The sequence below is a fragment of the Physcomitrium patens genome, chromosome 14 (assembly GCF_059467195.1).
Source record: "Physcomitrium patens ecotype Gransden chromosome 14, ASM5946719v1, whole genome shotgun sequence".
Classification (NCBI taxonomy): domain Eukaryota; kingdom Viridiplantae; phylum Streptophyta; class Bryopsida; order Funariales; family Funariaceae; genus Physcomitrium; species Physcomitrium patens.
In genome coordinates this window covers 2,473,666-2,536,683 of record NC_143423.1, presented here as the reverse complement: position 1 = coordinate 2,536,683, position 63,018 = coordinate 2,473,666, and the positions used below count along the sequence as shown (strand labels likewise).

The following is a 63,018-nucleotide window of genomic DNA, read 5'->3' as shown; positions in this document are numbered from 1 at the left end:
AAGCATTCTTTATGGAAAAAGATGCATCAGACTTTGCTCTGGGTGTGGTTTTATCACAAATGGGAACAGATGAAAAATTTCATCCAGTAGCCTTTCATTCAAGAAAATTCTCAGCAACAGAAATCAATTATGAGATCCATGACAAAGAACTTTTTACAATTGTGGATTCTTTTCAAGAATGGCGTTATCGTATTACGTGCTTTCCTATTCAAGAACGCGCCGGGCGTCTGGCTGTAAAAGGTAGTATGGAGATTCACTAATATTCAAGCAGTCTATCGAGTTTTGACTGTTGGAATATAAACGACAGCAAGAATATACCGTAAATCTATACGGATGTCCTTCGACTGCTCGTCGAAGTCCTTTTTGTCCCAGCCGGTAGGTCTCTAGACGTTACAAAGAACCCCAAACAATCCAAACTGCTAATCTTCGATACTGCTTTATACTCACGATCTTGTATCCACTGACTGTCTCGTTAGATTAACCCAATAAATTTCATTCACTCTGCATACTCAATCCTATAGACATCTTTTTAATTCTTCATCATAGACGTAACTCGATTTCACAAAACAGTCAAGAGTAATCACACCCACTTCATTAAAATCTCGATTCACCAGTACAACACTGACTTCAGCAACGATTGCCTCAGTCTTCCCAAAACCCCTATGAAGAAAAAAAAAAAAACCCCCAATTCTCTGTCTTTTTTCCCCGCTCTGAAGCATGAAGCTAGCCCTCCGACCCTTCTTCCCAAAACCTATTCTCTCCCTTTAACCCTAATTCTTCCCTCTCTCAAACCCTAGCCTCTGAATTTCTTCAATCTTCCGTCTTGGATCCGGAATTGGCTCTGCCGTCAGAGCTTTCTCCTCCATTTTTACCTTTAAGAAATTCTTTTTACTGAAAGGACGTTCTCGAAACGGCACAAAGGACGAAACAGCCTGAAATGGAATCGGAGCCTCATACCCCGTAATCGGGACCACATTGAGTCGCCCGACCAATTCAGGTCTCATATTGGCTAAGAGGCCCGTAGTAACCTGGATGTTCCCGAAATTGGTCCGCATTGGGTTGTCTAACCAAGTCAGGTCTCATATTGGGTAAGAGGCCCGTAATAGGATCTGGATTGGATGTCTTGAAATTGGATCCAATTGGCTCTTCGAACTAGGCTCACCCATCGTTGAATTGGTCCTTTCTCTTTCTACTGACTCCCGTTATTGGAATCGAACGGAGCATTTCAGTATGCCCCGGCTAACTGTAACAGGCTGACTGAACCTAGCCTCTCAATATTAGCATTGGGATTGGTCGTTGCTCCCAATATTCAAGGTAACTGAATATTAATAAAAGTCCTATTTATATTTTCACAGTATACTCGTGTTATAACACAACATCCACCCCCTCTAAACCTGTGCATCCTCCGGTATGCACCAATTTATCCAATTATTGTTTGATTTAGAATATATTCTCTACGTCTTTGTCCGGTTCGTCTTCATCACCTTCATTATCCAAATCACTTTCAATCTCTTACTGCTTACCTAACTTGCGTAATCCTCCTTCAATATCATATAATCTTTTTCTTTCTTTTCTTTTAAAATCATCAACTTTTTTATACATAATATTTCCATTCTCCAAAATACCAATAAAAACTCGCATCAAAGGCACCTTCATCTCGCAAGAGTACCTCCTCTTTTGTACCTCCATAATCTCGTTTTACAGTGGTACCTTCCAAAAATCCTTAAATCCTTCAACAATCTTTGGCAATGGTTTCTCCCTCAACCTATCTCGATTCCGTTCATGGTTAGGAGGTACTGTTAGAAATTGTACAGCTTTCCTCCCATCTTCGCTCTGTACCCTTACATAAGCAGAACCATCGTCAAGTACTTTTGTTTCCATCCGTCTTGCTGTATTATAAGGTTGTCTTAAAATCAACGGATAAGACGTTGTATCTTGAACAAAGAAATGTTGCTCCGTCGCAACATCCCCAATCCAAATTTTGACATTTGGACAAGCTCCATATAATTCGCCCCGTGTGTTATTAGCTGCTCGTATTGCCCATCCATGTTCCATATCAATTGGCCATTTTTGCTTCTTATAAAGATCTTTAGACATGAGATTTCTTTCAGAACCATGGTCGACTAAAGCAACAATTGGTTCTTCTATATCTCCCACTTTCACCAATACCTCAGTAGTTGCTCTTGTCCAATACTTTCGAGTATAATGGCTCAAGGTTTCCATTTCCTTATCACTATAATCTTCGAAACGTACTCGTTGATTATACCCATTCTTTTCATTTGTTGGTTGCTTGTAACCAATATCAACCTCTTCTTCATCTTTATATATTTTTACATCAATAGCATGACTCATTCCAGTTTCGTCCATTAATTGCCTCTTTTGCTTAATGCTGTCAATGATAACATCATGAAACTCCTTCTTTGCAATTCTCAAAACTTCTTTCAATGTGAATTCCACCTTAGCATTTAATATATGTTCTTCCAACACCTCTTTCAAATTTGTTGCCACTTCAATGTTAGAAAGTAGCTTATAAGCAATTGATTTGTCCTTATCTTTTGTCTCCCTTATTTTTTCTTCCAATGATACTGAGGTATCCTTTACAAGCAATTCTTGTGAAGCTGCCTCCCGAGCCTTGTCTCCTCAAGTTTGCCTCTTAGAAGAATTTCCTTCTCTTGTATCATCAAAATTTCTTCGTTTCTTTTCTTCCATCAAAGCTTCATGTTGGCTCTTAGCAATATATGCATGAACTGAAAGAGACTCAACAAGATCCTCCCAACCTGTTGCACCTCGTATTATAGCTGCAGTCCTCAATAACGCTTCTCGAGGTAATTTCCCTTCTTGTATTGTAGAAATAGCAGAAGCCCAAAACTCACTAGTTTCTGTTCTTCCACCAAGGTCATCATCTACTCTAGCACCATAACTTGCACTTTCTCGTGCTGCTATTTCATGCTCTTTTAAGTAATCTTGAACCAATGCTTTCATTCCTCCCTTGCCGAAATTGGTTTGAAAAAGATCCTCCCTATCTTTTAATGCTATCTTCTTATCTTTTCAGCAAATAATTCCTTGCCGTATCATATTATTAAATTCATTGCAATCTTTTCTAGTGTGTGAAGCGTCATCACACCAAATACATCTTTGTACATATCCTTGTTTTGAAACATTCTTCGAATTGTTTGTAGAAGTATTCTCTTCAAGTCTTTCCAATTTGATTTGAAGATTTCGCATTCCTTGTATAATTTCTTCCATCCCCATATCTATTTTCTTTGATAAGGATGTCGAAGATTGAACTGTAGGCATTGTTGGTGGTGTTGTACGTACTGGAGCTTTGGGTGCTTGTACTGTTTTCGAAATATTGCTCCTATCTTTCCTCCTTTCTCTTTTTGTAAGCAACCCTACCACATCTTCAACGTTCTTCCACTTTGTTGTTAATCCTTCATCTTCTTCTTTGTCTTCAAGAAGGAGTTCTAATTTCCCTTGCAATTTTCCATCAGCAGCTTGAAGAAATAGATCAACTTTATTTGGCTCCAATGTTAATTTTTCTACCTTCGACAATTGACAGTACTGCCTCTCAAATTCCCTTAGTAGCTTTGTTGCTTGCAAATTCTTATTGGGCCATTGAATCCATTCCAGAAATAGCTTCTTAATAACACGATCAGTATCTTCCAAGAAATATTCTTCTTTCAATGCATGTGAAAAAACCTCCCATGAATTTCCATAACGATCCGTAATCGATATAATATGGTCTCTTATCTTCGGTATCATGGCAAGTCCAAATAATTCAACCATTTTCTTCTCAAAAATCCGATTTAATTCCATTTCATGAACATAACATCTTAAATACCTTGAAATATTCCTTCCATCAAATTGATCAATTTTATTGACCACTGCTTGTAATGCTTTGGTTGCCAAAGCTTCCTTTCGATCATTGCTTTGTTGTTGCTACATTGATAATGAGAAGGCCTGAAACATACTAGCAATAGATGGATCCATGTGCATACCTTGTCTTTTAGAAGACCCCCCACCAGAAACTCCTCCCAAAAATCCTTCAAAATTTTTATTTTCGTTTTCCATAAAATAAAAATAAAATCAAACAAAATCCAATACCTTCCACCTCAAGCTTTCACGTCGGGTTCACCACTTTTTTGTCATATTACGTGCTTTCTTGCTCGAGAACGCGCCGGGCGTCTGGCTGTAAAAGGTAGTATGGAGATTCACTAATATTCAAGCAGTCTATCGAGTTTTGACTGTTGGAATATAAACGACAGCAAGAATATATCGTAAATCTATACGGATGTCCTTCGACTGCTCGTCGAAGTCCTTTTTGTCCCAGCCGGTAGGTCTCTAGACGTTACAAAGAACCCCAAACAACCCAAACTGCTAATCTTCGATATCGCTTTATACTCACGATCTTGTATCCACTGACTGTCTCGTTAGATTAACCCAATAAATTTCATTCACTCCGCATACTCAATCCTATAGACACCCTTTTAATTCTTCATCATAGACGTAACTCGATTTCACAAAATAGTCAAGAGTAATCACACCCACTTCATTAAAATCCCGATTCACCAGTACAACATTGACTTCAGCAACGATTGCCTCAGTCTTCCCAAAACCCCTATGAAGAAAAAAAACCCCCCAATTCTCTGTCTTTTTTCTCCGCTCCGAAGCATGAAGCTAGCCCTCCGACCCTTCTTCCCAAAACCTATTCTCTCCCTTTAACCCTAATTCTTCCCTCTCTCAAACCCTAGCCTCTGAATTTCTTCAATCTTCCGTCTTGGATCTGGAATTGGCTCTGCCATCAGAGCTTTTCCCTCCATTTTTACCTTTAAGAAATTCTTTTTACCGAAAGGACGTTCCCGGAACGGCACAAAGGACGAAACAGCCTGAAACGGAATCGGAGCCTCATACCCCGTAATCGGGACCACATTGAGTCGCCCGACCAATTCAGGTCTCATATTAGCTAAGAGGCCCGTAGTAACCTGGATGTTCCCGAAATTGGTCCGCATTAGGTTGTCTAACCAAGTCAGGTCTCATATTGGGTAAGAGGCCCGTAATAGGATCTGGATTGGATGTCTTGAAATTGGATCCAATTGGCTCTTCGAACTAGGCTCACCCGTCATTGAATTGGTTCTTTCCCTTTCTGCTGACTCCCATTATTGGAATCGAATGGAGCATTTCAGTATGCCCCGACTAACTGTAACGGGCTGACTGAACCTAGCCTCTCAGTATTAGCATTGGGATTGGTCATTGCTCCCAATATTCAAGGTAACTGAACATTAATAAAAGTCCTCTTTCTTTATATTTTCACAGTATACTCGTGTTACAACACGACAGCATCATTATCTAGAAGGCGCTTCTAGTTCAGTCACCATGTATATGGATCACAAGAACCTCAAATACTTTATGTCAATATGCGTATTAAATCGTCATCAAGCTTGTTGGAGCATGTCTTTATCAAGTTTCGACTTTATCATCACTTATCGGCTAGAAAAACAATAAGGTTTGTCTGATGCCTTGTCTAGACGTTCTTATCTTGCACCAAAAGAAAGAGATGCAGCTTTTAAGTAATAAAGAATGGTTCTCTTGAAGCCGGAGCAATTTCATCTTCGAGCAATAAAATCAACATTGACTATTGATTTAACTTTTTTTAAGCAAGTCCAGTTAAGTATGTCTTCAAACCCTCTTGTTCATGATATCAAGAATAATTCTTCTAAATCTCATGATTCTTCTAAATTTGAATTCAAGAACAACCTACTCTATTTCGAAGGACGCCTATATGTTCCAGAAGGAGAAGCATATTTACATGTTCTTCAAGCTCATCACGACTTCCCAGCAGCAGGACATTTTAGATATAATAAGACTTTGGAGCTGATATCTAAGGATTTTTGGTAGCCTCAAATGTGGAAGGCAGTGAAAGATTTTTTACAATCATGTGATATTTGCTCAAGTTCAAAAACTCTTCGTTATCGACCTTTTCGACTTCTTCAGCCATTACCCATTCCAGAACAACCATGGTCTTCTGTTTCTATGGACTTCATCATGGATCTTCCAATCTCAGGTTCTTATGACTCTATATTCGTGATAGTAGATTGTTTTACCAAGATGGCACATTTTGTATCATGTACAAAATCTATCATAGGTGAAGAAACAGCCAAGCTCTTTCTTGACAATATCTATCGCTATCATGGATTACCCAAGGATATTATATCAGATAGGGGAACTCAATTTGTATCAAGATTTTGGCGGACTCTTTTCAAGATTCTAAAAGTGGATATAAAACTATCTTCGGCATTCCATTCTCAAACTGATGGACAAACGGAGCATGTTAATCAAGTTTTGGAGCAATATTTAAGATGTACTATTAACTACCAACAAGATGATTGGACAGCTCTTTTGCCATTGGCAGAGTTTGCTTACATTAATACGATACATTCTTCTACAAAACAAACACCTTTCTTTGCTAATTATGGTTATCATCCATGACTTGATACTTTTGACTTTTCAAAAGTTGATAATCTTGCTACGAAAGATTTGGTAATTCATTTATCAGAGCTATATGCAACGATAAAGGCGTAGTTAAAAGAGGTTCAAGAACAACAAAAAGTCAATGCAGATGTCTATCGAAAAGAACAATCACCATTCCTCTTGGATGATAAGATATAGCTACTTTATCGTAATATCAAGACCACTCGTCCTTGTGACAAGTTGGACTATCGAAGGTTGAGACCATTTTCTATTTCTGCCCAAATCAATTCAGTTGCATATCGTTTATATCTATCGGAGTCAATGAAAATCCATCCAATATTCCGCGTGTCTCTTCTTGAACCATACAAGAGAGTGGACATACCAAGAAGATGACAAGCTCCACCTCCTCCTATAGAAGTGGACAATAATGAAGAGTTTGAAGTAAAAGAAGTCTTAGATGCAAGGCGGCATCAAAATAAATTCGAATATCTTGTCCATTGGCATGGATATGGTATTAGTGAACGCACATGGGAGCCAATAAAAAATCTTCTAAATATAACAAAGGCGGTGGAGGCTTTTCATCGGTGACATCCATCAAAATTAAGATGAAAACCTTCTTTATAAAAGAAACAACATCTAGGCAAGACAACATTCCACTTTCAATCCTTATTCGTAGCTTCTTTGTAGTTGTGACATTCAAGAGATGGAGAATCAACAATCAGTGGATTCGACTCAAGAGCCTTCATTTGTTGACCTACCGAACGAGATATTACGATTGTCACAACCTTCAAGACGACGCAATCAAGATGAAGATCTTCAAGAACGACATGTTCTTCCTCGAATAGATGGCAAGATACAACGCGTTTGGTATCACGATTTGGGAGGGGACTCCCGATGTTTGGTATTTTTGCTAGAAGTAGGAACAATTCCTGATGGTGTTCCAAATGTTCTATTTGAAGGAAGTTATGAAGGCTTCAAGAATGATCAAATAAGTGGGTGGTCTTCCCGCCTTGGTATGAGATACTACCAATGGTTGAGAGGTCCTATCAATCATCTTTGAAGAGAACAAAGATCAGAGTATGTGGCAAATACAATTTGTCACATCATAGATTTCTTCAACATATGATGATTGTTCCTCGTTGAACTCGTCCCTAGAAGGGGGGATAATGTCACGGACATACTCATATAAGCTAGTAATTACATATACAAGTAGGTAAAAGTAAGTTAATTCTATAGTATTTAATATGGAAGCTTCTTAGAAGCTTCATAGATGCTACTTTGACTTCATAGGTGTCTTTAATTGACTTTTTGGATTAGAAACGTGGTCAACAAGTTGGCCATGTGCCACACATGTTGTTAGCTTGAAGATCAAGCTAACTATGTGGCCCACATGTAGAAAAACTTGCCTTGTAAGTTAAGGCATGTGTCCTACAAAGTCAACACATATTGGAGGTCCTATAGAACGTCGCCACGTAGCTCCTAGTTAGATAGTATATATAGAGACAAGAGTGAAGCCTTCTTCACTCTTGTCAATTCCTTTCTTGTTTCTAGTCTAGTTTCAAGGGTTTCTAATTTTCTTGTCTTTTGACAATAGCCATTCTTGTTTTTCTTTCAATATACATACTTATTTATTTATATTTTGTTACCTTTCTTTGAGTGAAGGCTCACTTGTCTGGATTATTTTTTCATCGAGTTCTTGTCCTTGACACCCCCCTTCTAGGTATAAGTTCCACGAAGAGCGGTCATTAGATGTTGAAAAAATCTATAATGTGACGAATTATATTTGCCACATATTCAAAACTTTGTTCTGTTTAAAGATGATTGATAGGGCCTCTCAATCATTGATAGTATCCCATACTAGGGCGAGAAGACCACCTTGTTATTTAATCATTGTTGAATCCTTCATAACTTCCTTCAAATAAAATATTTAGAACACAATGAGGAGTTGTTCCTACCTTTAATAAAATTACTAAATATTAGGAGTTTCTTCTAAGGTCGTGATACCAAATGTATTATATCTCTGCATCTATTCGAGGAAAAATATATTATTCTTGAAGATCTTCATCTCGACGGTGTTGTCTTGAAGATTGTGACAATCACAATATCTCATCTCACAAGTCAATAGATGAAGGCTCTTTAGTCGAATCTATTGATTGTTGATTCTCTATCTTCTTAACACCACAACTACAAAGAAGCTGCAAACAAAGATTGAAAGTAGAATGCCTAGATTTTGTTTCTTTTATAAGGAAGATTTTTATCTTGATTTTGATAGATGTCGTCGATGAAAAGCCTCCACTGCCTTTGTTATATTTAGAAGATTCTTTACTGACTCCCATGTATATTCACTAATATCATATCCACACCAATTGATAAGATATTTTAATTTATTTTGGTGATGTCTTGAATCTAGGACTCCTTCCACTTTGAACTCTTCATTATTATTTACTTATATAGGAGGAGGTGGAGCTTATCTTCTTCTTAGTATGTCCACTGTCTCGTATGGTTCAAGAAGAGATACATAGAATACTGGATGGATTTTCATTGACTCCGGTAGATATAAATAATATGCAATTAGATTGATTTGTGCAAAAATAGGAAATGGTCCAAGCCTATGATAGTCCAACTTGTTACAAAGATGAGTGGTCTTGATATTGTGACAAAGTAACCATATCTTGTAATCCATGTAGAATGGTGGTTGTTCCTTTCAATAGACATCTACATCAAATTTTTGTTATTCTTGAGCTTCTTTTAACTGCACCTTCATTGTTGCATATAGCTTTAATAAATGATTTGCCAAATCTTCCACCATAGGATTATCAGCTTTTGAAAAGTCAAAAGTATCAAGTCATGGATAATAACCATAATTGGCAAAGAAAGGTGTTTGTTTTATAGAAGAATGTACCGTCTTATTATAAGCAAACTCTGCCAATGGTAAAAGAATTATCCAATCATCTTGTTAGTAGTTGATAGTACATCTTAAATACTATTCCAAAACTTGATTAACATGCTCTGTTTGTCCATCAGTTTGAGGATGGAATATCAAAGATAGTTTTTTTTATCTACTTTTAAAATCTTGAAAAGAGTTCGCCAAAATCTTGATACAAACTAAGTTCTTTTATTGAATATAATATCTTTGAATAATCCATGATAGTGATAGATGTTGTCAAGAAAGAGTTTAGCTATTTCTTCACTTGTGATAGATTTTGTACATAATACAAAATGTACCATCTTAGTAAAACGATCTACTATCACAAATATAGAATCATAAGAATCTGAGATTGGAAGATCTATGATAAAATCCATAGAAACATAAGACCATGGATGTTTTGGAATATGTAATGGTTGAAGAAGTTCGTAAGATAGATGAAGAGGAGTATTTTATCTTGAATAAATATCGCATCATTGAGTAAAGTCTTTCATACTCTTCTACATTTATAGCAACCAAATTTTTTTGGATATAAGCTCCAAAGTTTTATTGTATCCAAAATATCTTGCTGCTGGAAAGTTGTGACGTGCTTGAAGAATATGTAATCATGCTTCTCATTTTAGAACATATAATCGACCTTCAAAATAGAGTAGGTTATTTTTAAACTTAAACTTAGAAGTATCTTGGGACTTAGAAGAAAGATTCTTGATATTGTGAAGAAGAGGATCAAAAGACATACTTAATTGGATTTGTTTTACAAAGGTAGAATCAACAGTCAATGTTGATTTCATTACTCAAAGATGAAAATGATGTGGCTTCAAGAAAATTATTCTTTGCTAATCAAAAGATGCATTTTTTTTTTTTAATACAAGATAAGAACGTCTAGAAAGGGCGTCTAAGAAACCTTATTATTTTTTGGGTCGATATATGATCTTGAAATCAAATCTTAATAAAAATATGCTCCAACGAGCTTGGCGATGATTTAAAACATGTGCTAACATGAAGTACTTGAAATTCTTGTAATTTGTATATATGATGACTAGATTAAAAGTACCTTCTAGATGATGAAGCTATTCTTGAAATGAATCCATTATTGCAAGAAGTTCTTTGTCGTGGATTTCATAATTAATCTTAGTTGCTGAAAAAAATTTGGAATGAAAAGCTATTGAGTGAAGTTTATCATCTTGGCTCATTTATGATAATACAAAATCCAAAGCAAAGTTTGATGCATCTGTTTCCATAAAAAAATGCCTAAAAAAAGTTGACGTGATACAAATTTGGTGCAGAAATAAAGATTGACTTTAAAGTTTCAAAAGATGCTTCAGCTTCTTTGCTCCACTTAAGTTTGTCTTTGCAAGTCAAATGTATAAGTGGAGCTGCAACTCAAGAGAAGACTTTGATGAACATTCAATAATAATTGGCATAGTCCAAAAAGCATTGGACATGTCTTAGCATTTTTAGAATCTTTCAATCCATAATCATTTGAACTTTCTTAAGATACATTATAAGTCCATCATTTGAAATGATATATCCTAAGAAGTTGGCTTGAGTAGTATAGAATATAGACTTTTCTATTTTGGTATATAATCTTGCATCTCTTAATTTTTGTAACACATGACAAACATAAAGTTCATATTCATTTGTGTTCTTAGAATAGATCAAGATATTGTCCAGATAACAAATAATAAAATCGTCTAAAAACTCTCGAAAAATATCATTCATTAGATGTTGAAAAGCTATTGGTGCATTTGTAAGTCCAAAAGGCATGATGTTGTATTCAAAATGCCCATACCTAGTTTGAAATGGAGTCTTCCATTCATCTCCTTCTTTAATACGTACTAGATTGTATGCTCTCCATAGATCTATTTTTGTATAAATCTTACCTTGATTCAGTTGATTAAGAAGTCTGGATATTAAAAGTAGAAGATACCTATTCTTGATGGTGATCTTGTTAAGTCCTTGATAATCAACACACATCTACAATGATCCATCTTTCTTCTTCACAAATAAGATTGGAGGTCTTATTGGTGATTTGGAATAGCATATGAAATTCTTGGCTAGATTCTCTTCAATATATTCTTTGAGTTGAACCAATTCATTTTGTGATAAACTATAGATTGGTCCAAATGGCAGTTGTGTACTTTTTTGAAGGTCGATTGAACAGTCATAGGGACAATATTTTGAAGAATATTCGCATTCTTCTTCTCAAATACATCTTGAAATTTTTGATATTGGTTGAGAATTCCACTTGAAGACTTTGCATCATTAGAAAGAAATATGGCATAAATGACACAATGTGATCCTTATTTTAGAACATGCAAGAAAGCTCTTACATCTACAAACATAGGTTTAATTGCACTAGACTTATGACTTTCTACTCGATTAATTTCACTCTTAATAATGCTTTTAGAGAAGTCAAGGATATAAGAAATCCAATCTATGTAAGGATTATACTTTTCTAATCATAATAAACCTAAAATGATTGGTTTAGAAAGACATCTAATTATATTAAAGATTATACAACTACCATAATCATTTATTGCTACATCTATAGGAAGTGTTTCATAAATAATATCTCCAAAAGACAACGGATGACTATCTATGACTTCTACATGAACAGCTTTGGTTTTTTGTACTAATGATATTTTATGATTTTTAACAAATTCTATGTCTACGAAAATAAGTTGAGGCTTCTAAATCTATCAAGACGAAGACTTTATAATTATTAGGTCTTAAATGCACATCTATTATAAAATAAAGAGAGGGTTCTAGGGAGAGGATAGGACCTTCATTAAAAATTATATAAGATTCTAATCGCACAATCTTTATTATAGTTGTACAAATTTGTTTTTTGATACATTATCTTCTTTGATAAATGTGCTCTTTATTTTGTAATTTTTTTGCTTCTTTGGACAATATTGAGCAGTGTGTTTAGGTTCTCCATAATATAAGTACAATCCTTCTTGACGATAACGAGTCTTTTCTTGCTCAGTAAGAGATTTAAAATGTATTATATTAATTTGCATATCCTCTACTTTTAAATATATGTGTTGAGAAGATGTTGGTATTGCCATTAAATTGTAGTAATGTTGAGGCCTATTTGTGCAACTTTCAGATCAAAATTCAAAAAGTCAATTATCGTATTTCACAGCAAAGTTAATTGCTTGACTTAATATTTGAGGATCAGGTAAGTTGAGCATCAATTTCTTTACTTCATATTGTAAACCATAGAAAAATTGGCTAATAAGTACAGCGTCATCCTACTTGATATCAATTACAAGTTATCAAAATTACAAAGCATATAACACTACAAATTGATTGTCTTGTCACAAAATATAAATCTTGTTAGTTGCAATATGAGTTGCATCATGTTTTATATTCATGGACTAGAATTTTGCTAAAAATGCCTCTAGATTATCCAATATTGAATCTCGTCATTCAAGAAAAGATCAAAACCATAATAGTGCTAAACCTAAAAGAAGTGTATTAATAAATCTAGCTTGTGATCCTAGAGTTGGATAGCTTTGAGATTGATGTTCAATCACAAGTTGTACTTGATTGATAAATCCTCAAAATTAGGATCTTATATCATCAAACTTCTTGAATAAAATAACTCTTGGTTCTCTAATACTTGAAGGATGTTCCACCATAGGTAGAGGCACATGATTTGGTGCAAATATTGAAGCAGTTTTAATCATTTCTATATTCTCACTTCTTGCTATTTTTATTGATCCTTGTGGTGGTAAGTTAAGTTGATGCATCGCAAGGATTAACTTTGTCAATTGCTCTTACATTTGTGCCATTGCACTCTTCATTTCAATAAGCTTTGCTATTATAACACTCAAAAAAATATCTAATATCACTCAAGACAAGTAGATAAAAGGACTTGAGGACAAAGAAAATACTAAGAATAATATCAATTTAAAAAAAGATAATCTATAACTTCTAATATGCTTACATCTTATCATGAGAAAGAAATAATCTACTCTTAATCAAGACAAGACAAAGCTCTGATATTGCAAGTATATTCTTGTCAATTTGTCAAGCACATGAACTAAAAGATGATGTATAAACCAATAAAATTTGTATCAAAGAAAGAGTAACAAAATAGAAATAAAAAAGTATGTATATTAAAAAAAAATTAGAATCGCTTATTGCCAAAAGACAAGAAAACTTAAGACTCTTGAAACTAGACTAAAAGCAAGAAAGAAATTGAAAAGAGTGAAGAAGGCTTCACTCTTGTCTCTATATATACTATCTAAATAGAGACTATGTGGCAATATTCTATAAGACATCTACTATGTGTTGACTTTGTAGGACACATGCTTTGACTTATAAGGCAAGTTTTTTTATATGTAGGCAACATAGTCAGCTTGGTCTTGAAGCTAACAACATGTGTGGTACATGGCCAACTTGTTGATTACTTTTTTAATCTAAAAAGTCAATTATAGACACCTATAAAGTCAAAGTAGTATTTATGAAGCTTTTAGGAAGCTTGTATAGAAGATATTATAGAATTAATTTACTTTTAGCTACTTCTACTTACTTCTACCTATTTATATAGGTAATTATTGGCTTACATGTATATGTCTATAACACCTTTAGATACAAACATCATTAGAATGTGATAGGTATTTAATCTTAAACCAAAAAAAAGTAAAGACCTTCTATGATACAAAACTCAACTTATAAGACGATGCTACAAATCAAAAGCATAACATAGACTTTGACAAAGTATTTTCACCTATAATAAAATGGTCAATTATTAAAAATTTGATAGCTATATTAGTATAAAATCTATATCCTATTCATCACCTGAATGTCAAAAGTGCTATTTTTTATGGCTATTTTATAAATAAAGTTTACATGACACAACTTCCAAAGTTTATTCAACAAAGCATAGAAAATCTTGTATGCAAATTGAAATATCTTTATATGTTCTAAGACAAAGTCCATGTATGTGATAAGGCCAAATAAATATATTTTTTTATTCATTGAATATGACTTGTAGTATAAGCAATCACAATCTATTCTACATTGAAAAAACAAACAATAAAGTAACTCTAATTTTCTATGCTAATAATTTATTTTTAATAGAAGAAAATATAGATATTATATTATGGATTAAAAAAAAATTACAAGTTAAATTTAAAATAACTAATTTGAGATAAATCTCTAAATATCTAAACATCAAATTTAAATCTCTACTTGTAGATATTTTTCTATCATAATATTAATACTTTCTTGATGTTATAAAAAAATTGATATACAAAATTCAAAATAAGAGTGCATACAATTATTTCTAGACCTTATATTATTTATGGATATGAAATCTCTAAAAGTAGATGCTCACAAATATTACCAAATAGTCAGTAAGTTTATATTCTCGATAATCACTATATCCAACCTCACATTTGCAATAAATATAGTTTCAAGGTTTATGTCAAAACTACAACAATCTCATTTTAAAGCCATCAAATACGTATTATGATACATTAAAGCAACAAAAAACTTTGGCCCATTCTATCAATATAGCAATTTTTACAACATCCATAGCTATATAAATATAGAGTGGACTTCTTGCTTAAAAACCAAAAAGTCTACACAATAATATACCTTCATACTATTTGAGGTAGCTATTATTTAACATAGCAAAAGACAAGTAATAATAAAAAAATTATCTATAAAATCAAAACATATTAGCTTTTTAATTTGAACATCAAAAATTATATGGCAAAAGAAATTACTTATCAAAATTGGTAGAATAGATGATCCATCTTCTTTACTATCTCTCAGCAATACAAGCAACAACATCCAATCAAATATGTTATATTAATACTTCCTATTTCTACATTATGATAATTAATCAACTGTTAAACTTACTAAAAATCTTATATTTTAGATAAGAATAAAATATTAAGAAATATATTAGCACTTTATATAAGATTTTGTGAACTTAAGAGAAATTAGTTTAGATTATATATCTACAAATTTTCAACCTACAGATATTTTTGTGAAAGCTTTCTTTTAAAACAAATTGAGCATTATAGAGCAAAATTAGGAATTATTAGCTCTTCTAGAATTCTCTTGTCAAATATATCTTTTACAGCTACCTCTACAAACAATAACATAAATTTATTTTGATATTAGTTTTTTATACCTTGATTGTTTCACTTCATAGCACCAATGTATAACTCTTTACTCCTTTAAAAAATAGGTGGTCTCATCATAAGATGCAAATCTCTTATACTTTCCTTCCAAAAATTCTCTTACCATCCTTTCACAATCTTCTTAGCTATTATAAATTCTAGGGATCAATCCTTATTTCAAGGCATACTTTCTCAAAGTTTTCAAACTTGGCTTACTTTCAACATCCTTTGAGCAAGAAGAATAAGAAATCAAGCATATAATCTGTCGACTTAAAGACGCTCCTATTTCTACATCTAATGTCAAATATTCTATATCAAACACTCAAATGTTATTAAAATATAACACATCTTATTCTCCTTATTCTAAATAACATACATTTAATAAATTTTAAAAAGATGGATTATCTTTTTAAGTATCTATAGCAACAAATAATTAAAATGTAACAAAAATTTGATATCATTTAAGCGAAGTCAAAAGAAAGAAAAAACTTACCAAAGATTGTCCAATTAATTTGATGTTCTAAGGATTCTAAGCATTCTTTATACGATCGCTTAAACAACAATATTACAGATCAAAGAAAAAATAGAACAATTTCAACATACAAACAAATACTTATAAAAACATCAATTTATAAGATAACATAAGAATTTAGCAAGTTATAGGAAATCAACATAATACTTACTATTGAAGGACTTCTATCTATCATAAACAATATTTTCTCACTTCTACAACTGATGGAGTTATTCTTTAAATTAAAGTATTTGTATCATAACTGATACATCTTTTCTCCACCAAAATGATCTATAAAAAATAATAATAAATAAATAAATAAACTAAGATTATTCAATTAAAAACTTGACAAGAGATGTTGAAATGTTTCATCCTCTGTGGATGGAATTTATTCAATAATACATCCATTACAATTATAATTCACTAAATTGGCTTAATTAGTGTTATAGTATGATTACATTAATCTCTTACTACAAACTATTCTTTCTTTCATATAATTATGATATTTTTTTATATAGCAATATTACTTCTATGTTTTATATTATACTTATCATTGGTATATGCATCATCATGTAGCTTATTTCAACAACATATAATATCTACAATAATAAAAATCATTATATTTTGTAAAAGATTCATTTATATAACCTTCTCTACAACCCAAAAATTCTTAAGAGCAGTGACAATATTCGTCATACTTCCATCCTTGTAGATATTTTTTTTATCTCAACTACTAGAGTGACTTCAATTATTATATGGACTTGTTAAACTATTGATTTAATTAATTGTAATCTAAGCCAAAATAATATTTCAAACAATTAGGTTTATATCTATAGCTTCGAATAGTATTATTGTCATCAACCCTATAACATGGTATAGATAAGATAATTGTATAGGAATAGATAGTTAGAACCATGGAAGTTTCTAGAATTGGAATTAGGTTAGTAGATCAAATAGGATCCATTGTAGAACATTCTAGAAATAGTTTAAGATGGTTGTTTAAGTATGATCTATCATGGAATATTTTAGAAAAAACTTAGGGTGGTTATTTAAGTGGGGCCTATTACTTAAGAATATTTTGGAAAGTCCAAGTGATATGACAAGGTAAAAATAGGACTGGCCAAGGCATTTTGGGGCATCTGATCAAGTATGGCTTCGAATCCTTTTTCTTAGTAAAGTTTGGTTTTGTATCTTTTTATTCAATTCTGTTATATTTTGTTTTTATTTACTCAATTTTTTCTTTCATGTCCTATTTTTTTTTAGTTTTGTTCAATTTTATTCTAATTTATTTTATCCTATTTTGTGATAAGGCTTTATGTTGTTATGGATTAGAAGGGTCTTGGGTTTTTGAGATAGTTTGGCCCTATTTCAGATCTACTTGGTTTCATCCTATAAGTATACAATAGAGAAGATAGTTGCAATAAAGAGAACAAAAAGCATGGTGTGTCATGCCATACTTGTTGCATTAAACAAAAACTTTCAATTGTAGATGAGATTGTAGATGAGATTGTAGATATTGCATTAATAATATGATCTAAGATAATACTATATTTTCTTTAAAAAGATCTAAAGGACTACATCAAGGCACCACCTTCGAGTCTAAGATCATGGTATCATTCATAGTAGAAGAAAGAAAACATCTTGTACTTAATAGTCAAGTCAATCCATAAATTTCTATTGAAAAAAGATCTTCTCCATCAAATTCTATGATGATAAGAAATAGTAATTCTATAGAAAATTTATATGACTTTGTCCATATTTGTTTGACATCCAACAATTGCACAAGCCATGATTATAAACTATATGGCAATTTTTAATGTGAGTTGATCCTATACATCCAATTTATTCAATCAATTATTCATATATTTCTTATGTTAGATCTAGAAGATGTCAATAAGCTGAAAAAGGACTCCACAACAATAAAAGTTTGACAAGTGTAGTGCTCCACTTGGATTTGGAAGAAGTCTACTACATTTGAATTAGTATGTTGTGATAATGGTAAATCTTTTTAGAATGAATATATGTAAAAGACCATCTTTCAAAACCTTGATTCAAATTAAGATCTTAAATTGGATATATTGTCAATTAGAAATTTATGACGTTAATATATATATAAATTATAAATTATATTATTTCAATTAAATTATAGATATAAGATTAGAATTTTTAAATTTTTAAATATTTATAATATTTGTAATAAAATATATTTTTAAAAACTAATTATAATTATTTTGGAATAAATAAAGAAAAAGAACTCAATAAAATTAATAAAATATAAAATATTTAATCAACAAAAAATTATTAATTAAAATAAAAATATTAAAATTTTAAATTTTATTTTTTATATCTTGTTTATATTTTAATTTTTCTTTAAATATTAATTATATGAATAAAAAATAATTATAAATTTTTTTGATAAATATCTAATAATAGTATCTAAAATTTTAAAAATATTAATTATTATTTATAACTTTTAAATTTTTTTAACTTATAATAATCTATATCTTCTTAAAGATATATATATATATATATATATCTATATATATATCTATATATATATCTATATATATATTAGATCATTTATTCAAAAATCTTACTTAAATTGATTAATATGCAAATTTTCTATCTTGGTATGAAGCCTTAGAACTTTATATCTTTGTAATATAAGAAAAATATAATATTCATAATTTTTTATATAATCAAAATAAATAAGAATTTTATTTTAAAATTATAAGATAGAATTATTTTAAGATAAAAATAAATCACTAATTAAATAAAAAAAAAGCAAGTAGAGCATTTAAAAGTAAAAAAGATACAAATTCATATTCAAAATGGATATATCTAGTTTAAAATAGAATTTTTTATTCATATTTTTTGTTAACTCGTATTAAATTGTAGGCTCTTTGTATAGTTGTTTTAATATAGATTTTAGTTTAGTTAGTTTATTGAGAAGCTTTAATTGCAAAAGAAAAATATAACTATTTTTAATACTAATTGTTTTTGAATCCTTAATAACCCATATACATTTCTAAAGATCCATCTTTCATCTTCTTAAAAAAGATTGATACACTTATACAAACTTAAATATCACATCAAAAATAAATTGTAAGATTTTTGCAAATATATTCTTTAGGAGAGGTTAATGGATTTTGGAATAAGTTGTATATTGATGTAAATAGAGGTTGAGCACTTTCTCAAAGGTCAATTTTATTATAATAAAATTCATATTTTTATAATATTTTTATAATTTTATCCTTAAATATATCTTTATATTTCTGATATCTCTTTGGAGTTTTTTTAAAAACCTCTGCTTGAATTAGGATATGGTGTAAGAAGAAACAATAAACATCTCTTTTTTCTAGCTTATATAAATGTCTTTGTTCTAATCAATAAAGTCTTGATATTTTTAAAGTAGAAGATATTTTTTATTTATTTTATTTATTTTTAGTTAATTCAAAGAGAAATTTAAAACTACAAGATATCTAATTTACATCACAATAATTATTTTTTAATTAAAATAAATCTAAATTAAAAATATTGATTAGATATTTTATAATATTAAATAGTATCAAATATTATTTTTATTTACAAATACTTTAATAAGTAAAATTTTATTAGTAAAATATTTAAAAGATAAATACTTTCAATCTATTATTTAAATGTATATATATCTAATTTTTTTACAATTACTATGTTGTGTTAATTGATAATTTTTTATTTTAAAAAATATATTATTGAAAGCTGATAATATAAATGTAAAACTACAAGATTTTTTTATTATATAAATATAAATTTTATTTTATTTTTTAAAATCATGATTGTTAAATATTTATCCTTGTAATTAAAATAATTACATACGACTTATGAACCAAAAATCATTATGTGCATTGTTTTGTTATATTTTATATTGAATATAAATTTCAGATATACGAAAATAAATATTTTAGATAAATACATATATATATATATATATATATATAATTTTAGGTATTTTGAAATTTAAGATATGATGAAAGATTTAAAAGTAAAATAACTTTGATTAGCTAAGTAAGAGTATTACAATGTGAAATTAACTCTTGCCACCAATCTTCTTCTTTTTTGTATAAAATTATATATTTTAAAAAAATAAATTAAAGCATCACTCTTTTAAAATCTTGATATAAAAAATTAAAAATAAAAAATAATCTTACATATATTTTTTATTTATTTTATCCAAAATTGATTAGAATATCTTGTATAATAAAAGTTCACAAGCCAATTCAAAGTCTACCTTTACAATAATCTTACATCAATATTATTATTTTATTATTTTATCTATATAAGATTTTATAAATATTAATAGGAGTTTAAATATATATATATATATATATATATATATATTTTTTACTAGTTCTTATTAGAAAGGTAGAAAAGAAAATGGTGGTAGACATATATATATATATATATATATATATATAAAGAAATTATATATGAGTAATTGAATGACAAAATAGATTCTTTAAAAAATATATAATAAAGAAAAAAGATAATAAAGCATTATTTATAGATAATAGTAGTGGAGGTACATAAAGTTTCACAAATAATTTTCTAATCTTGTCTTTACTACAAAGTTAATAATTAAAGATACAAGTTCATGTTAAAAATCAAATCTACTTTTACAAAAGGTATCACTTGTCATTTCAACAATTATCTTCTTATTGATCCTTATTAGTTTTTTTTTTAGAAGTTCACTAAATGACATCATTCTTGTTTTAGAAAATTGTTAAATTGATCCAAACATTTACTAAATCAATCCACCCATCATTATTGGTTGAGGATCCAACAACTTTTCAATGGTTTTTATTATTATTATTATTATTATCAATGTAGATCTAGTAGAGAAGAATTTTTTGAAGATGGTTAGGATGGGTGGGTCGATTTAATAAATGCTTGGGTCAATTTTAACAATTCCCTTGTTTTATGCCCACATTGTGAAAACTTAAATTATATTAAACCAAAAAGTTAAAAACTCCTATTTAAACATTAGGTCACGAAATTTCAACAAGTGGCATGAATATTTTCTCACCAGAATTTGAGTGACCTGTTGGTTGGCTACACAAGAGCTTCATGCAAAGTAGAGGTTTCATGCTTCTTGCTTGTCACCAGAGTCCATGAGAGCCACCAAAAGCTACTCCAGTCCTCATGGCATTCATCTGAAAACATGGCAACCACCTCAAGTAGCTTGTAAATTACCTTGTGAAGCAAGAGTATCTTAGTGTCGTGTGTCTTAGAAACCAAACTGGAATGTTTTACAAGTCTTCCACAACCTAATCCACACCATCACAGGCCAACATGAATCATTATCATTGTCACACAAGGTTATCCTCTCATGGGCACACAGCTGCATTCTTAACCCATCTCAACAATGCTCTAGTTCCAATATGCCCTCTAAAAGAAGCTGCTGCACACTCTACAGACTAAGACAGAGATTCCTGGCAGTGTCTTCATTCATTCAAAGTGGAGCTTAATGACCCACAACAGGGCGTGGTTTGAACATAGATAGAGTGCTGACGTTGCAAGTAGTTCATACATTTTACAGACGTCGTGCAGAAAAACCGTTATACAGTGTGACATACTTATCCGGATGGCACTCGATCAGGATCATGTCATGAATTGTTCCTGTAACCTTGAGGTTGGAAGTACCCTTACTCTGCAAAATTTGTACTGATTCTCTACTTTTAGCACTCAAAATCTGGTACTGAACAGACGTCCTTCCAACCAACAAGTTTCCATAAGTGGCCCACTCCTCACCAGTCTGTCACAAAAAAACGATGATATGCCGTTATATTCTAGTGTCTCAACTTCTCGAAAAAAATCTCAGGGGAATGTGCACAATTCGAAAGAAAGAGTTCACAGTTTTCTACTGAAATCACCTGAATTCCATAGAAATAATTGAGGAAAGCCCTTGGTATCTGGTGGAGTAGCAAATGACGAGGGAGCAGCTTGCATGGCATTTGAAGAGCGCACTTGCCATTCTCAAATGTGCCCATAACTCTGCATTGATCATGGTGCCGAATCTTGCCTTAGGTTTGTTCCTGTAATTCCCTCCATACATCAAGTGATGCTGGGTGAACGAGTGTTTTTCCGCTGTAAGTGTCCATAATACTGTTTAAGGATGAATATAAACATCCACAGATGTCCACCAATGGTGCGTGTTTGCCTCGAGTATTACGCTTCAAGGTTCGACCATCACAAAAAAGCGTTTCTGGGTTCAATATCAAACGATTCATCAATTGGTTATTAGTAAGCATCAGCATTCTCGTCACACAGGAAGTGCTGTGTTTTTGCGAGCGCGAGATAAAATTGAATCTGTAATTTTCAGCACTGCATTCGTGACAAGTAAACAGATTACAGCAAGGCTCATGTTCTTACTACCACATGAGATAGACATTCTGGAGAATTGAAAACCTAGTAAAACTTTCCTTCACCCAAATTAACTCCAAATATTCAAGAGATGAATCCCTCGCATTGCTGCACAAACCCCGAAGCACAAAAGGCCAAGAAGCTCTCGTCAATGAGATTGACTTTAAATTGTAAAAACTTCAAACTAGCTTTGAACCCAAAAGATTCTTCGTATTCAAGAATTGAGTCACATTCAAATGAGACGTGCTGAAAAAGCCTGGGGAGACATTTAGAAGTTCCCCGGACCCATAACTCTCATCGCTCTTGTAAAGTTCCCAAAGTTCACAAAGCACCGCTGGAAGAATCTAAGGATCTAACTAGAAGACAAGCAACAGTCAATGCCTCGTCTCTCTGAAGCAGTTTTGGGTAGTAGAGAAATTAGAACATTGAGCATGGAAATATGTGGAGGAGTGGATGTGAGGATGACCATGGTTCTCAGATGCGGCACGGGCCTTTCTCCCATTAATTCTGCTCTGGTAGCGCAATTGCAGAGCTCACGGTTCTGTGATGATGGATTTTGCAAGTTGCGGAGGTTTGCAGTGGGTGGAATTCGACCTTTGAGGATAGAGTCCCATCAAAATGTCGTGCGGAGTTCGATTGGAGGTGTCCGAGAAGTCATCGAACGTGATTCAGGTTGTCTACGATTTCCTCGCAATCTCGCTCCCTATGATGACATCCCTTCAATTCCAAGTCCTGCATGCCCAAAAGGAAACTGCGGAACAGCAAGAGTCTCACCTTACATTTGGTGCAATCCCGGTGGAATATAGAGCGCTAAATAGCAAAGATTATGTTCTCAAAATTGATAGATTTTGATAATTATATTACGATTCCTTCTTGCAGTTGAACCGAGCAGTGAATTCATAAGGGAAGCTCTGTCAGACCTCGTGCGCCAATCGGCTATGTCCAATGGTTCAAGGTCTCCTGAAGTATCGCTACGGGAAGGACGATGGGTGAAGCTTATCTGTGGAGCAAGCTTCGAGGTTAGTGACCTTGGTATTCTACTTATCAAGCTTGATTGCGATGGTATCATTAGTTTCTGAAATGGAATACGTTTTCGTAAGTATCTGAAGATTTTCCCAGAAATGTTGAAACATACACAATTTGTATTCCGGAAGGAAAGATTCAGATGAAAATTCTCGGCATTCTGTGCAGGATGTGGTGGACATACGCAATCTTTCACTTGTATATACGTTGGCTGGGGGTAGGTCTTTCATCGTTCTAGACAGGACTGTTTTCACAAGTTTTCCATTCTACCTTTCCTCTCGACTCGTAACTCAATCTCCTTTTGCTGAGCATGAAAATCAACTTAAACCCTGAGGATTAAATTTTTTACTATGGCTTTCAATTCCAGCTTCGCGGCTTAATCTTTGTAGAGTCCGAGCGGCTAACCTCCAGAATCCTAAAGTTCTGTCGTTCGAAGTAGAAGTTGGTTTGTTTTCTTAGCAAATGATTGCATGTGTAGTTGACTGCATCGACTGTGCGGCCGATTCTGCTGTTGTTGCTGCTGTTTTGGAGGGAGTTACGGCTGCTCAACATCTTGCTCGCCACCTCATTGCTTCTGAGATTCCCATCATACGAAGACCTTGGATAATGGTCAGCATAAATGACGATGAAGACCCGCATTTCAGAAAAGCGGGTGAGTTATTTCACATTCTACTCCTCGCCAAAGTACTTTCCGTCCTGTTTGTAGTGGTGAATTTAATCACTTCAACTAGGGTATGAACCTTGCTGAATTTTCTCGAGTTGGAAGTAGTATACATTTTGCGAAAAAAGGCTGTGGTTATTTTAATGCTAAACTGTTGCATGGCTTGCAGAATTTGATCCAGGGCTGTGTCCAACGGATTGTCCGCGTCCATGCGAGCGTGTATGCCCTGCTGCTGCCATTGCATTTAAAGCATCTGCAGTTGAGGAACGATGTCAATCAAGCTTTTTACCAGAAACAGGACATGTAATGCAACATTCTGGCTTTCGATCGGTAGGTGCCTATGAATCTTTTTGTGGGAATTGATTGATACATTTCTCACCATGATCCTGGTCTTCGAGTTTTAGACTACTGCACATGAAGTGTTCATTTCTTCACCATTCATTTCTACAGGACGGTGTTATTACAGAGCGCTGTTACGGATGTGGACGCTGCCTTTCCGTATGCCCGTTGAACCTTATTTGTGAGTACCTTGCCTTTTACCTCTAGCGAAACATTTCCTTATTATGGTCCTAAGCTTGATTTTTGTACTGAGCACTTTGGTAGCATTCTAACGGATACTTCATTATTTCATCTTGTTTTAATCTCAACTTGCAACACTAAAAAGATACCAGGACATATGTGAGGGAGTTGGAAGCTGTTGCCAATCTTTTAAGAAGCAGCGACATCGACGCAATTGAAATACACACGGGTGCAGGGTATGCATTTCTCTGCTTGACCATGATTTGTGCTTCTCAGATCTGTTGGTTTCTTTTGCAACATAGGGCTCTTGCCCTTTTGTTTTAGTGTGCGTAATGTATGTGATTGTTCACAACGTTAATACTAGGTGTTTTGCAGACATTTGGAATCCTTTCATAGATTGGTGGGAGAGCTCTCCGACGCATTACTATCTCTCAAACTTATTGCTGTAAGCACAAGATGCTCTCCATGAGTGTTGTATGCATTGTTCATTACCTGTCTTAGATCTGATCTCAAAATGTTTGGCTTTCACAATCATTAGATTGTTTTGGGATGAATATTCTAGATTTCAAATTAATTTTCGGTATCCAAAACATGATTGATTTCAAAATATGAATATGCGTGCAGGTGAGTGTGCCAGATTTAGGCGACTCTATGGTTCCAGCATTAGCAACCATGTATCAAAGCTTGCGACCTGTCCTCAAAGGTCTAAATCTTTGGCAGGTAGTCCACTTGTCTACGATGTTACATGTCTTAGAATGTCACCCCCAGCGTTGAGCATCACAGATTTATGAGCCGGTAACACCTCCATTGTAACTATATATTCGCTGTGATCCAGTTGGATGGTCGGCCTATGAGTGGCGACATAGGCGCGGGTGCAACTAGGGCAGCAGTTTCTCTTGCTGCAAATGTAGCAGCCTCAAAAGATCGCCCTCCAGGTACTCAATATACTCCGAACGACCACGCACACGTCTCATCAGATGCCAAATTAATCAATTTGGCTGTGTGTTTGGGACTGCATTCATCTGATGAAAAGCTGGATCATTGTTTATCGTCAGGTTATCTTCAGCTGGCAGGTGGAACAAATGCCCACACTGTCAAGTCTCTGAAAAGAGAAGGGCTCTTTCAGACCCCACATGACGATGATGCAACCATCGCAGGAGTGGCCTACGGTGGTTATGCTAGAAAGGTAGATTTAACTAATGCTCTGAGTCTGATTTACACTCCGATAGCTTTCCTTACTAGGTGAAGAGGAAATCCCCCACGCCTGCATGCTTGCTGGTTGATATACATGACGTGATCTATGCTAACTATCGGTTGCTGTTATTTGCAAACAGATCGTGACCAAGTATCTTGAGAGGGTACAACAATATCATGAAATGTGGGATTGCAGACGCTCGATGTCAGGGGGAGCAAGTTTGTCAGTTACTGGCATAGAGCAGTGCCTTCCTTTGTTGCTTGGTGCACTTCGGGAAGCAACTGACTTGGTGGGCCCTTTCAAAGGTACACCGAGACAGCATTAATGTACATATGATTCTGACAATTTATATTTGCATGTGATATGATACATTTAATCATTAGCGCCAGTGATAGACAGCATGTCAAGAACAGAAGCTTGTCCGGTTTCAACTTCGAAGAATTCGACGTCGTTTATTGCACGTCTCCACTGTCAGATATAGAGCACATCCACTGTCGATTTCATCAGTTCCATAGCACACTCGACATTTGTACCAGGCACTACCAGCAAAACGGTAATTCGTAAATTGATATTTGCTACGCAATGGAGCCCTAATGTGTAAATACCTCAACAACAAAACTTCCACAACCACTTTACACGTCGATTCACTATTTTTCTACACTAAAAAGTAGCCTATGGACGTGAGAACTCCCTAACCGCCAAGTTGTGCAAAACGAAACTCACGTGGTTGGATCAAAAACTGTACTCCAACGTGGTGCAGCGTGCGCTGGTAGCAACTAACGCACGCTAAATCTAGTTGCTATCAACGTTGCACTGATCTCAACAATGACCCATAAATTTAACGTAGCTTTACCTAAAATGCAGGGTACACTGTCATCTGGCCACTATCGAACGAGGGAGAAATTTCACTGAATTTCCCTGATTACTAAGATTTAGGTGACAGAAGACATAACCGATGTACAAACAAATTATGGCTGGAGCATTAACTCTTCCTCCGAATTGTGATGGGTACATACTACTCCAATTCTGCTGTTGCAAACAAACAGAGCCCCGTTGCATTTGTGCCACGAATATACCAATCAGGTGAACATGCACAATAATTGACACGTAAAGTACGTGAGAAGGCAGAGCAATTCGTATATCCTGAGGGATTGTGGACTCTTTCCTGAACCATAAAAATTTCTGTCCATATGGCCATTGTCAAGCACGGAATGTAATTCAAGACCGTATATCAATATAATAAAATCTCAAGCGGATAAACCTCAATGAACGCTTTACTAACCGGAAACTCTTCCAACTTGTTAGAAAGCACATCCTATCTGCTCTAAATCTACACAAGGGTCAAGTTTCTTCTCCCAAATCAGCAATTCAATAAGTTGCAAGGAGCATGTGCCAATAAATCCTCATCTAGACTAGATAAAACCATGATCAATGGTATGTAGGGTTTACTAATCATGCTGTGAAGTAATCTTCACACCGATGAAGAATATCCTAGCGTCTATTATGCATCATATGCTGAAACCCCTGGACCGGTTTTCTCTGGATTAACTACGAAAGAATAAGAAAGTCTGAACGATTAAGGAGGCTTGACGAAGAAGAAAAATGATTCGCTAAAAAAGAATATTTATACCTTGATGCATTGAGTGCGAAAATCTATACATGTGACGTTCCTTGCGGAGCTCCAGTTCCCGATGATAGAAAAGACAAGAATCCTCCAGTAGTTTCTTGCTCGTCAAGGAAAAGGTCATCAGGGACGCGAAACGCACCATGAAGAAAACAAATAGCGGCACCAATCGCGAGAGCTGAAATGAGAGTAGAACCGACATTGGTCATGAAGACCAAAGCTACGGTGAACAGACTCATGCCAAGAAGAACCTCCCTTTCGCTGAACGTTCGGCCGAACGCAACTAGTGGCTCAGAGCGGACGAGGTAGAGGTACGTCCACGCAGCCAACAGAGCGGCAAGGAAGAAAAGCGACACTGGGTTGAAAACCAAGCTCAACGCAACGATGCCGACCAACACAAGCGAATAGTTGATGCGGAAGTGGATCCAATTTTTACGTGCCCGAGTGAGAGCATCGCTGAACGACTCCGGCTTCGCCAACTGCGTCCGATCAACCAATTCCGCCCATGGCCGCTTCTGGGCAAAAGCCAGATTAAATGCATCCTGGGCCTTTCCATACAGCACCCAGAAAGCACCCGACCGTGGCGTCGCACCCACATCTTGTTGAGTAACAGGGATCATCGGAGGCTGGCTTGCAGGCGCCATGTCCAAGCTGTAGCTCCACAAACCCTAGCTCCACCACACCGCAACCTCCCAAGATCTGACTAGCGCAAACTTCGTCTAATGCGCGCTGATGCTTCACAACAAGCACTTCTTCGGATTTCAATCCTTAAAACAACACAAGTATCTGTCCAAAGAGAAACACCTTGCAAGCGGCACCACAACAACTCACTCTCCTTCAAACCCACCAAAAACTAAGCGAAAAAACCTCCAAAAATGCGCCGAAAAACGTCGTGAAGATTACCCTCTTTCCGTTTCGACGATGAGCAGCATGCAGATGTACGAGAGATCCGTAGCGTGCGCAGGAAACTGGTCTAAGACGTGCAGGTCAAGCGATCGGAATGCAAGAAGAAAGCTTCTCCTCTGTTGTGGCCCACGGTGCTTCCAAGTCCCTGCTACCGACGCTTCCCGCTCCGCGTTACCCTGAGAACGCAAAGGGAACCTCCTTTTGGATCTGCAAAGGAACATCCTCCTTTGGAATCTGCAAGGGAACACCTTTGATGGGAACACCGAGAACAGGATTTTGTTCCGTAAAGGATAATAATAAGATCAGTACCTACCACAACTCCCTTCTTATTATTTAGTTGAGTAGGTTCAATGGAATTAACCAATTTGGGAAAAAATAATAAGAATAATAATAATAGAGGATGATTAATACCTATTATTAATAAGTAAAGAAAGAAATATTATTTTCCCTTTCTGTAAATACTACCCATGTCATCCAATATGTATTTGATTATTTTTGTCGATACTTTTTAATTTGGAAAAAATGTATTATGGATAGTGATGTTTGCTAAAATAACTTTTTTTAAAAAAATTATTTGAATGACTTGAGATTTTTTTATTTTGTGTTTGAAATCATGGCTGAGTTTTGTTGCAGGTCCATTGGTTATTACTAGGTCTTGAACAACATTGACATTTACAACCATCAGTTGCAACATATTTTTTTATCAAAGCGTACCTTAAGTAGTTTATTTAATTGCATTGATTTAAGTATTCAGTACAATTTGACAGCAAGTGATATGAAAAATTATTCTTTTACATTTGAAACTATGCACCAATACAGTAAGTATTTAAAAAAAAATTGTAATATACTTCATAACATTAGTAAATAAAAAGCTATTAGAAAAAATAGTATTTACAAACTACTGCCTAATTTCAGAAACTATACTATCTGAAAATTATTTTCTGTTAACAGATTATTATTCATTTGTTTGTCACATAATATTATTGTGATACAAAACATAACATTAACATCATCATTTCCATATTAAAATATTATTTTTTGCATGGACAGATTAAAGTCATGAATATCATATTGTGACATAACAAAACAAAACATTGACCTGTTTCACATGAAAATTTAAACCACATGTGAGGGTTATAATCCAAGTACATTACTACTTGCACAAACAAATAAATTCGCAATCAGTTTTTTTTTTTCTTTTAAATGTATATATACATATTTACATTTTTATTACACCATAACATTAAATAAAACATTGATGTTAGAAATAAATAGATAAGTAAATAAATATTATCACGAAATAAATAATCAAGATTTAAAATAAAAACAAAATTTGTGGGTGCCTTTTTAGTGGTTAACTTGTCAGAAAGCCTCACAATTTCGCTTAAAAGAGAAACCCTAAATTCAAGCTGATGGAGAGTTGCTGGCGTGTGTGACGAGAGAGAGAGAGCGAGAGCGAGCGGGGGCTCGCCATGAGGATAATGCTACCGCTTCTACTACTACTACGCTGCGAGCGAAGAGAGCGAGGCCGCGCTCGCCATTCCCACGTTCCGGAATTGGGTCGCCTTCTGCGAGTGTGAGAGTGAGAGTGTGAGTTTGGATTACGTTTGTGCACAAGACGAAGACGACGAGGAAGAAGCCACACAAGCAGAAGCTGGGTTGTTTGTGTAGCGAGGTTTAGGGGGGGGGGGGGGGTTATATCTCGCGGGTGAGGAGGATAGTGTTTCTGTGAGCGAATGTGGGTACTGTTGTCTTGGGCGCAATGCGTGGTTATACTTTGGTAGGTAAAGAATCTGGGGTCCCAGTTGAGTGGCGAGTGTGTTGGTGACTTGAGGGAATTCAATTAGTTTGAATTTCAGGGGCGGTGTTGTGAGCGCTGCAGCGTCTTGGGATTTTGCAGCTTGGGATAAAATTTTGGAGTACTTGGGAAGCGTTTTGTGTGAGTTTTGAAGTTTTGGCGTGGTTTGGGTGGGAGAGAGCTGCCCGTGCCTGTGGATTGGAGTGTGACGCTCTGGTGATAGCTCGCGGTGAGGGCAGAAGGGACGAGATTGCTGCTTTCTTTCATGCTTTAGTTCCCTCCTCGCTCCAGTTTAGGGCGACATGCAGGCCATGGCGAGTACGTCGTGTGGGAGCGCCGTCGTGTCGGCACGTGGATGTGTGAGCAAGCTGCCATTTCATTCCAAGCATTGTGCTCATCATCTCGCCTTCACCATATTTCCGAAACAAAGATTCTGGCAGGGTAGTTGACTTCATCCAACATTTTGTACTAATTTCATGGTACCTGAATTGGAAAGAACATGACGACAATTTCGTTCATATCTTTCTACTACCGTCTCCTGACTGATTTTGGCAGAATCTCGTGATGTGTTTTCTTGGTGGCTAGGTGACCAGAGATTAGCCGTGACAAGCACAACGCGCACAAATCCTATTAATTGCTCGCTTCTGAAAGAGAACGCGAATGCGTCAGAAGGACCGAAGAACCTTGACACTGAGCCTCACAAGTATTTCGATCAGGTGGTCATCACAGTGCGCTCGGGCGATGGAGGCAACGGGGCTACCCTGAAGTTCCCAAAACCGAAAGTAGACGATGGAGATAAAAAATTCAAGAAGGAAAAGAAAATTCCCGGGACATACAAGAGAGGGCCTGATGGATCTTTGATATTGCCCTTGGGAGGCCATGGTGGCGATGTAATTCTCGTTGCGGACGAAAGTGCTGACACTCTCTTGCCACTCCATCGGAAGAAACGCCATAATGCAAAACGTGGGTCAAACGTTAGTGCTATGGGGACGCTGTCTCCCTCACTTCGGGATGGATTGGATGCTCCCGTTCTTCGCATCCCTGTTCCTGTGGGTGAGGTTTTCTTTGTCATCACAATTGCTACTTCAAAATATGAGTATGTTATACAACACTTTGAAGTGATTGAAGATGATTTTTCACCCAATGAGATTCTCAGTCGTTATTGCAGTCAGGTAGCAGCAGAGTCATGAGGAAGAACTTGCCATCTTATCTGTTCCCGTTCGCTGTCTTGTCGCGATGCAGGCACGGTAGTTAAAAGGAAGAGGGGAGGAAAGTTTTTGGCTGACCTTGCGAAACCAGGGGATGAAATTATGGTTGCTCGTGGTGGTCGTGGAGGGGTATTCCTCTTTCTGCTGTAGCTCAACGTTCAAAGAGTAGCAGTGATGCCACTATCCAGGTTCATGCTGAAAACGTAGTGCTCCATGGCTAGAGTTGCTATCGTTTTAGCGCTTGCATTCTCGAAGTGGATAGTGAAGGAAAAAGAGCACTGATTACCTGGGCTTTCTATTCTTAAGGTCATTGAATGATGGCGGTCGCCAAATTGATAATACAACTGCTTGGTATGGACGGTGGTTGCAGATAAGTGTTGTTGAAGCCGCAAATAATAAGCGTCTTAGAGACAGCGGCCTACCAACTATACAAGATCCTGACGACAAAGTATTTTTCTGCTCTCTGAAGTTCCACATCTTTGATGGTTTCGCGTTTCATTTCAGTTGATTTTTTTCTTTGTATTTTAGGACTTATGAGCAGCCTAGGTTGCACGGGGTTTGAGGGATGAGCTCTCTTGTCTGTGTCCTTTTTCTACTTAATTTACGCTTTTCCACACGTTACCTGTTCGTGAATTCTGTTGGAGCCATAATTCCTTTGTGCCGCAGGTTCTGACCCTTGGCGCTCCCGGTGAGGAAATTGCACTTGAGTTGACGCTACGGGTTGTGGCAGATATTGGACTAGTGGTATGGCTTCTCCTTCATGGCTTTTGGTTTATTTTTAGTCAAGTGGCACGGTTCATGCTGATTATACTTAGAGTTGAAGGTCTTTTATTCCGTTTGTAGGAGAATGCCTGACCATTGCTGTGGACTACAGGGACTACCGAATGCTGGGAAATCATCACTACTGGCAGCAGTGACGGTAGCAAAACCAGAGATTGCTGCGTATCCCTTTACAACACTTATGCCTAACTTGGGGTGCTTGGAGGGTGATCCTTTGAAGAATGACGGGGGTTTCTCAAGCGGGGCGACAATGGCAGATCTCCCTGGACTCATCAAGGATGCTCATCTTGGGAAGGTTATTTACGATCCTCATACGGTCTTGCACATCGCTCTTGTATAAGGTTGAGCCTGTCTCATCTGGTGGGGAGTCTCACAGTCAGAAGGGAATTATATCCAGCATCAGAGGGGAGCAAAGAGTGGGCGGAGGAGCTCCTGCGATTGAAGCCATCTTAGGAATTCATCATGCGATTAGGGTTCATCTGACATGCTAGTGATCTAATTGGTGTTCATGAGCACATTTATGGCAGCCACTTCTAAGTTTTCCGGCTATTTGCGTTGTCAATATTACCCTGATTGAATTGTTGTTCTTGGGCACAGGGACTAGGAAGGATGTTTTTACGACATTTGCGAAGAACCAGAGTACTTGTTCATGTTGTAGATGCGTCCAGTCCAGATCCAGTGGAAGATTACACCGTTTTACGTGAGGTGAACCTTCATTCTTTGCTCTGAAAAGTGGTAACATTTTCATATCATTTTAGCTTGTCATTCTTTGCAATTTTAGTAACTTGAATTCATTATCAAATAATGAATACTCGAAATACACTATTCTTTGTCTTAGGCTGATTTTGGAAATGGAATGATGGACAGGTGGTACTAATTTCTGTTGAATCTTACCCATAGTTCAGAATTGCATGTTCAGCTAAAGTAATGGACTACTTTGGAAAAGCGCAATGTGATAAAGTTATGACTAATGTCTCTATCCTGGTGCCATACAGGAGCTTCATCTCTACAACCCAGAGTATGTTAGGCGACCTCATATTGTTGTTCTTAACAAGCTTGATCTACCAGAGGTAACTAGTCCTCTCTCTAACCTTGTTCCATGTGACCCAACTATAAGATAATGAGATCATGCACCTTAATTCATGGCTCATACCAGCCGCCATGCAACTGTTGAATTTCAAAGTCCTTTTCTAACTTGAAGTTCTCCTGAAACCAACATTAGGCAAGGGAAAAATTCGAAAGCCTGAGGGAGGTAATTCAGAATATGGGTGTCGATCCTGAAGTTGCCGATGAGGAGACGGGCAACGCTGACTCCAACGGTTCTCGTTTGGCCAGATTAGATGACGTAGAACGAGATAGTAGCTCACAAGGTGTATCGAAGGCAGACCAACGCAAGTCAAATTTAAAGGAAGAAACAGCACGGAAAGTCCAAGACTTTCGTCGCCCTGAGGCTGTTGTTGGCATTAGTGCAAGGTATGTTCCCCCCAGTGCTCTAAAGTCGACATGGTCTACTCTGAAACGTACTGCTCTTGCCCTCACGCTTGTAAATGAAGCAGTAATCTGGTGAGTTTTTAGCGTTCTGCAGTGCGATTTTAGAGAATTTTATTGATGGTCATTCAGACCTCGTGCAGTCTTACGGTCTCGGCTGCTAGGTGGTTGGTCTTCTACCAAAGGATTAGACGTTTTTAGTGAAACCTATATAGTTGTATTTGTCGTAGTTTTGAGTTGGACAATATCTAATTTCAATATCTTGCCATCTGCTACAATTGCAGGGTAGGAGAGGGAATGAAAGAATTGCTTGAAGTGATTCGGGATACTCTGCAGAAAGAGCAGAAGGAAGCGCAAAAGCTGAAACGAGAGAAGTTACGTGCAAGAAGACTCCAAAGTTCCACAAATCTGATGAAAGCTCCGCAGTGGCAACTTTGAGGGCTTCTCGGGAGTGTGACGTTATTGGAACTGCATAATCATAGAGTTATTAAAGATCAATACAACTTTGACCTCTGTTTGCATAACGTCTCAAAATCCCTCATCTAACTCAACCTGTGTGTCACGCTGGTGAAGACGAGTTCCTCGAACAATATTGACTATTCAAACCATGAACGCAACTCGTAATTGCTGTACACATGTTATACCAATAAGAATTAGGATAAGATCAGCCGAGACCCTCCATACTATTCCTCAACGTTCTTCAGGGTATGCTGAGAAGCGTAGCCTGGTTTCTGGGACTAGAAAAGGAGCCGGCATCTGTTTGTCATACAGCTGGTAGATCAGATTCACCAAGCTGCGGTTCTAACTGTACCGTAGCACAAAATTGAATATTCTCGTAGCATGTCCCGCAAGATGCCTATGATAATTGAGATGTTACTGACGGTTGTCAACGGCCAAAGAACCAGCCACAGTTCAACTTCAATAACAAATTCATCAGCAAGATAAAGTAGAATTACTTGTACACCAATGCAGAAACTGCTTCACACAAACCACTATTGCCACTGTTGTGAAGACGCCGCGGCACAAATTATTGCTCCAACTGCTCCACAATGCGAGTGGTTTGACGGAAGGCAATCAAACCAAAGCAAACGTTCTATACAGCGAACTCAGCGGTGGTAGCTGTCCATGCCCAGCATATTGCTGTGCACTACTCAGCACGCCAGTTGAAGCGCACACTCTGGGAAAAGTCTTCCGCGTCAGTTGCTGCACCCGGAATGCCTGCAACTACGCGCGTACTAAGTAGTGCACAGCAAGATGCCGGAAATGAACAAAGCAGATGAATCTGTAACTAAGTTCTGCAGTAGATTAGAAATGTCAGGCTTGCAGGGCTGCTTTGAAGAGCAGCTGCCATCAGCTAGGAAACTCCTGCACCAACGCTGCCGTGATCCTGTCGAATATGGCAGCAAGAAGAATTGAAGCGCGGCTCTATTGCGTGGCCTCACTCTGTCAGTGATCCCCTAAAAAGCTTGCAGAGTCGCTTAAACTAGGCTAAATCCCAAGCTGTGGTGTCGACCAGTTGCTTTCATGCGATTGCATGTGCCAGAGTTCTACATGAGTTCAGTTTCGGACTTCGAATTTATGCGGAAACAATCGATTTGAATAAGGAGTTTGCGCGATTACCCATGTGGATATATAGCTCGGCTGATTTCACATGATCTACCCATTCTCCACATTCATTGCTAAGCACAGAATTTCAGAGGTGCATGCGGAATGTGCTCATCCTACGAACTCAGTCGACGAGCCTGTTTCATGGGCGGTCCCAGAAATAGGCAAGCGGTTTGACTTCCACAAGTTTCCAGGTCGATTTCCTTGCTTTTACTGCATGAGACTCTTGGTAGCAATTGGGTTTTCTGGCTGGCAAGTGCTTTTTTATGGTGTCCCTTTGACCACCCAAAGGGCAAAGAGTATATTTAAAGTGGGAAATCGGATAAGCCGCTGAAATCCGTCGCAGTTAGTCTGTCGGAAAACTCCGTGCAAAGAGAAAAAAAAAGGAGTGTCATCATTGTTGATACCAGGATTCCGTCTCCGAGCCACGTTTTTTGGAGCATTATCCTATTGATCCCCACTGACTTGGCATGACGAGCTGCTCCGCAGAAATTGTGTTTCTGATTGGGGTAAGGGTCTGGGCCCTCCTCCCTCGTGTCGGGAAATGCAATCTCCTTCTATTCGACACAAAATTTAGGTTTATACGGAGAATACTCTGTCAAGCATGCAATCGTAACGGTTGCAGGACCGACGAGGACAAGGAGGGAAGGAGGACAAACAGGACAATGGCGACATTGATGGAGCTTGGTGAGTACAAATAGACAACTGCAGCCTAGTGTCGTATTCTACACATGAACAAATCACCGGGGATAGCTTTGTCGTGGACTGCTCGAGAATGCGCAAAACGCCTGGGCAAACAGCTCTCCGGCAGATGCACGATCCTCGGAGTAGATAAGTTGCGTCATATGCCGACTTCCGATGGGATGTGTGACTATGTTTTTTTTGGTATCGGTCGTGATCTCTTCCTGAATGAGCATCGGGATTAAGCGTCGCCACATCTGCTGGCTGCAGCTGTTCGGACTATCAAGTTCCGTAGAGTATGATATAACATCAAAACATGAAACTGCGTGAATTAGCTGTTTTATTCATGATGGTTTTCTAGAGATAAGCGGTGGTTGTTTGATTGGCTGCAAAGTAATGTGAAGTAGTGCAGGAAATTAGTAAAAATCTCACCTCTTGGCTGTAGCCATGGTGGATTGGCGAGGAGGACGTGCTAATGCTGCGATCCTTTCCGATGGCACTCCTTTCTTTTGAATCCATCGATTGCCCTCTTAGTAGCTCTTATTGGTCGTAGCGCAGAAGCTGCAGGTGTTCTCGCTTGCAACGGGCAGTACATGCTATGCTGGGTTTTGCACTCGGAGTGCATGCCCCAGAGTTCTCGAGAGGTATGTGCACTGGAATGCGATACACTGGAGTTAGTTTGAGGTTACGTGGGTGAAATAAGCAAAATGGCGTTGAACGCTCAACGCAAGCAGAAGAAGAAAGAAGTGGGCGAGGGCATTCTGCGACAGCTTGTGCGCATCAGACATGATGCTGTTACAATGCCTGCTTTTGCTGATGAGCTACAATCCCATTTCGACTGCCTTCCCACGAGGTAAGTCCCAGGGTTAGACTTGCGTATTCGTTGCAATGTTGAAAACCCATTGGGAAGAAATGCTATAATTTTATTGCTCCGGCGTTCCCTAGAAACATTCGCATTGAGTTGACCATAAGACGATTGGATACTCATACTGATATAGATCCAGATTGTAGCACATACATATCACTGAGCAATATGCTAGCTTCTGAGTCGGATTTGCAACCGCCGCAGCAACAATCACTCAGTGACATGTTTTTTTTCAAGGACATGGTTTAACCTCTTATAAATTAATGCAAATGATAACTGCTGCTCAGCAGTCAGCGAACAAGACTTCATTCTCTCACCAATTACCTGAAACCTTAGATTTTGAGGCTCCAAAGTTCAATTGAGAATAGTTCAGAATTTTCTACCAAACACATGTACATATATGTATCGTTAATACCAATCAGTTGGTATCATTGTTGAACGTGGAGAACATTTTGGCTGATTAACATGATTGTGAGCATGTTCCTGTAATGCATGTTTACATGTGCTAATCACCATCCCTCGCCACATAGAATGAACCACCTTGTCCAAGTCATGCAACCCTGTAGACTGTTTTGATTGTACAACCTTGTTTTGATTTATTTTTCTGATGATCGGAAGTATGGTTATGGTGGTTAAGGTATCAATCTTCACTATCAGAAGTGATGTACGTGGATGAATATCGGCGATTTGAAATCTTCGTGAATTATGCTTGCAGATATGCTTTATATGTGCACGTTGACAGGGCGGAGGATGTTCTCATCCATAAGCGGCTCCTTGAAGATGCTAAGGTTTCCGAAAATAGAGCGGCGTTCCATGTTCGTGCAGTTCATGTACGTTGGGTGATAAGAATATCACCTGAAACGTTTTCTTGGTGCAATGAACTTGTTCTTTTGCTTCTTTTACTTCCATAATATTGGAACCATTCAGGCAATTATTGATGTCTGACAAAGTTGCCACCGTTTAATTTTCTTTCTGATATTATGGTGGTATTTGTCTTTTGCAGACGGTCAGTTCCAATCCCTCGAGTATAACAAATCCCCAGGATGAACCTGTTGGCGACTCTCCCATCTGTAAACTAGAGTATGCATTCCATTTCTTTCCTCTTTACCAAACACTTGCGAAATATTTGTTTCAGGGTCGACGTAAGATCATTCTAGTGGAATTAAATAAGATCATTAAACGGAGTCAGAGTTAGTATACATTGTTGTCCTAAATCATTGTTCTTCTTGTCTCTTTAGCAGACCACAACTCCCTGCTCTTAGTCCATTATCTCACCAGGAGGAATTGGTCCAAGAATCTAAAGACAATCATGATGTAAGCCAACATTCTCGAAGGTATTGTGCTCTTGCTCTTGCTCTTGCGATCTGATTCTTAGTTACAGGGAGTCTTGGGGGGGGGAGGGAGAGAGAGAGAGAGAGAGAGAGAGAGAGAGAGTGTATGTAGTTACTCGTTAATTTTTCAACTCAAGTTCTATGAGAATGGGTTGACTAGGCGCTGTTCTCATTAAGTGTTAGTATTATGACAGTTCAACTCGTATGGCAAACGTGCCGATTCATGAAGTCACTATCTCATGCGTCGACAGACCTAAGCTTCTCAGTCAGGTACTGTACTTATGATTAAACCTAAATTGGGTATGATGAAATGGATCAGAATGAATACAATCAATAAAGTATGCTTTGTCAAAATTCTTGATCTGTGCTTTGGTGGTGTAGTTGTCAGCACTGCTTGCAGATGTTGGACTCAACATTCGTGAAGCACACGTCTTCTCAACCACAGATGGTTTCTCTCTCGATGTTTTCATAGTGGATGGCTGGTCGACAAGGGTAACGGAATATCTTATTGCAGATTACTGACTTTTACCTCCGGTTTCCTATTCCAATTGGGCCCTGATTTATTCTCAAATTAAGTTAATCCACTCGGATTAGCGTCAAGCATGTTGATAGAGTATACCTGGTTTATTGTCACAGACAGAGTGTTATATTCAGTAACGTGATTAGCAGCTTTTACTCTAGATGAAATTAACAGGGTCTCTCTGTTTATCAGGATATAGAAGACTTGAAGCGGGCCCTACTACCAGCTCTAACTTCAAGTGCAGAGGTATGATGTGATTTCTCTAAGTGACCCTTCAATGACCACAACACGTGGGTTATATTGGCATTGGTTGATTGAATGCATTTCTGGATATTGCTGCTGTTTTCAATTATTCGGTTGGTTTAATCCTTGGACCGAATTACTTTAAGCGTGATAATACTTTTACTTGTGATTTCTTCTGGACAATTGCTAAGATAATTTTTTTTGAACCTGATCTTCGATTTAGAATCTCCATCCGTTTATTCCTGGAGTTGACCAGCTATATGCACAGAGGCATGTAGGCATAATGTTTCATTGCGAATGTATGATATTTGTTTAATTCCTGACATTTAAAGTAGTCACACTGTGATGAGTGTCTTTTACTTATGACTTTCTGAATTGCAATGTTGATAATTCTTGATGCTCAGACTGTAACGTCGGCTAGAGCAAAACCAACCCTTGAGCATCTGTCTCTTCGTGAACTTCCCAGCACTGGACGGACTCCAGAAGGTGTTGTGTCATCCAGTGGCGTAGATGATTGGGAAATCGACAGTAGCCAGCTGAAGTTCGTTCGAAAGGTGACTTCTGGCTCCTCTGGAGATCTGTAAGTAACTCCAGCTATACGTCTTGTGGAAGGGGAGGAAGTGGGGAACCGAGAGGATGAAGTTAACTCGGTCTAAGCTTTTATTGTTCTGGCCCCGAAGGTGATAGCAAACAGAAAATTCTTAGTTGACACTATTTCACTTTTTCTTTGATCCCTCATGTGTCAATCCAGAGCTTATGGAAGTAGTCATGTTGCATGCAGATATCAAGGTAGTTACTGTGGACAAGCTGTGGCCATCAAAGTTCTCAAATCAGAGAGAATGAACGACAACCTGAGGGTTGAATTTCAACACGAAGTGTTTATTATGCGGTAAAGTGCTGCGGTAAAACCTCGGGAGTTTGTGCATAACACATTTGGGGTAATTCTAATCTTGTTTCCTTATATAAAAGGATTGAACTGAAGTGATGTTTGAACTATTGCAGGAAAATAAGACATAAGAACATTGTGCAGTTCATTGGCGCTTGCACAAAGCCCCCAAATTTATGCATTGTCACAGGTACACTACACGTAGGAAGTGTTCGCATTTCCTTGAGCTTTTGACCACTTCTGATTCATACTCTATTTATATTTGGAACATGTTCGTCTTTTTCAATGCTATAGATCTTGAGTAACTACTTAAGTTGTCCTTTTACAGAGTACATGTCCGGTGGGAGCGTTTCTGATTATTTGCATCAGCAAAAGTCAGTTCTGAAGATGCCAATGTTACTGCGAGTGGCCATTGATGTCTCTAAGGGAATGGACTACCTCCATCAAAATAAAATTATACATCGTGATCTGAAGGCCGCAAATCTGCTCATGGACGAGAATGAGGTCTGCAACCGATAGGCTTCCCTCACCCTCTTAACCTTTGCTCCACTCTTCATTCTTCTGCCGTGGTCTCAAAGCTGTAATTAATCCATGGTTGTACATGTTGCTTTCACAACGTGATTGCATATTCCATCACTATGATAAACCATTGTCTTTGACAGGTATTTTTAATCTTTGTCAGGTGGTCAAGGTGGCCGATTTCGGTGTGGCGAGAGTGCAAGCTCAGTCAGGCATCATGACAGCTGAGACAGGCACATACCGACGGATGGCTCCTGAGGTATCCTTTAGCTTGTGGTGGTAACTTGGACTAGGAACAATAGATTTGCGTATGACGGAAGAAATTTTAATTACGTTGAGGCACAGATGTAGTGAGATAGTTTGTGATTCATAAATGGTCATGATAATGTGCAGATTATAGAGCACAAGCCATACGATTGCAAGGCAGATGTTTTCAGCTTTGGTGTGGTACTATGGGAGCTTATAACTGGACAGGTACTAGAAGCCATTTGTTTGCATTATTCTGCGCCAATGATACTTTAGCCTGCCTTGTTGACATGTGTAATTAGAATTCACATGTGTGATGGAATTGAGCTGTAAACACGACGTGTGATGTTAATTTTTTCATTTAAAATAGTCTTTCAATTTCTGAAATCCAAGCAACCAATTTGTCCTTGTGGATTGCAGCACTTCTTTACTTAATATTGGTCACGTAATCTTGTCCAGGTTCCTTATACATACCTCACTCCTCTTCAAGCTGCAGTTGGCGTTGTTCAAAAGGTACCACCGTTCTGAATTCTGCAACGTGCATCAGATCCATAATGCATTGTTTCGTAGATGGTTGTCGAAGCATCGCTGCCTCGCGACTCTCAAATATTACTTAGTCCTGGCGGGTTGAGGTCGACATGTTTGAGTTCTGCAGGGTTTGAGGCCGACCATTCCCGAGAACATCCATCCAAAATTCAACGAGTTACTCCAACGTTGCTGGAAAGCAGACCCAACAGAACGACCCGGTTTTTCGGAAATAACTGTTTTGCTCGAGGAGATTTTGGAACAGGTATGCACACACAAGTTTACAATAGAGGATACTTCATACATACTGGTTTGTCATATGGGGTATCACATGGGAGGTGTTCACAGGTTGCAAATTGTGCTAGTTTTATGAAGAATTGGGGAACATGGTCTGTTTATTTTTTTTCATCTTTACCCGACGGACATGTTGTGTTTGTCATTTAAGAATACTTATCGAGCTCTATGGTGATGGTGGGAGAGTTTTGAACGGTAACTATGAATGGATATTGTGTGGCAGGTGAACCAAGAAGCAGAAGCTGTAAGCAAGAGACGGAAGGATAATAAGCTGGCAGGACCACTTACTGCAAGCAAGCACTTACCACTGCACTAAGTGACGGTTTTCCTTCAGTTTCACTTGCATTGCATTGTCAATTGTTGCAATAACCAAGCTTCATAACATGGGTCCATTCAAAGTAATCTGGTAGCTTCAACCTTTGTACAAAGTAGGCTGTTAGTGGCCACTTGCAACTTGTACATGAACAATAAATACTTCCTTGTGTTTGCATGTGGTCGATTCCTTTTTGAACCTTTAGAAGTGCCATTACACATGCTAACAAAGCTTAATGGAAGTAGGCCAAGAAGGACCAAAGCATGGCACGTTGTATATGAGTAAACAAAATAATATCCAAGAGGTTGACAATCCAAGATGTAAAATTACAATCAAGGATGATAAAATCTTGCTCAAGTTTTATCCTTGTTGTGCAAAAAACCAAAAAAGAAAAATACACAAACAAAAATAAATAAATAATTTAAAACAAATAAATACAGGAAGTCATCCCAAAAAAATTAAAAATAAAATAAAATATTGGTAGGTGTGATGGTAAATATTATTGTGTATTAAAATCTTTTTTTTAAAGTTAATTAAAATTAGAATTAAGCATGATTATCTTAGTATAAAAAATTAGTAATAAAAATATTGCTCATCAAATTTATATAACTTTCCCTTCTTTCAATTATATGTATAGTCAATAAAGAAATTAGCAAAAAATAATGACTTAAATCAATTATTTCTTTTGATTTTAAATATTATATTATAGTTTTTATTTTATTTTTGAAATTTCAAAAAATATAATATTTTGTGTAGTTCATATTAAAAATATTACTAATATACCTACAAAAATTGTATAGTATTTTTTTGTTCTTATGCACGATGTATTTTCTCATAGTCAGTATTTATTAAATTAGCTAGTTTTACTATTTGTCACCAAAGACATTTCAAGACTATAGTATTGCTGATTAAAATATTTGAAGTCATGTGTTTTATCTTCACATGTTTTTAAAATAAAATTTGCAATTAATTGAATAAGTTGACAACCATGGTTATTAATAAGTTATATTTACTATGGTAAGGTAAAAAGTATTAAGATATTATAGATTTTTTTTTTTAATTATAAGTAAATGATTGTTTAATACTCTAAAAAAATCTTCACACAAAAAATTAATTTTTTTAGCTAATGCATTTGAGTTAATTTAGGCATAAATTTATAATTTTACTCTAACTGAAGATTTAGTTTTGTCAAATTTATGATAGTATAAACTTTTGAGCTTTAACACATTAATGGAAAAAAGACTAGAATTCTATAAATAATATTATTTTTATTAATTTTACTAATTAACAAATTTAAATAATTAAAAAACCATTAAAATAGTTATTTTAAAAAATATATGGCTTCTGATAATAAATTAAAAGTAAAAAAAAAAAATACATATTTACATCTCCATATTTTTTTAAGTAACATAAAATATAAAAAAAAATTAAAAAATTCATAAAACAAGCAATTTAAGGCATTGAAGTTTGTCTTAACTTTTTATATTGATTTAAAACTTGTCATTTAATTGTATCTATAAAATAAAAAAAATTACTTAAATTACAAAAATTGGCATGTACTATTTATAATTTTGATTATCTTAATAGTATAAATTCAATTAAATACCATATCTTTAGTACTAATATTTAAAAGATGTTATATAAAAAGAAACATATTAATTTGTTTTTAAAATATATGTAAATTTCTTATTAAATTAAAAAAATAACATTCATAGAAGATTTAAGAATGTAATATTACATTGCTAAATAAATTCTTAAATATTTGATTAATTATGAATAGTTGTAATTTAAATTATAACTTCAAAATTTTATCTAAATAATAATAATAATAATAAAGATATATATAAATTATGTATATTTGTGAATATATATCTTTATAATATAGTTTAGATATAATATAAAGAGATAAAAAAATACTTTTGATTGGTCATGAAGTAAGAAATATAAGAAACTTAGGAAATGCAAGGAACATTGGAAATCTATTGAATGCAAAGTAACTAGAATCTTGAAGATCTCTAAGATCCAAGAGATTCGAAACTTAAAGATTCTCAATAATAGCTTTTTTGATTGCTACAACTATAAATTGCACAACGTCTATTTTTGTCCCTCTAGGACTTTTGAAGCTTAAAATAAAGTTCAATTCTTATTTTTTTTTTGCTTTATTTTATTTTATTTTGTTTTGTTTTGTTTTTGTTTTTGTTTTTGTTTTTTTTTTTTGCTTGTATTATTAATCCATATAAGTGCCATTGATGCCTATGAGACTTATCTTTGTTGAGACTTATTTTATTATTTTTTAGCTTTAAAAAAGATGCCTAATTATTGCTTCTAATATTTTTAAAGATTAAATGAAATAGCTTTTGATATAAAAGAATAAATACTAATCAATCTATATATATTTCTTTTCTTATTGATTTAAATGATAGATCTATTCTTTAGAAAAAATTACCAGAATAAATTATTATGTTTTACTTCTAGCTAGTTCTTAAATTTATATAAGTTTTAGTGGACATATTTGTATGTTGGATAAATTTACAAAAATCTACAAAGTTTACAAATTGATAAGGTGAAATATGACTAGTTTATGTTGAGAGTCTAAAACTCTTCTAATCCACAACTACATAAAACCCCATGACAAAGTAGGACAATAGATCAAAATAAAACTAAACAAAACTAAACAAAATAGGATATAAAAGAAAAAACTATACAAATGGAAATAGAAAAAAACAAAACTGAATAGGAAGATGCAAAATCAAACTTTATTAAGAGAGAAGGTCTAAAGCCATACTTGACCAAATGCCTAGAAGGCCCAAGTTAGTCCTATTTATACTTTGTTCTACCACCCTAGATTTTCTAAAATGATCTTAGATAATGGGCCCAACTTAGATAACCACCTTAAATTCCTTCTAGAAGGTTCTATGGTGTACCCCACCTAAATAATTGTCCTAAGCTCTTTTTAGAATATTCTATGATAGGTCCCACATAGTCCATTAACCTAGTTCTAATTCTAAAAACTTCCATAATTTCTTAAGCATGGTTTCAACTATCTATTCCTATGTGTCAATAATACAAATATCTTATCTATACCATGTTACAATTGATCTCCTCTACTAATGCAAAATGTCCTCATTTTGCTCTCGATGGTATCTCCAAATTGTCTCTTAGTAATAGATAAGGTTTTGTATAGGTTCCCACATTGTGATGTAATATAGCTAATAGCTAAAAGAGTGTAGAGATTATTATATTATAGAAGATCTTAGTTTAAAATATTATAGCAAATTATCTTAAAAATATAGGTAATAGTCAAAAGGGTAATAAAACTAAAAAGTACTAATATTATATTTTATAAAATAGACTTCTATTTATTTTGTAGGCCCATAAATAAAAAATAAAGTAATTTAAAAAATTAAATAATATAAGCATATTTAGGAAGAAGTTCACAGTAGATTTTAGCAAAATTTACCTCAAAAAGTCAAGAATTGATACCTAAAGAAGACCGGTTGTCAACCGATGTGGAAATTAGACCTTGAGGCACAAAACCATACACCTATGGCAATTCTAGGATTCTTTTTGAGATTGAAGAGTAGAATTTGATAGAAAACTTCATAGAATTTTTATAAACATTAGTTTTGTGTGATTTGGATTTGTAATGACTTTATAAGAACTTAAAAAAATTAAAATGTTTTAGATGACTCAAGTTTTTGTGAAATAAAATAGGGTTGACATTTTGGACAATTTCAAAAGATTTATAGCAGATTTAGAAGTGAAATTTTGTGGGTTAATATTTATAGTTATATTAAATAAGTGTTATAAATTTTAGCTTGATCTAATGGTTGAATTGAAGATTATTGAGGTTTAAGTGGGTTAAAATCTTGGAAAGTAGAATTTTAGATCTAGTGAAGATTTTCAAGATTTTATGCAATCTATTAGTTGGATTGGAGTGAAAGTTATGTGTATAGGTAGTAGATTTTTTTTTTTTTTTTTTTTTTTTTTTTTTTTAAATATATGAGAATTTTGAAATCAATTAAATGGTACAAAAGAAAGATGTTAGTACTAGAAGATCATCATCAAGGTTGGAAAAGAAGGCCGGCCAACATCTGAGCAGATTTTAGGATTTTTCTTTCATTTGGTAAGTGAAATTGACTTCAAATTTGTTGTGCTTGGTTGTAACTAAGAAATTAAGAGGTATATAAAATTTTAAAGAAAATTAATGGTTTAATTAAATATATTAAGATTCTAAACTACCTTAGGATTTAGTTTAGAATTTAAGATTTGGTTAGAATTTGATTTAAGATTTAAAGTTTGATTAGGATTTGATTTAGGTTTAATATAAGATTTAGGATCTAGTTAGGATTTGATTAAGATTTGAAATTTATGTAGGATTTGATTTAGGATTTAGAATTTGGTTAGAATTTGATTAGGATTTGATTTAGGATTTAAGATTTGATTAGGATTTGATTTAGGATTTAAGATTTGATTAGGATTTATTTAGGGTTTGGAGTTTGAATAGGATTTAGTTAGGATTTAGTTAGGATTTATTTTAGGATTTAGGATTCATCTAGGATTTTATTTAAGGTTTAGAATTTGGTTAGGATTTGTCTAGGATATGGTTTAAGGTTTAAAATTTGATTAGGATTGAATTTAGGATTTAGGATTCGTTTAGAGGTTGGTTTAGAGTTTAAGGTTTGTTGAAGATTTGTTTTAGGATCTAAAGTTTGATTAGAATTTGGTTTAGGATTTAGGATTTGATTAAGATTTGATTAGGGTTTGATTTAGGATTTAGGATTTGATTAGGATTTGGAATTTATCTAGGATTTGATTTAAAATTTAATATTTGATTAGGATTTGATTTAGAGTTTAGGATTTATCAAGGATTTTGTTTAGAATTTAGAATTTGTCTAGAATTTATTTGAAGTCCATTAGGATTTCAACTAGGATTAAATTAGGACTTGATTGAAATTTATTCAAGATATATTGTAATTATTTTAATATATTTTAAGGCTTCTTAAGGATTCTTTTAAGATTTATTGTGGATTATCTTTCAACTCCTTTAATATTTCTTATTATTTCTTTTGTAATTCATTTAAGATTTCTTTTGAATTTGATTAAAGCTTATTTAAAAATTTTAAGTTTTAATTAGAATTTATTTAATATTCTATTAGAATTAAGATTTTATTATTATAATTTCTATTCTACCTTCTACAGCCAAGTGTTTGGTGCACTTTCAAGCAACACTTTAAGTAAGATGACATATTTGGTGAATCCGACATGAAAAGCTTGAAGTAGAAGGTATTTAAAAAATTTTCTTGGATTATTTGAATTATGGAGAAGGAAGGCAAGAGAGTTGAAGGAGGGACTATGAGTAGTGCTTCGACTAGAGCTATAAGTAGAGATATTAGTGGATGACAAGGTATGTATTTTGATCCCAATTTTGCAAGCATGTTTGAAGCTTTTTCTTTATTCATGCAATAGCAAAAAGTTAAAGAACGCAAAGAGGGCATAATAAAGAAAGCAATATAAGCAATTGTAGATAAGATTGATCAATTTCAAGGAAATGACATTATAAAGTATTTAAGGTGCCATGTAAAAGAAATGGAATTGAAGTATGTTTTAGAAAGGGAGATGGTTCAATTATTTGAACTGTCTACTACACCAAAGATAAAAAAATCATATAATATCTATTATAGGATATTTTAGAGGTTCATAGAAAAAATTATTTCAAACATTGAAGGATAAATTTTTCTTAGAGGATAGTGATTAAGTTATAAAGAAATCATTTTTTGAATAGGTTGAAAGGTCAAATAAGAGTCTTCTAGCAACAAAATTATTAAAGAAGTATGAAAAGCAATGTTTTTCTTTATCAAAGAAAGAAAGGCAATTTATTGGAGCTAAGTAAAGTAGAGCTCTTTCTTCAAGTAGTTCATGAAAAGTTACAAGAGAAGCTAAAAATCTTGCTTGAAGATAAAGAAGAAGATGAAGGATTGACAACAAATTGGAAGGAAGTGGAAGAGGCAATAGGGATGTTGGCAAAAAGAGAAAGAAGAAAAGATAGGATAGATATTCAAAGACTATTACAAGTATCTAAGGTAAAAATGTCTACTATCCATCCAACATCTTTGATTCAACCTTCAATTACTATATCAAAGAAAGAAAAAATGGGTATTAATGAAATCATATATATGATAAAAGATTTGTAAATAAAATTTGTAAAACTTGAAGAGAAAGGTCAATCATGAAAAATATCAATAAGATAAAGATTAGGGCCAATGGAAAGTGTAGTGTCTAGGTACATATGGTGTGATAGCATAGATCATTCAAGAAAGAAATTTAAAGATTTCATAAAGGTGTTACGTTTTTGTTTTTTGTTTTGTTTTGTTTGTTTTGTTTTTTTTTTTTTTTTTTTTGTTTTTGTTTTTGTTTTTTTTTGTTTTTTAAAGATGGTATGATACACTTAAAAGAAAGTAAAGAAAAGTTGAAGAAAAATTTTGATAAAGAAAGAATGAAGGTATTTGTGGGAGGTGTTTTTAAGGTGTATACAATCTCAAGCAATAAAGCATCAATATATCAAGTAGAAGCAAATCCTAGTAAATATTTAAGTATAAATCTTGAGTTTTTAGGAGAATCTAGTTCTATGTGGACAAGTGCAATGAGTTATGTTAAAAAAAAATTATTTACTAGGGATAATTTAAAACTTTTTGATAATAACATTTGACAAATTATTAGGTAGAATGATCTAGTAGATGGATTATCTGTGCATGTTCATATTGCAAGGAGTCAATATGAAGTATTAATAGAAGAAAAATGAAGGAGAGATGAAAATAAGGAAGGACCTCCAAAAAGAACTATAAGGAGAGAAAAAATATGACAACGAAAGAATCTTATACATGAAGAAATAATAGAGAATATTTCTACAAAAAAAAGAAAAATTGGAAAAAAATAAAAAAAAGATCCTGCTTATAAATTAAAATCAGATATTGAAGCTGCTACAGATTTGAAGAAGATATTGGAGGAGCAGATTTTAAGTACAAAGGTTGAATTCACAATTAGTGAAATTCTAGGAATTATAAAGCATGAATTTTATGAAGTTATTATTGATAGAATAAAGAAAAAACAACAATCTATAGGAGATACTATGACATTAAATACATAAGAAACAAGAGCAGCGAAAAGCAATGAAGATAAAAAAGATGAAATGTAAAATTTTGGAAATGTCCTAAAAATAAGATTTATAAAAAGAGACGATGTCATTTAAGCTTCTAGTCATTATTCTAAAAGTCATTGAACAAGGGTTACCACAGAAACTTTGATTAAATTGAGAGATTTAGAAGAACCAATTATAACATTGATTGATCATGGTTTTGAAATCAATTTGATGTCAAAAGAATTGTATAACATAGAAAAATGGCCTATTGATATTTTAAATGGGTGGATAATAAGAGCAGTAAATAATTCAAAGAAAGATTTGTATGGAGCTTATCCAAATATTAAGGTGACTATAAGAGATGTTATTTATGAATAAAATTTCTTTGTGCAAGACATGTCTACATATCCTATTATATTGAAATATCCATATATTATTGCTACACGAATGGAAACAAAGGTAATGGATAATGGTTCAGCCTATATAAGAATAAAAAGTCAAGATGAGATAAAAATAGTTCAATTTTTAATTGTTTGCATTAATCATGAAAAAAACCATGATAATTTGAAAGAGAAGCCATTATCAAATGAAAATTTGAAGACCTTGAGGATTTTTATTGCACACTATTATAAAAAAGGATTGTAATGGATTAGAGAGAAAAATGCCCCTGCTTAGTTTTGAAGAAGAGATGATTGATTTGGAAGATGATGTGGGTACAAAATTTTATATTAATGCATTATCAAAGGAAGAAGGTGTATGTTTGAATATACCATTGGAAATATTTTTAAGAGATTTATATGAAGATGAATGAAAAGATGTTAGGAAATATATAAGCACATTAAAGTGACAAAAGATTGAACAAATTAAGAATTTAAGAAAATCTGTAAAAAAACCTATGGATATTTTTTTACGTGATGGATATTTATGGAAGCATCTAAAGAGGAGAAGGAAAGTATAGAAAAGGGTGATATGTAGTTTAGAAGCTCAACAAAAGATTATTAAAGAATTTCATAAAAATTTATGGACAAGGTATCAAAATATTTGAATAACATCTATTAAGTTAAGAAAAAAATATTGGTGGAAGAGTATGTACAAAGACATAGCAAATTTTGTAGGATCTTGTGAGACTTGTCAAGTTTATTTAAATATTTAGCATCGAGATGGATTACATACAATATATCTTTTGACTTTATATTATAAGTAAGTAGTGAATTTAGTAGCAATGCTTATAGGACTTGGACAAATGAAGTATTTGGTACTTGCATAAGAAGATTTATCAAATATGGTTGAAGAACGATTATTAAAAAAAAAGAATATTAAAGGTGTATGCCAATTTTTATTAAAAGATATTATTTTTTACTATAATTGTATTAAAAAATTATAGAAAATAAGAATGAATTAGATGCAAAGGAAGCACAAAAATTCTTTAATAGAATAAGAATTAAATTTTCTTTAATAAGAGCATATAATCTAGAAGGTAATGGTAAGAATGAGTGTGGACATTCACCTATTGTTAAAGCATTAGTAAAGTCATGCAATAGCAAAGCATATGAATGGCTTAGACTACTACCAATTGCACTATGGACTGATGATACAATTTATAGTTTCGTAATAGGTTATATGCCTTTTAAATTAATATATGGATAAAAACCAATAATGCAAATAAAAAACGTAGTATCTGTATGGATTATATTGCTTATGAAGAATAATCTCAATAGAGAAGAACTTTTAGCATTACAGATTCAACAATTAAAAAAAAGACCTAATGATATTGAAGGAATAATAGAGAGATTGAAAGAAGGAAGAAGGAAGAAAAAAGAAAAAAAAAGATTTGATAAAAAACACTGACTACGACCTAAGGTAATTGAATATGGTGATTGAGTGTTAGTTTATGATAGTAGCTTGGACAATCAACATAGCACAACAAAGAAGTTTGTAAAGAGATGGTTTGGACCTTATATTATCAGAAAAACACACAACAATGGAACATACTTATTATAAGAATTTGATAGTAAAAAAATGAAGATACGTATAGCAGACAAATGAATCAAGTTATTCAAAAAAAGACATGAAGATAATTATTTTGATGAAGAATAAAATCAAATACAAGATATTGAGATAGAGAGTAGAGGAACAAATTGAAGATTAAGAATTTGAACAAAATGAAGAGCATTCTACATTAACATATTAAAGAATCATTGGCGCATGCCGAAGAATGTGAAAATTCAAGGGAGGTAGATTTCGTGATACAATACGACTAATAAGTGAAAGAATGTAAAAATTATTATATTACAGAAGATTTAAATTCAAAATATTATAGCAAATTATCTTAAAAATATAGATAATAGTAAAAAGAGTAATAAAACTAAAAATTTCTAATATTACTTTTTATAAAATAGGCTTCTATTTACTTTTTAGGACCATAAATAAGACAAAAGAAAATAAATTAGAAAATTAAATGATATAAGTGTGAGTGTAAATTTTACTCTTTAATCTCAATTATAAGATGGCATGAATTAAGAGTTGTTTATAATTGGTGGTATAAAGTGAAGTATATAATTGATAAAAAATAAAAGAAAAACACCACAATATAAGAAGAAGAAATGAAATTAAATAATTACAACATCCAAAACTAAGTCATATCTGTTCACTATATTTTCATCCAATAAAAAATATATTTTTAGATATTTAATTTTATTATCTTTTCAATGACGTAAGAACAATATAAATTCAAATTACTATGAGTAAATTATGAAGTTTTAAAGATAAGAAATGAATAATTAAAAAGTAAAGTAAAAATATTTTATCTCAAAGATAACTTACTTACAGATCAAGGATTTGAGCCTCACCAAGACTCACATCTAGTGTATAAGAGTGTCTAAGAGAGGCTTCAAGGCTTTAGTCTTATCTTCCTAACTACCTTCAAGGTACTACAACCCATATGGGACTTGTGCATCCCCTTCCCTACAAGGACTATGCTAGCTGTTAGTCCTCCTATTTTCTATTAGAAAGACCAATATTTTTACATTTTTGACCACACTATGGTATTCAAAAACATCCAATTAGCCTTGAAAGCTTGTCTAGCCTTCAAATCTTACTCCATTTCTTCATAAAGGCTCCCAAAGTTGTAAAACTCATTTTTACCAAGAGCTTAAAAATTACTCTAAAAATTCCTAAAAAATAGTATATAAATTTTGAATAAATTTTAAAAATCCTATAATATTTTCATAATTCTAATATTCATTTAAGGCTATATTTTTCTATCTTAATAATTTTTGATAATAATAAAAATCAATTTAAATCCACTATAAATCCTATTTTTTATATCAATAACTAAAATGATACAAGGTTCTTTTTCATGCTTCTTCTAACTACTAATATTTATAGTTTTTATAAGTAGTACATATAGATAAAAGAAAAATATAAATATTGATCTTAATAAATAATCTTTAATATTAAATAATGAATAAAAGTACTAAATCAATAAAGATAATTACTTCCAAGACTTACTAAGACTCCATTTCTACCACTAACATTCTAATTTTCTATTTTTCTAAAGATTTCTATACTACTTACTATATATTGTGATTTAAAGTATTTTAAATATATAATTCTATTTTAAATAAAAAGTGAGTCAATTTGATGACTGACATTAAGCATATATAAGAAAGAGTTAAGAATAGATTTTAGCAAAATATACCTCAAAAAGCCAAGAATTGATACCCAAAGAGGACCACTTATCAATCTAGATTGAAATAAAAACTTGAGGCACAAAACCATACACCTATGGTAATTCTAGGGTTTTTTTAGAAATTGAAGAATAAGATTTGATAACAGACTTGATAGGATTTTGATAAGCATTAATTTTGTATGATTTGAATTTATAATGACTTTATAAGAGCTTTACAAAGTCAAGAATATGTGTTGTGCTTAATGTGTGTTGTGAATTTTAATTTAATTGAATGGTTGAATTGAAGGTTATTGAGGTTTAAGTAGATTAGGGTCTCAAAAAGTAGAATTTTAGATCTAGTGAGAGTTTTTAAGATTTTTTGTATTGGATTAGAGTAAAAGTTATGTATATGAATAGTAGATTTATTTTCTTATGTATATAAGAATTTTAAGATCAATTGAATAATGCAATAGAAAGATGTTAGTATTGGAAGATTAGCATCAAGGTTGGAAAAGGAGCCAACATCCAAGCAGATTTTAAGATTTTTCTTCTATTTGATAAGTGCAATTATCTTCAAATTTATTGTACTTGATTGTAACTAAGAGATTTAGAGGTGTATAAATTTTATTGATTTAATTAAAAGATATCAAGGTTCTAAACTACCTTAGGATTTGATTTAAGGTTTAAGATTTGATTAGGATTTGATTTAGGATATAGGATTTGTTTAGGATTTATTTTAGGGTTTAAGATTTGATTAGGATTTAATTAGGATTTGATTAGGATTTGATTTAGGATTTAGAATTTAAGATTTGATTAGGATTTGATTTATGATTTAGAATTTAAGATTTGATTAAGATTTGATTAGAAGTTGGAGTTTGTTTAGGATTTGATTAAGATTTATTTAGGATTTGGATTTTTTTAGAATTTGATTAAGATTTGATTTAGGATTTAAGATTTGGTTAGGATTTGATTAGAATTTGATTTAGGATTTAGGATTTAAGATTTGATTAGGATTTGATTAGGATTTGATTTAGAATTTAAAATTTAAGATTTGATTAGGATTTGATTTATGATTTAGAATTTAAGATTTGATTAGGATTTGATTAGAAGTTGGAGTTTGTTTAGGATTTGATTAAGATTTATTTAGGATTTGGATTTTTTTAGAATTTGATTAAGATTTGATTTAGGATTTAAGATTTGGTTAGGATTTGATTAGAATTTCATTTAGAATTTAGGATTTAAGATTTGATTAGGATTTGATTAGGGTTTGATTTAGGATTTAGGATTTGGCTTGGATTTGATTAAGAATTGGAGTTTGTCTTGGATTTGGTTAGGGTTTGATTTGGGATTTAGGATTTTTTTAGAATTTGATTTAAGATTTAGGATTTGATTAGGATTGGATTTAGGATTTAGAATTTGTTTAGATTTTAAGGCTTTTTTTAGGGTTTGATTTAGGGTTTAGAGTTTGTCTAGAATTTGATTGAAATTCATTAAGGTTTCAACTAGGATTAAATTAAAACTTAGTTGAGATTTATTTAAGATATATTATAATTATTTTAATATTTTTTGAAGCTTCTTAAGGATTCTTTTAAGGTTTATTGTGGATTATCTTTCAACTCCTTTAAGATTTCTTATTTTTTTTTTGTAATTTCTATAAGGTTCTTTTGAATTTGATTAAAGCTTATTTAGTATTGTTAATTTTTAATTAGATTTTATTTAATATTATATTGGAATTAAGATTTTTTTATTGTAATTTCTATTCTACCTTCTATAACCAAGTGCCTGGTGCACTATCAAACAACACTTCATGTAATACGAGAATATTACATTATAGATGGAATAATCTTTTTAAAGAATTTTGTTCTAAAGTTATAGATGTCCACTACCATGTAAAGATAGTGATGCTCCAAAATCCTATCTATTTCACATTCTTGTTGATTATCAACTACAATTGATAGTAGTGGTGGTTGATGTTGATTCCAAAAGTGCTTTGATTTGATATAAAATTCCTTTACTTGCAAAACATAGAAGACTAGATGGATCCAAATATGTGGTGGAAACTCAAGGCGATATGTAGTATCAAAAATCACTATAGAAATGCAGAAAGGTCTATGCCATCGAGATGGTAGTTTATGGATTTTAGTTGATGTAGCAAGTAGGAAGTTGGCATCAGAGAATAACACTTGATCACCTATTTGGAAGGTCTTATGTTGCCAATGGTTATTCACATATTGCTTCTGTTGATTTTGTATGATAAAGAGGCAATATTGTGCCTCTTGTAAGATTATTGTAAGTTGTTGTATAAATTCCTCCATTGTCGAATTATTGGTGTTAATAGGACAATAAAAAGTTACTGACATTATTGAATGTTGACTAATGATAAGAAAAAATGGTGAGTGATTGATACTTGCTTAAATACTATTATTGTAAGCAAACTCAAAAGGCATGAAGTATTCATCTCAATCATTATGATGAACTACTACAAATACTTGTAATATATCCTCTAAGATCTGATTTGTATACTTTATTTGGCCATCATTTTGGAAATGGAAGGCTATAAATATGGCAAGTCGTAAGCCTAGTAGCTTAAACAAAGCTTGCCAAAAGCTTCCCATGTAGCATGGATTTTGATTTGATACAATGACGCGAAGTAATCTATAGCGATAAAAGACATCATCAAAGAAGACTCATGTAAGTACTAGGGTATTAATATCCGAATGCATCGTTGCCAAGTGAAATTCCTTCAAAAATTAATCCACAAAGACGACAATTGTAGTGTGATTATGAGGCATCTGCAACAAACATGTAACAAGATCCAGAGTCACTTACTTCCAATGTACAATAGGTTGTGAAATTGGCTGCAATAGTCTAATAGATACTACATTGCATGCTTTATTATATTGACATAACTTACATGAGGATACAAAAATTCAAACATCATAATCCAAACCTATCCAAAATCATATCCTTGAGATCCATTGTAGAGTCTTCTCTCACTCTAGATATCTAGATATTAGAATGTCATATCTTTCTTGAAGTATGTATGTTGTCGTGATGTAATACGACTATATAGTGAAATTATAATCAAAATTGAATTTTTAATTAATATCTAATTATCTTAGTTTAATTATAATTTGAGGTATCTAAATATGGATTTTATAAAAGCCTCTTAGATTATTTTTTTTATCTTAATAATTAGTAGGTTGAAGGTTAGTTAGTAATTTTACCTTCTAGGTTGTAGAGACTCTTCTACTACCTTAGAAAGACCATAAATTGATGAAATCAGATTAGAAGAGATAAACAATTAGTATAGTTGGTACTAGAGTTAAGTTGAGAGTAGGATTGGGCTAAAAAATCCTTAGGATAGGATAGATTGATACCTAGGGGTCGACCGTTTGTGAGACAAGGTCGAAATCAAACCTTTGGCCACTAAAATGATGGCCTAAGGCAAAATAGGGTTTCATTCAAAGATCGGAGGTTAGGATTTGAGAGCTAGCTTGAAGTTCATTCTAGAAATATGAGAATTATTTTGAGAGGGTTTTGTGGGAGTTAGCAATTGTTGCTCAAAGTCAGGGTTTGTATCAATTATTTGGATTTTATATAATATAATTAGGGCTAGTAACTTTGGCTAGTTTGTGCAATTGGCATAACATCTACAGTTGAAAATTTGATATTATTTGGATTATTGGATGTATTAAGTGTATACAAAATTTTATCATAATGTAATGGCGTGGTTTAGAGATATCTAGTTTTTAGCACAAGATGATTTCAAAAGGTGGCACTTTGAGGTTGGATAGGGTTTCTATGATATCTAAAGATCTATTAGTTGGATTAAGGTGAAAATTGGCATAGTGTTGGAAGACTTAAAGATCAAGCTATACACCAATTTCAAGACAAAGTTAACGGTTGAAAAAAGAGAAATCATTGCTGGGATTTTTGCTTCACTTTTTAAGTTGACGACTAAATGAAATTGGTGTAATTTTTGGAGGTTTTCTCACAATCTATTATATTCTTCTCGCATGGGTGAAATCTATTAGGGTTTCTTGACTAATTATGAAACATAATCTCACCTTCCACAACTAAGTGCTCATTGCATTCATGAGCAAAACAACACGTAATATGATAGCATCTGTGTCTATAAAAAATGCCTAAGAAAAGTCAACGCAATATAAGATTGGTGTAGAAATAAACTCCTTCTCTAAAGCATCAAATTATGCTTCTACTTCTTTATTCTACTGAAGTTTATCTTTACAAGTCAAACGTATAAGTGGAGCTACAACTTGAAAAAAATTCTTGATGAAGATTTGATAGTAATTAGGAAAGCCCAAAAAGTATTGTACATCTCATAATATTTTTAGAATCTTTCAATCTATGATAGTTTGAACCTTCTTGGAATCTTCTAATCTATGATAGTTTGAACCTTCTTGGAATCCATCATAAGGCCTTCGTTGGAAATAATGTATCTTGAAAAGTCAACTTGACTAATGTGGAATATACACTTTTTCAACTTGGCATATAATCTTGCATCTCTAAGTTTTTGTAATACGTGACAAACATGAAGTTCATATTCTTTTATATTTTTAGAATAGATTAGAATATCATTTAAATAGAAAACAACAAAATCATCTAAAAACTCACAAAAAACATCATTCATAAGATGTTGAAATGCAGCTGGTGCATTCGTGAATCTAAAAGGCATGACATTATATTCAAAATATCCATACCTAGTTCGAAAAGCAGACTTCTATTTATCTTCTTCTTTCATACGAACTAAGTTGTATGCTCTTTGTAGATCTATTTTGGTATAGATCATTGCTTGATTGAGTTGGTCAAGAAGTCTTGAAATCAAAGGCAAAAGATACCTTTTTTTGATGGTGATCTTATTGATTCCTCGATAATCCACACTCATTTGCAGAGATCCGTCTTTCTTCATCACAAATAAAATAAGAGTCCCGGCTGGAGATTTAGAATGGCATATGAAGTTTTTTACCAAATTCTCATGAATGTATTCTTTTAATACAGCCAACTCATTCTGCAATAAGCTATAGATTGGTCCGAATGGTAGTTGAGCTCCTTCTTACAAATCAATTTTCACAATCATAAGATTGATGCTTGAAGAGAATATTTGCATTCTTCTTTTTGAAAACATCTTGGAATTCTTGATATTAGTTAGGAATACCACTTGATGTTGTTTTACCATTAGAAATAGGTATAGCATATATAGCAAAAGATGATCCTTCTTTTATAGCATGCATGAAAGCTTTTGTACCTATTAGTAAAGGTTTGGACATACTAGATTTACGTACTTTTATTTTACTAATGTAATCTTTGATTATATTATCATGAAAGTTAAGGTTACAAGAAATCCAATCTATTTGAGGGTTATATTTTTTTAGCCATAATAATCTTAAAATAATCAGATTAGAGAGAGATTTTATTACATTAAATACTACTATATTGTTATGATCTTTAATTGCTATATCTAAAGGAATAGTTTCATGGGTAACATTTCTAGAAGACAACGAACGACTATCTATGACTTCTACATGTATGGATTTAACTTTCTTTACTAATGATATTTTTTGATTTTTGATAAAATCTTCATCTATAAAACATGCTGAGGCTCCTGAATCTAACAAGGCAAAGACTTTGTAATTATTAGGTTCTAAATATACTTCTATTATAAAACAAGATGAGGGGTCTGAGGAGAGGATAGGACCTTTACTAGGTATTGCATATGATTTCAGTTGCATGGTCCCTATTATAGCTAGAGAAACTCATTTTTTGACACATTATCTTCCTTAGTAATTGTGCTCCTCATTTTGTAATTACGTTGCTTCTTTGGATAATCTTGAGTAGTGTGCTTAGCTTCTCCATAATATAAACACAATCCCTCTTGGTGACATCGAGTCTTTTCTTGCTTTGTGAGAAGTTTAAAACATATCATATCAATTTGCATTGGTTCCAGCTGTGACGGATACGTTTCAAAAAACTTGGGAGATGCCTCCATTACTTGACTTGTTTTTTTTTAACCAAATCTTTGTTCTTGACACCTTTCAAATAAATGATTGTCGCATATAATGGCTTGAGTAATAAATTGTTCCAAAGATTTTACTTTTGGTATTGTTAATAACAAATCTTACATGCTATCTTTCAATCCATATCAAAATTGGTTGATTAGTGCTTTGTCATTCGAGTCTACATCGCAAGCAAGATTTTGGAATTCAATAGCATATGTAGTGGCTCATCGTGATTCTTGCCATAAAAATAAAAGCTTAGTCTCTACTACTCGTTCTTAATCACTTTTTCTAAATGTGGTCGTAAATACTTTTAGGAATGAATTCAAATTATAAAAGAGTCATGAATTTTTTTCCATTAAAGATGTAAACCAAGAAAGAGCACTTCTTGATAGTAGTGCACCTATGAATCCAACTTGCATAAATCCATCAAGATATTGGAAAGGGTACAACATTAGATAGAGCTTGATTTGTTGCAAAAATCCTCAAAATTTTGATCTTATTCCATCAAACTTCTTAGGCATACTAATCCTTGTCTATGTCATACTTGTAGAAAAAAAACTACTTAGATTTGGTTGTGACATTGATCTACTTGCTTCTTTCAACTGCAGAACTTCTTTCCCAAACTGTAGACTTCTTCCAAAGGCGTAGGCATAGTACTTCTATGATTCACGTTGGAAATATGTGAGATTTCCACTTTTAGAGTGTTGACAAGCTTACAAAGATTTGCCATACTTGCAAATCTATTCTCACTTCCATTGAGAGTAGCATCCATAATTTTTCCTTCTATAGATAATTCAAACAAATTCAAAAGTTAAATTAAAAGAGGATAATCCGCAACCTCTAAAAATAAATCTGACAAAGAGAGGGTAATCCACTTTCTTTAAAGAAAAGATCAATATTAAAAAATAAGTTTTTTTGTTTAAAGATGGATAGTTCGCAACCTTCAAAACAATAGAAGTTGGATAATTCACTCACTTCTAAAACAAGACAAAAATAATATGTTAGCACTCTTGTCAAACTGTCAAAGACATGAATCTCAAAGAATGAGAATCTTCAATACACTCTTCTATCACTGAAGAAAACTAGAAAGTCACTCAAAAAGTGATGTAATATTAATTAAAATGACTATTGTCAAAAATAAGAGGACTTGAAAGTCTTGAAATAAGACTAAGACTAGAAAGACGTTGAGAAGAGTGAAGAAGGCTTCACTCTTACCTCCATATATACTATCTAACTAAGAGCTATATGGCAATGTCCTATAGGACCTCCAACATGTGTTGACTTTGCTAGCCACATGTTTGATCTTGCAAGGCAAGTTATCTATGTATGTGCCACGTAGTTGGCTTGTTCCACAAGCTACTACATAGAGATAACTTGATCCACAAGCTATCAATATATGATTATCTTTTTGGCCAAGTTTCTAACCTACAAATACATCTAAAGTCAAAATCATATCTATAAAGCTTTTAAGAAGCTTCCTTAACAGACTTTATGAAATTATTCTATATTTACCTACTTCTATTTCATCATATAAGTAACTATTGAGATAAATATATATGTCTGTGATAACAAATTATTTTGGAATCTTTTGGATAAGTTGTAGTTGTCTTCATTAAAGATATTTTTGTATATAGTAAAAGCTTTGAAGACCATGAGCAATACCTATGAGAAGTATTGTGCCACCTAGAAAATAGTTGCTTCTATTGCAAGCAATCAAAATGTGAACTTTGAAAGTTAGTAGTCATCTTTCTGGAGTATGTGGTATCCTTCAAAGGCATGTGCATGGAGTAGGATAAGATGAAAGTAATGGAGGATTGCCTAACTCCCAAAGATGCTTCTCAAGTTTATTCATTTTTAGGCCTTGCTAGATATTATTTCCATTTTATTTGATGATTTGCACATATTACTATTTCATTGATAAATCTATTGGAGAAGGGTGCACCATTTAAATAGAAATTGGAGCAACAAAACACCTTTGATAGGTTGAAGAAAGTAGTAATTATTACTCTAATATTACAATTGTATAATCTCAACCTTCCTTGTATACTTGACATTGATGATCCTAACATTGCTATTGGAGTAGTCCTTCAATAAGACTTTAGAAGGGGCCTTCAACTTATAGTGTATGAATCACACAAGCTCAGAAGAATAGAGGATAATTACTTTGCACATGATCGAGAGCAATAAGCGATTGTACATTCCACAAAGATATGGCAATAGTATCTGTTGGAGAAGCTAGTGGTTGTTCAGATTGATCATTGATCCTTGCTATGTAATTTATAATTAAAAAATATAAAATCATGACATTGTCATTAAAAAGAACAATTGTAGTTTTTTAATATCCAACTTAAATACAAGCAAGGGCGACAACATATTGTACCAGATAGCTTATCATAGAGACCAAACTTGAAGGCCAAATCAAAAGATAAGGCAAAAGTTGCTACCATCAATAATATCATTTCAAATCTAATCAAAGAGGTAAAATAGAAAGAAACTACACATCGAGATACTTATTTCAAGATGATTAGTAATCGGTTGAAGATGGATGATACATAGTATCAAGATTATAGTCTTAGTCATGGCTTACACTATTTCAAGAAACCTTTCAAATTCTCATAATAATTTTGTAGCTTATAAATTTTTGTTAGGTCGCTCAATCCATTCCGAGAATGATTTCTTAGTAACTTGATCAATATCCTCCAAAAAATACTCATCCTTCAATGCATGTAAAAATACCACCATGAACTTCCAAATTACCCCATAATAGACCTTATATGCTCTCTTATCTCTGGTACCATAGCAAGCTCAAATAATTGAATTATCTCCTTCTCAGAAACGCTATTCAATTCTATTTTCCACACATAACATCTTAAATATTTGGAAATATTCCTCTCATCAAATTGGTCAACCTTATTAACCACTGCTTGTAATACTTTGGTTGCCAAAGCCTCTTTGCGATCATTGCATTGTTGCTGTTGCATAAATAATGTAAATGCTTAAAATATTTTTGCAGTATTTGGGTCAAGGTACATATCTTATTCACCAGTAGAAATTTCACTTGAAGCTCCACCCAAAGCTCCATCAAACAGTCCAAATTCAATCTTTTTGCCTTCTTATGCCATCAATTTCAAATAACTACAAATATAATCCGATACCTTCCACCCCAAACTTTCACGTTGGGTTCACCACTTATATCATATTATGTATTGTTTTGCTTACAAATGTACTAGGCACTTAGCTGTGGAAGGTGAAATTATGTTTCACAAGTAGCCAAGAAACCCTAATAGGTTTCACCTGTGCGAGAAGAATATAATAGATTGTGAAAAAACCTCCAAAAATTGCACCAATTTCACTGAGCCGCCAACTTTAAAAGTGAAGCAGAAATCCCAACAATGATTTCTCCTTCTCCAATCGTTAACTTTGTTTTAAAATTGGTGTGTAGCTTGATCTTTAAGTCTTCCAACACCATGCCAATTTCCACCTTAATTCAACTAATAGATCTTTAGATATCATAGAAATCCTACCCAACCTCAAATTGCCACCTTTTGAAACCCTCTTGTGCTAAAAATTAGATATCTCTAAACCACATTATTAGATTATGAAAAAAAATTGTATATACTTAGCACACCCAATAATCCAAATAATTTCAAATTTTCAACCGTAGATGTTATGCCAATTGCACAAAATAGCCAAAATTGCTAGCCCTAATTATATTATATAAAATCCAAATAACTGATACAAACCTTGACTTTGAACAACAATTGCTAAGTCTCTCAAAATCCTCTCAAAAAATTCTTATGTCTCTAGAATGAACTTCAAGTTAGCTCTCAAACCTTAACCTCCGATCTTTGAATGAAACCCTATTTTGCCTTAGGCCATTATTTTAGTGGCCAGAGGTTTGATTTCGACCTTGCCTCACAAACGGTCAACCCTTGGGTATCAATCTATCATATCCCAAGGATTTTTTTAGCCCAATTCTACTCTCAACTTAACCCTAGTACCAACTATACTAATTGTTTATCTCTTTTAATCTGATTTCATCAATTTATGGTCTTTCTAAGGTAGTAGAAGAGTCTTTATAACCTAGAAGGTAAAATTATTAACTAACCTTCAACCTACTAATTATTAAAATACGAAAATAACCTAAGAGGCTTTTATAAAAGCCATGTTTAGATACCTCAAATTATAATTATACTAAGATAATTAGATATTAATTAGAAATTCAATTTTGATTATAATTTCACTATTTACTCGCATTACATCACTACATCCACCCTCTCTTAACTTGCGCATCCTCCGGCATGTACCAAATGAACCATATGTCATAATTGGCATCACACCATCTCTTCATTTTCTTCATCAAATCCTTCATTTGTATTTTGACCATCCTCTTCAAAACAATTTTCTTCTTCAAAAATTTCAATATCTTCAGCATGATCTTTCATATTGATTTTTTTATCTTGTCTTGTAAAAATCTTCACTCACTTTCTAGCAATAGGTATTT

General features: G+C 33.6%; 5 protein-coding genes across 14 annotated transcripts; 3 read left to right on the top strand and 2 right to left on the bottom strand.

Annotated features, from left to right (window-relative positions):
* Positions 1-21,073: 21,073 nt before the first annotated feature.
* On the bottom strand, positions 21,074-22,228 carry LOC141046192 (uncharacterized). Of its 2 annotated transcripts, XM_090255593.1 has the most exons (3): positions 21,967-22,228; positions 21,743-21,848; positions 21,074-21,246 (listed from the first exon to the last, which is right to left on the bottom strand). In XM_090255593.1, exons 1-3 carry the CDS (start codon positions 22,081-22,083, stop codon positions 21,146-21,148), a joined length of 324 nt encoding a protein of 107 aa, XP_090111719.1. In that variant the 5' UTR covers positions 22,084-22,228; the 3' UTR covers positions 21,074-21,145. The 2 variants fall into 2 exon arrangements, with proteins under 2 accessions (XP_090111719.1, XP_073394922.1); XM_073538821.2 differs by lacking the exon at positions 21,074-21,246 and having other exon boundaries at positions 21,551-21,848.
* Positions 22,229-22,739: 511 nt separating this feature from the next.
* On the top strand, positions 22,740-26,236 carry LOC112291535 (uncharacterized). The gene is made up of 12 exons (XM_024539085.3): positions 22,740-23,128; positions 23,336-23,475; positions 23,648-23,696; positions 23,958-24,131; positions 24,310-24,470; positions 24,591-24,660; positions 24,805-24,895; positions 25,035-25,104; positions 25,284-25,379; positions 25,495-25,594; positions 25,715-25,845; positions 25,994-26,236. Exons 1-12 carry the CDS (start codon positions 22,834-22,836, stop codon positions 26,177-26,179), a joined length of 1,563 nt encoding a protein of 520 aa, XP_024394853.1. The 5' UTR covers positions 22,740-22,833; the 3' UTR covers positions 26,180-26,236.
* Positions 26,237-27,110: 874 nt separating this feature from the next.
* On the bottom strand, positions 27,111-28,487 carry LOC112291536 (PRA1 family protein B2). Of its 3 annotated transcripts, none has more exons than XM_024539087.3 (2): positions 28,382-28,487; positions 27,111-28,227 (listed from the first exon to the last, which is right to left on the bottom strand). In XM_024539087.3, the coding sequence occupies exon 2, from the start codon at positions 28,120-28,122 to the stop codon at positions 27,508-27,510; it is 615 nt and encodes a 204-aa protein (XP_024394855.1). In that variant the 5' UTR covers positions 28,123-28,227; positions 28,382-28,487; the 3' UTR covers positions 27,111-27,507. The 3 variants fall into 3 exon arrangements, with proteins under 3 accessions (XP_024394855.1, XP_024394854.1, XP_024394856.1); XM_024539086.3 differs by having other exon boundaries at positions 27,111-28,213; XM_024539088.3 differs by having other exon boundaries at positions 27,111-28,207.
* A 1,416-nt stretch (positions 28,488-29,903) lies between these two features.
* Positions 29,904-34,182, top strand: LOC112291099 (putative GTP-binding protein OBGC2). Of its 2 annotated transcripts, none has more exons than XM_024538091.3 (10): positions 29,904-30,623; positions 30,768-31,235; positions 31,425-31,519; positions 31,761-31,838; positions 32,057-32,134; positions 32,265-32,465; positions 32,768-32,875; positions 33,166-33,240; positions 33,393-33,643; positions 33,943-34,182. In XM_024538091.3, the coding sequence occupies exons 1-10, from the start codon at positions 30,485-30,487 to the stop codon at positions 34,094-34,096; spliced, it is 1,647 nt and encodes a 548-aa protein (XP_024393859.1). In that variant the 5' UTR covers positions 29,904-30,484; the 3' UTR covers positions 34,097-34,182. The 2 variants fall into 2 exon arrangements, with proteins under 2 accessions (XP_024393859.1, XP_024393858.1); XM_024538090.3 differs by having other exon boundaries at positions 29,907-30,623; positions 30,738-31,235.
* A 1,515-nt stretch (positions 34,183-35,697) lies between these two features.
* Positions 35,698-41,863, top strand: LOC112291100 (serine/threonine-protein kinase STY46). 6 transcript variants are annotated; one of them, XM_090255592.1, is made up of 17 exons: positions 35,698-36,098; positions 36,503-36,797; positions 37,525-37,639; positions 37,813-37,889; positions 38,051-38,143; positions 38,335-38,410; positions 38,522-38,632; positions 38,853-38,906; positions 39,308-39,483; positions 39,685-39,792; positions 39,906-39,979; positions 40,118-40,293; positions 40,472-40,567; positions 40,702-40,782; positions 41,014-41,067; positions 41,210-41,344; positions 41,597-41,863. In XM_090255592.1, exons 2-17 carry the CDS (start codon positions 36,652-36,654, stop codon positions 41,687-41,689), a joined length of 1,665 nt encoding a protein of 554 aa, XP_090111718.1. In that variant the 5' UTR covers positions 35,698-36,098; positions 36,503-36,651; the 3' UTR covers positions 41,690-41,863. The 6 variants fall into 6 exon arrangements, with proteins under 6 accessions (XP_090111718.1, XP_090111717.1, XP_090111714.1 ...); XM_090255591.1 differs by having other exon boundaries at positions 35,719-35,950; XM_090255588.1 differs by having other exon boundaries at positions 35,719-35,950; positions 38,048-38,143.
* Positions 41,864-63,018: the final 21,155 nt, after the last annotated feature.

Excerpts from the sequence above, each read along its gene's own strand:
- LOC141046192 (XM_073538821.2), bottom strand. The coding sequence starts at position 22,083 with ATGGGCACATTTGAGAATGGCAAGTGCGCTCTTCAAATGCCATGCAAG. Across the intron at positions 21,849-21,966 it reads ATTATTTCTATGGAATTCAG|ACTGGTGAGGAGTGGGCCAC; the intron begins GTGATTTCAGTA and ends TTTTTGTGACAG.
- LOC112291535 (XM_024539085.3), top strand. The coding sequence starts at position 22,834 with ATGCCTCGTCTCTCTGAAGCAGTTTTGGGTAGTAGAGAAATTAGAACA. Across the intron at positions 23,476-23,647 it reads TCTGTGGAGCAAGCTTCGAG|GATGTGGTGGACATACGCAA; the intron begins GTTAGTGACCTT and ends CATTCTGTGCAG. Across the intron at positions 24,896-25,034 it reads GAAATACACACGGGTGCAGG|ACATTTGGAATCCTTTCATA; the intron begins GTATGCATTTCT and ends GGTGTTTTGCAG.
- LOC112291536 (XM_024539087.3), bottom strand. The coding sequence starts at position 28,122 with ATGGCGCCTGCAAGCCAGCCTCCGATGATCCCTGTTACTCAACAAGAT.
- LOC112291099 (XM_024538090.3), top strand. The coding sequence starts at position 30,485 with ATGCAGGCCATGGCGAGTACGTCGTGTGGGAGCGCCGTCGTGTCGGCA. Across the intron at positions 31,520-31,760 it reads CTCGTGGTGGTCGTGGAGGG|ATAAGTGTTGTTGAAGCCGC; the intron begins GTATTCCTCTTT and ends CGGTGGTTGCAG. Across the intron at positions 32,466-32,767 it reads AGGATGCTCATCTTGGGAAG|GGACTAGGAAGGATGTTTTT; the intron begins GTTATTTACGAT and ends TCTTGGGCACAG.
- LOC112291100 (XM_090255588.1), top strand. The coding sequence starts at position 36,652 with ATGGCGTTGAACGCTCAACGCAAGCAGAAGAAGAAAGAAGTGGGCGAG. Across the intron at positions 36,798-37,524 it reads TTCGACTGCCTTCCCACGAG|ATATGCTTTATATGTGCACG; the intron begins GTAAGTCCCAGG and ends TTATGCTTGCAG. Across the intron at positions 39,793-39,905 it reads CACGAAGTGTTTATTATGCG|GAAAATAAGACATAAGAACA; the intron begins GTAAAGTGCTGC and ends GAACTATTGCAG.